This window comes from Mytilus trossulus, chromosome 1 (assembly GCF_036588685.1).
Source record: "Mytilus trossulus isolate FHL-02 chromosome 1, PNRI_Mtr1.1.1.hap1, whole genome shotgun sequence".
NCBI classification, from domain to species: Eukaryota; Metazoa; Mollusca; class Bivalvia; order Mytilida; family Mytilidae; genus Mytilus; species Mytilus trossulus.
This window is the reverse complement of record NC_086373.1, coordinates 77411039-77483127: the sequence shown is the minus strand read 5'-3', so window position 1 is coordinate 77483127 and position 72089 is coordinate 77411039. Positions and strand designations below refer to the sequence as shown.

General features: G+C 31.3%; 1 protein-coding gene across 1 annotated transcript; it reads right to left on the bottom strand.

The window, feature by feature from the left end:
- Positions 1-33595: 33595 nt before the first annotated feature.
- LOC134695049 (allatostatin-A receptor-like) lies at positions 33596-68093 on the bottom strand. The gene is made up of 6 exons (XM_063556264.1): positions 67665-68093; positions 40901-41022; positions 40474-40597; positions 39125-39333; positions 38171-38282; positions 33596-34123 (listed from the first exon to the last, which is right to left on the bottom strand). The coding sequence occupies exons 1-6, from the start codon at positions 68091-68093 to the stop codon at positions 33701-33703; spliced, it is 1419 nt and encodes a 472-aa protein (XP_063412334.1). The 3' UTR covers positions 33596-33700.
- Between the last annotated feature and the right edge of the window lie 3996 nt (positions 68094-72089).

Below are 72089 nucleotides of genomic sequence, written 5' to 3'. Positions count from 1 at the left end.
AACCCCCCCCCCCCCCCCAAAAAAAAAAAAAACGAAAGGTGTTACTAAATGCAACTAAGAAAATATTTTTCTCTTAGTATCATGGAAAATGCGTAATACGATGTTCTAACTGGATAAAAAAAACCATGTAAAAACTAATCTAAATGCGTGTATAATTCGAAAAAAATCATTATCAAAATTGTCACATAAGGTGTTAGAGATTATTCTATAATGATATTAATTTAGCAGGTTTTTTATCTATGCATTGGGTTTTGAATGAAACAGTATATTTATCTGAAGAAAAGGGATATTAGCCGAGCTAAACGTCGCGTGGTTTTTAATTCATTATCAAAGGGAATGTTTGATGTACTGTTGACGAAGAAAAAGGTGAGGAGGTATGAAAAAAAGCCATTGATTAACCTTTGCATTTGCAAAAGTAAAAAAACCTCATCAATTCTTTCAAAATTATGCAGATTTTATGTATAATAGATTACGATAATATAATCAGTACAATTGTGGGCAGACATATCAGTTGTTATATCACTGTGATGTCAAAAATATGTTAAAGCTGAACTTCTAAACTTGTAATGGTATATTGCGCAAAGATTTCTTAGATCAAATATGCGAAATATAGCCTTTCCCACCTTTTTGTCAGATCAGAATCTAACTAAGAAAACTTGCTGCAAAAATTATTCAGTCAAACCTGCGTCTCATGGGGAAACATTATTTATAAGTTCTTAAAATAGGACTAATTTGGCAGTTTTTGCATCAAATACAAGATCTCAAGTATGTTTTATAATGTCGTGTAAGTATCACATATATGAATTTTTTATAGATTCAAATCTTGCAACGATAATGATGCACTTAAGATATCCACATTTATTGGCCTGTTCAATCGAGAATCATGTGATAAATCTGAGCAAAAGGATAATAAGCATACCAATAAAAAAAAGTATATTTAATCATTGCACAGCATTTACAACCATCCTTGGATAGATGTGACGCATACCCCCGCCCATTACACACCCTTCTTTTGAATGTGCGAGGAAGGAATTAGGAACTGGTGATAGTTGAAAAAAATGAAACAGTTGCATTTTATTAAAATCACATCTTAAACCAGTCTTTTGTATTTGAGCATGCATGAATTGTCTTAGTATTCCAGCAAAACATATTCGGGATACTTACACAGTTAAAACATATTCATTAGGAGTATTTGAACAAAAATACGGATGAGAATAAATTTCTGTCGCCTACCGCAGCAAGAAATTTTATCTATACTTATCTTGTATATTTATAATCTATGTATGTTCAAAAGTCGAATAAAACCATCCAGTCGTTTCCAATTAAAACCAATTGCTTTAAGTTAAAAGCAGCGAGACGAAGTTTTATCAATTTCTAAAAACTTTAGTTCATTTATGGAGGGTTCTGCCACTGTATTTTACAAATTTGTTATCAAGCGAACTTTACATTCGGTACAGGTCGTAAATCAAACAAGATAAATGATTTTATAGTGTACTTACATCCATACGGATAATTTAATGGAAACATTATATAGCTGATAAGGTTTTTAAATCTTTAAGGAAATAAATGCAAATGCATGACAAACTAATTTCCTACAAATGCCTGTAGCAATTTAGATAAATCGACATCTGCAGAGAGAATGTGTCCTTAATATGTCTGAAAGAGATTGTATTGAATCATGAATATGGAAACGTATTGAGCATCGATTCTAATACTGCTGAAAATGCTGTGCATGATTTTTGACATTTCAGTCATGACAGGGCAAGTTAATGAATGAAAAGAAAACCAAAATATTAAACGTAGTAGTTTTTGGAACTTTAATTGGAAACATCGAATTCCTGAAAAGTTGTATTATAACATTAACGGTACCAATTTTCTTTCACCAGATGCGCATTTTGACAATACATGTCTCTCCAGTGATGATCGTGGCCAAAATATTTGAAATCCAAAGCTTATAAAAAAGATGAAGAGCTATAATCCAAAAGGTCCAAAAAGTATAGCCAAATCCGTGAAATTATCTGTATGATAATCTCTATACTATCATTCACTAGGAAATAACGTTCTTATAAATATTTATCAAATATGAAGGTTAACTTTTTCAACAAATTGTCAGCATTCATAAGGAAACGAACTGGTCCTTTCTCCATGCCGACGTTTTTCTCTTTTCATATAAGTCGTATTTCCTTGACACATCAGTCAAAAGCAAACGATCAAATAGGCCATTTTATTAAATTTCACATTCAGATATAATGATGATATTTGTGCATTAAATATCAAAATTGTCTGTCTACCATACAATAACGATAGTTTTATTTACCACTCCTGCGTAAGTTATGGAGTACTTTTTCGGAATTTGTTCTATTAATAGATGTAAAGCCTCCAGAACTAGAAATTAAAGAAACACGGATATCTCCGAATAATGTTAAGATTTATACCTAGAATTTGACTTAAACGGTTATCTCAGTACCAGAATATATATATGACAAACAAGACAATTTTCATTTTGAAGTTATAAATCACTATTCCCACCCTAGCAGCAGAATACCAACATATCAACTTCACCTACATATGAATTATTTATTATTTTATTATTCTAACATTCCGCCATTGTGTCATTGGGTTATGTAATTTTTTTGTCTGTTGTATTTTTTAATGTAATTTTCCTTATCTCCTCTGTCTTAAGGGTGTCTTATTTTGTACTGTTACACCATTTTCAAGGTTAGGGAAGGTGTAGGATGCCGCTAACATGTTTTACCCTGCCAGTCTGTATGTATGTGCCTGCCTGAAGTTAGAAGCAAAATTGATAAATGGTTTTATTTGTGTAGTGCAAATTCTAAAGGGACACATAATTTAAAGTATAAGCATATTTTAAATGCTGAAAAGATAAGAATGGCTAAAAGAATTACAGAACAAAGAAATGCGCCCCTCCTTTTTTCGTTGCCCCTAATCTAGACCCTCACTGTGTCGGATAGTTTCGTTGAATATATTTGACTGTTTTGTCTCCAAAAAGAATATTGGTACAAAGTGTTGTTAATATATGTATTTTAAATTACTGACAAGGTGAACACAAAGAAAAATATTGCCAAGTTGACTCACGGCAAAGTTTGCTATGTATTCTAAACAAATCAAAATCGTAAAAAAAATCATTTGTGTTTAACCCATTCAATAATGAAAAAGAACCTCACCAAAAATATGGCCAAATAAACAATTAAACTTCAGACATTTCTGCATCTTATGGTATCTATTTTATAAAAATCACTCATATACTTACTTGGTAATATTTTTTTGAAAAATACCGATTATAGTTGAAATGATCTGACATTTTTTGAGTGGGAACTCACTTTTGTCCCATGACTGTAGGCGTCATTTATCTTGAATTAATATTGAAAACGGACTAACATTCTTTAGTTGTATTAATGTTGATATAAAAATATCGCCATAATTCGCCATCCATAATAATTATTTTTAAAAATGTTTATTTGGCATGCCATACTCGATAAAAGTGCGGACGTGAAAGAAAGCATTCTTATCGGTTACGATACACTTACGATGATACACACGACGTAACTTGCGATCAACTTTGTAGTTCTTTACGATGCCTTTGTGAAACACACGTAACGGGAACGTAGAACCACACGTAAACCGACCGTAAACTGATACGATCATAGTAAGTTAAGAAGGCTTTGTGTTTTATATTTGTCATTTCGGTGCCTTTTATGACTGACTATGCGGTATGCGGTATGGGCTTTTTGAAAGCCGAACGGTGACCTATAGTTGTTAATTTCTGTGTAATTTGGTCTCTTGTGAAAAGTCGTCTCTTTTGCAATCATACCACATCTTCTTTTTTATATATATTTATGCAATTTAGCTTATCTTTGGTGACGTAGTTGTTTATTTTTATAGTGATAAAGATAAAGTACCACAAAATCATAGCACGTCACATCCGTTTTATTACGCTTGAAAGTTGTAGGAAACGAATCCTTCATTTCATTGCTATAAAAAAATCTGAGTAACAAACCTTTATCTTGGGAGTTTTTAAAACATCATACTTTCTTATCTGGTGTTTCTATAGCACAATTTGGTAACTTTATGTTACTTAAGGTTGACTTCCAGTGGTGAATAATTTCTTATATGCCATGACATTTTGTATGTAGTATGGACAGGACAAACCTTTTCTAATCCGAAGTATTTCTTTAAGCGAAAAAAAAGATAAATTCTGCAAAATTGTTGGAAAAATGCAAATTTAATAAAGACTAGTAGGGTAAATACAATGGTGGATTTACACCTAAAGATGTTAACACAATGTTAACTGATATATCACTAACTGCTTATATTACTTATTGTATATAGTTATCAAAGGTACCAGGATTATAATTTAATACGCCAGACGCGTTCTTCGTCTACATAAGACTCATTAGTGACGCTCATATCAAAAGAGTTATAAACCAAACAAATACAAAGTTGAAGAACATTGAGGATCCAAAATTCCAAAAAAATTGTGCCAAATACGGCTAAGGTATTCTATGCCTGGGATAAGAAAATAATAGTTTTTCGAAAAATTCAAAGTTTTTTTAACATGAAATTTATAAAAATGACCACATAATTGACATTCATGTCAACACCGAAGTGCTGGCTACTGGGCTGGTGATACCCTCGGGGAAGAAACGTCCACCAGCAGAGGCATTGACCCAGTGGTGTGAATAGTTATCAAAGGTACCAGGATTATAATTTAGTACGCCAGACGCGCGTTTCGTCTACATAAGACTCATAAGTGACGCTCATATCAAAAGAGTTATAAACCAAACAAATACAAAGTTGAAGAGCATTGAGGATACAAAATTCCAAAAATTTGTGCCAAATACGGCTAAGGTAATCTATGCTGTATATTTTTGTTTTTGCTCACACATTGTTGTCAATTTAATGAAATTCTATGAGACTGTCACACCAGTGAGAGGTTGTGCAAGCTATACAGGTCACTGTAATGCGTATAACAATGAGCAGTAAAAAGTAACATAAAAAGGCACCAAAATGACAACATGGTAAGCAATTAAAATGATAAAAACAGCGAACGCCTAATTATTACTACAACCAGGACAGAAAACCAAAAAAATTGATAGGGCCGAACGACAACCATTTGATTACAGACAAGCTTGGGAAAGGCATATATAGAAAAAAATAAAATAACAAAAATATTGAACTCATGGGAAAATTCAAATAAGAAAGTCCCTAGAAAAGAGGGACGAAAGATACCAAAGGGACAGTCAAACTCATAAATCTAAAACAAACTGACAACGCCATGGCTAAAAATGAAAAAGACAAAACGACAAACAATAGTACACATGACACAATATAGAAAACTAAAGAATAAACAACACGAACCCCACCAAAAGCTAGGGGTGATCTCAGGTGCTCCGGAATGGTAAGCAGATCCTGCTCCACATGTGGCACCCGTCGTGTTGCTTATATGATAACAAATATGTGCTGCTGGAATGTTGCTACATAGAAATGGAAAGTTCACAATTGGAAAGCTGAAATCATCTCTTATTTCGTAAAGTTTTGTTTTCAATCGCCCCTCATTGTCAATTTCTAGATGTAAGTCAAGATATGAAGCCGACTTAACTCTATCTGTAGTATCCTTTATCTCTAGTTCAGGAAATGTATTATATAATGTAACTTGGTTTCTCTATTGTAATTACTCCATCTTCTTTAACCAGGCATTTTTAAGTCGAGAAAGATTTGCCTACCAAGAAGAATAAAGTGTTTTTACTTTTTTGTCAACTGAGTGTGTACACAGAGTAATTTTATAACCTTTCAGAAACCGTTACGCATATATTTTTTGAATTGCGTATTTTTGAAAAATATGTTGTTTTCATAAATTGTATAAACTGACAAACTTATAGCGCTTACATTTGTTATGGCAGTCTTGTAATTTTGAAGTCTTCTAAAGGGCACAACTTCATTAAAATGTTAAAAACAGTATTTTTTTAATCGTTATCGAATAGAGAATAAGTATAACTACTACAACTTGTTATATTGGGAATCCAACATTAACGGCTAAAATAAAAGTTTTCACTGTTGCTTTATTCTTAAATTGGCCTCAGTTATAGTTTAGTCTTTTGGTTAATTGTGTCGTTGAGTTGCAGTCTCTATGACTTCTATACCAGCAATCAAACAATCACGTAATATGAGGTTTTCTTATGCCAAAAAATGAGATATGAAGTAAACATCAGTTGAAAATTGACAGATGACCCGAAAGATCTTTTATAAGGAAGAAAACGGAAAGGTTACCAATTCCTCACAGCAAAAGAAAATATTGTTGTACATTTGCGATGTTAGGGATTTTGATGATTTTCATTCAAAAGATTGATAGATTAATACACATATTACGATAGATCGTCTGCAAAAGAAATGCTTAGTGGTGCTTTAATTCTAAAATGCTAAATAATCGCTGCATCAGTAACATTCCTGAATGTCGGTAGATTCAATTAGTCTACTCCGTGCCATTCAAAATAATATCTGGAATTAACTGTCTGTTTGATTCCATATATAAACTGCTAACCTCAAAACTAATTGTATAGCCTGTCTGATAATTACTGACGCGAAACAACAAACTTTGGTTGTATTAATAAACAAAGGGATAAAACAAAAAATTTCGATAATTGGAAGCTACTGTGTAACATATCCATCAATAATTGGTCAGGCATTGTTATCAATATAAAACTAAATTTCGATTATCGATTTGGGAATTTTTTGTTGTTAGCAAATTTTTGAAAGTTTGCTAGTACAATTTATTTTAAAGCTCTGTGCGATTGAATGCCTACCAATTATTTACATTCGTGTATTGTTGAAGACCGTATGTTTGACCTCTAGTTGTAGTATCTGATTATATTTGTATTTAATCATTTTTACTCGTTTACTTTTAGCAGACGAATTACATGAAACAAAACGTAAACAGGGAAGAATACAGATAAGAAAACCAAATCCTTATAAATCATCATATTTTCAATGTAAGATGTATACGCATTAGAAAAAAATCTTATAAATGTTTTCAATACAACCAAAACAAATTCTTAACATTGCTAAAAAATTTCTTAAAAAAAAATGTTATTACAATATACCCATTATTTGGTTATTGGTTGGTTATACTGCCCAGTATTTAGATTTATACGTATTGAATTATGAACTTTTGTTAGTGTTTTCTACTTTTTTTGTTTGTATATTCTTGTCAAATACAGGGCTGTTATGGTAAACCATTGTCGGTAAGTTCATGTGACCGTCAGCACTTCATACGATATCTTAAATTCGCTTCAACAAATTCTCAAACTTTTCCAACATAACATGAAGGTTGACGGAAGAAAGATTTCTTTCGATTTTGATTGTTATCTTTATCGTTTTAGAGCTACAGGACTTGAGTGATACCAACGTATGAAAGATTTTATTTTCACATATCGTGGATTAACTCAAAACTTTACATTATTTTAGGGTTTGATAAAAGTAAGTTGCCTATTAATTTGGAAATTTTTCCATGTTTGTATTCCAGTGTTGTGGGACTATATCTGTTCGAACAATAGCAATCATTAGGTCTGTGGATAATCGCCAACTGCAATTTGGTAGCATAACCCCCCACACAGACACACTCACACACTCACACACACCAACACACACACACACACACACACACCTCCCCTCCCCCAGTTTCTCCCTTGTTTATTTCTTGACAAAATAAAAAATAGTACAATATTTTGAGTTATACTCAAAAGATATGCTCCTATTAACTTACAGCTTCGAGATCGATCGTCTTCAGAAGCCAAACATCCCGCTTTTAAACCATGTTTCATCATTTTCTCCATAAATGAATCTATCAGCTTTTTAGTGTACGAAATACACGACGAGGCAAACATTATTTATTGTATGGTCCTCATTATAATATCAAAGTACATGTATAGCATCCGTACTCGTGATCATAGGCAATGATCTACTGTTTTATAGAAATATTTCTCCTTTGCCTTAAGGAAATAATCTCTTATCAAGAAAAAAGCGATTATATTGACGTCACCTTGTCGTAATAGCTGTTTAAACCATTAATATTGTTAACATTGCATCATTATGACCACTTAAGTATATTTGTTGTTATCACAATTGTGAAGGTATTCATGTCAACTATTGCAAAGTGTTTTGAAACACTTATAAATATTCTATAAAGAAATTTTTTGAAAAGGCAGCCTAGACATCTTGAGAATCTTTACAGACTTTAAGATAACGTTAGATAATAGTTAAATTAAGAATTTTACAATTTCAACATTTAAAAGTAGTCCTACGGTAACAAACAAAAAAAATGTTTTACAAAACTTCAAAGCAGCGACTTATTTTATGTACATTTTTTTGAACATGGTATTTGTACTTTGATATTAAACCAATTAAAAAAGAAATTTTTCTAAGTGTATTGTCGAATTTCAAGTTTGATTGGATAAAAACGAGCTACAAAGTCGCCAAACTTTTAACCATCCAGTGAAAAGACATAATATATACAGCTACTAATAAGTATTGCAAAAGAAAACAGACTAAGATCATAAGTATTCTGATACATTGGAATGTTTTAGTATCAACATGTGATAAACAGCACCTCTCGAACAGGTAGTTTCAATATAACCCTTGACGTAGCTTTCAATGCATCTTCACTAGCAAAGGGTTACGATTCACTCCCGTTCTCTCCCCCCTTGGCGGATTGAGATAACATTTCGGAGACACAAGGTAAGGATTTTTATTGGTTACAGTCGAAACTCGCTGCATCCAATCAAAAAGCGCCTAAAACATCATCATACACGTGTAAATGTAGAAAGTGTTTGTAAACAATTGCAACGTGTTTATTATGCAACAAGTCTTTTCATCCCTAAACATACGACTATAGTAAGTGACAACTTGAATGTTTTTAATCAATAAATAGAAGTTTCTGTGTATGTTTCATACACAAATGCATAAATGTTGACTTAAATTTTCGTTTCCAGCTTTACAAAGTGTGTGGAATCTAGACGCTACCGTGTTTTTACCTCCAAATTGAAGAGTTCACGTGCTACCATTGCTCAAGAATAATGTATTCGGAATGGACGTGACTTTAACTTTCTTATAGATTGCGCAACATTGTTATCACAAATGTTGGCTTAATCTGCCAAGGGTGAATAGAACGGGAGTGTATCGTAACCCTTGGCTAGCGAAGATGCTTTCAATGTTGATTATTTTTCTTTCAATCATTAAGACAGATGTTTCGTGGGTCATTCTAAAGACCCTGCAATACAATGTTGCTTGTAAAGGCACTTTGTAATTTAGGTATCAAATACAATGAAAGAACATCCAGTAGTTCATTTTTGGTTAAAAATCTAAAGAAAAATAAAACCGACCTATTATTATCCAGAATTCTTCTCCTGTATAAGTACTATGGGGTGTATGTTTAATTTTCAATACCTAACACCTGCATCAAGCTGTTTATGTAATGTGATTTACAAACAAAATCTATGTTCTTTTGCAGCAACAACACCATATTTGTCATGGAGGTTGGACAGTGGTTATCGACAATTGTATCTTTAAAGAACGATGCAAATATATATTTTTAGACCCATTCAGTTTTTAATTTTAGTTCGTATTAACGACATCACAGCCACAACCCATTTTAACAAAAGTGTCTGCTCTCTTCCTTTGAGTTTAGTCCATGTAATAGGATAACCCTCGACTGAATCCTTTAGTATTTTGAAGTTATGTTTCATAAAGATGGATTTAGGCTCACGACATTTCTTGCCCATGTTGTCGACATTGTTCTTGTTACCAGTAATAAACTGGCCAATCGGATTTTTTGTCATCTTTTTAATTATTTTGTTCAATTGCAGTTGACTGTTTTCCCAATCTGAAATCAAATGTTAACATAAAGAAAATTATTTCAGTTGCAATCACTATTACGAGATAATAAATATTCAGGTTCGTTATCAATGTTATTCATGCCGTTGTCAATCTGTTTCGATCTATGAGTTTGAATGTACCTCTGGTATTTTTAGCCCTCCCTTTGCTGATAGGACTGACCAAATCAAACTATTGACCCCTTGACTTAATGGCTAAAGGTTGCGAGAGTTCTTGGACAGTTTATCGTTACACTGATTATAAAAATGGAACGAATAAACAAGTGACGTTTTATAAAAGTTCTATATTTTTCTTATCATTGTTTTGCCATTCTTAATTTTAAGTCTGCAAAACTCAAAATAGAAAAGACATGGCAACATCACCATAACTAAGGAAGTGATAAAAAGTGAAAGCAAGTTGTTGAGCAAATTACATATGAAAACAACATCTCTTTAGTTATACTTTATATATTCCTGATAAATAAATATGACAGAAGAAAGGTAATACATTTTTCTATGTACTGGATTCATCAAAAGTTGTCTTCCTTTTCACATAAAATAATTGAAAATATAAAACGTTCATACGCAAGAGGCGACTTGGGAATGATTGATTCAGATAGAGAATAAAATGAATTAACCATTTAATTCGATTAACAATATGAATCGGACTGATGAAAGGCAGGACATTTTTGAGTAATTGCTCATCTTATTAAACGATAGAATTTGAAAGATAAAACTTTTATATGTGTTGCTTAGTCTTTTAGTTTTCTATGTTGTGTCTTGTGTCTTGTGTACTATTGTTTGTTTGTTTGTCATTTTCTATTTTAGCCATGGCGTTGTCAGTTTGTTTTCGATCTATCAGTTTAAATGACCTTCTGGTATCTTACGCCCCTCTTTTGTTAATCTCAATCAATCAGTTATTTTCAGAAATGTTTGTTTTCTAAAAAGTGAACGTATGTAAAAATATGATTCGAAAATATTGCAAGTGTCGAGTTTTATGTTCGTTGGGATAAATGCGTTCTATATAGTTACAAACTTTTATCTAATTAGTGAAAGTACATCATCTATATAGCTACTAAACGATCTAGGAAATGTATTCATAGACTCATTCTGTTTCTAACTTTGATTTTTATTTACGATATCAGCGCCCTGATTCAAAATAAACTAATGATAGATACCAGTATTGAAATTTTGTATTTGCGTCAGAAACATGTTGCGTCTACAAAAGACTCATCAGTTACGCCACAAAAAAAAAAAAGAAAAAGGCCAAATAAAGGACGAAGTTAACGAGTATTGCGGACCGAAAATTCCTAAACGTTTTTACACCTTAGGTAATATATTCCTAATGAAGAAAGCCTTAATATCTTGAAATTTCAAAGATTTGTAAATAGTTAATTTATTCATTTTTATGAATTTCATGTTTACAAAACTTTGAATTATTCGAAAAACTAAGGATATTCTGATCCCAGGAATAGATTACCTTAGCCGTATTTGGCACAACAATTTAGAATTTTGGGTCCTCAATGCTCTTCAACTTTTTACTTGTTTGGCTATTTTTTTTTTATCTAAGCGTCACTGACGAAACGCAAATTAAGTTATAATTCTGGTACCTTTAATACCAATTCTATGATAATCTTTGTCAACACAGAAGTATCTGTTCTACTTTTTAGAATTACGCTCATTTCCTGGTAATTTTTCGACTGAACTCCTCGGAAATATGTGTTTCCAAAAGATAGATTTAAGCACAAGATATACCGGGCCTTTTGGAAAGGCATTTATCAGAAAAGTGTTGATGACATTGTTCTGGTCATCAGTAATGACATACACGTATACGAACTTTTCAATTGTAATGTTAGATTTCTATTCAGTGTATTTGAAAAAAAAAAAAAAAGTTATCAGTATTATCCTCGATACGACAATCAAAATTAGGGTCCGTAATATTCTAAATTTTGTATCAAATTGTTGCCTGAGTTTTCAGATTCCTTGATTTTTTACTTTCGATTAAATAAATATAATTTAGGAATACCTTCAATTTAACAATGAAATGTGTTGTTGACGTGTTTCACTTTTAAGTAATAGTACTAAAGGGCAACACATCTCATCTTTATTATATTTCTAAAACAAAAAAGAGTTTGGCAAGCCCCTTTACTCAACAACATACAAATGTATATTACAATTGAAATATTACGCTTTTTTAAACGAACAATACGTAATCTGAACGGCTGATTTGTTTGTGGTTGCTTGTTTAAGTTTATTTATAGTGGATTGGAAAACAATTTTATGCAACTCATGTTAATTCCTTTCCTCTTTGCGGGTGCCAGGGCTGCCTTTTAGTGGCATTAGCCTGCTCTTTTTCGAAATCTGTCTTTTACGTGCAAGATTTATGGCTTTTTCTTAACACGGGTCAACCATTTATCGTCACCTTAGGACGGACTTTTATCGTTTCTTATGACCATGGTCGCTAATGGGGTCAATGGAGAACAGAAATTTCAGTCCCTGACCATTTCTCCCCGGAGCGGGAATCAAACCAGGAACCTTAGTGTAATTAGTCTAATGCACTAACGACAACACTACCGCTCTCATGGTTGCTGGTTTATGTATGTCTAAAATCATAGTGTTACTTTGAAATCAAAAGTGAAAAATCAATCAAGAAGTATTAATCACGACGAAAAGAGAAACCTACAATTGACAAAACAGTACTTGGAAAACCTAAGACAGGCAACATCACCAAATGTACATTAAATGGTGATAAGCGAACGTACTCACAAACTGGTCAAAACATTTACTAAATTTTATCACCGGTATAAGGAAATAATTCGTAAATATAACTCAACATGCGAACATCTTATACGTTCAGGTATTTCACATCCAATTTTTTATGGAAATATTCTTTATAAAGCACAAAAATGTCAGTATTCTCCTCAGAAACTAACAAAACCTTTAAATAGACTTATTAAAAGGGGAGATAGTTACGATACTGTTGTCAGGTCATTAAAGATTGCATATTTTGGCTTTAACTTTGATTCACTGTCCCAAGTCAGGAGCCTCTGGCCTTTGTTAGTCTTGTATGATTTTAAATTTAAGTTTCTTGTGTATAATTCGGAGTTTAGTATGACGTCCATTATCACTGTACTATTATGCATATTTTAAGGGGCCAGCTGAAGGACACCTACGGGTGCGGGAATTCTCGCTACATTGAAGACCCATTGGTTGCCTTCGGCTGTTGTCTGCTCTATGGTCGGGTGGTTGTCGCTTTGACATATTCACCATTTCCTTTCTCAATTTTACTAATTACTAAACATCATTTGAAATCTTTTTTTTTTTAAACGGCAACATTCACGAAAAGGAATATATGACAGAAGAAAGACAAATACATTTTCCATGAACTGGATTTAATATAAGTTGTCTTTCTTTCATCATACAGATAACGAAACCCACAAGCAAAGGTTACTTAGGAATGATTGATTCAGATTGAGACTAGATTAATTTATTCCATTTCCTTAATTTTCAATATGGGTCGGTATGGTAAAATTAGAAGGTTTACATTAGTGTATCACCGAAGTGATCAAAAGTGTGCTTTCGTGCACGGAAGGAAGGAAATCTCTCAACACGCTAGAGTGGAATATCTAAATTCCTAATCAATACATACGTCTATTTAATCGTCTTATTTTTTAACAAGCGAAATCCCTTTGACCAAATTTCTATACCTCAGCCAAACATCAATGTAAATATAAAGGTGTCGCTGGGAAAGCCTTAAATAAAGACAACAGTTGTATACCGCTGTTCAAAACTCATAAATCTATGGACAAAAAACAAAATCGGGGTAACAAACTAAAACCGAGGGAAACGCATTAAATGTAAGAGGAGAACAACGACACAACACCGAAACGCAACACACACAGAAACGGACTAAGCATCAGACAAAATCCCATGAGAATAACACATGAAACATCTAAACCAAATACATGAACTTGGGATAAACAAGTACCGTGCCACGTCTTATCTTAATATACTTAATGAGTAATACACCAATTGTGTAGCTAAGAGACAAGAAGCAAATAAGAGTATAAAAAAATTATTTTTCTCAAAAGAAAATTCAAAAAGGAATATCCATCATCAAATGGCAAAATCAAAAGTTCAAAGACATCAAACAAAATTGAAACGATTGGCATCTTCCTTATATTGGTTCAGATATTCTCTTATGTAGAAAATGGTAAACCTTGTCTTATACTCGGCAAAACCTATTATTGCTATGACAAAGCCCTATGATAATAGTTATCAAAGGTACCAGGCTCACAATTTGATACGTCAGACGCGCGTTTGTATTACTTAAAACTTATCACTGGCGCACAGAGTAAAATAATTAGAAAACCAAGAATTAAGCATTGAGACAGCGTTTCGTCTTCATTAGACTCACCAGTTACAGTCAGATCAAAATGATTAGTAAGCCAAACAAGTATAAAGTCGGAAAAGCATGAGGACCAAAAATAGTTGTGCTAAATACGGTTACGATATATGGCTGGGGTAAGAAAATCCGTGAATTCTCCGAAAATTCATACTTTTGCTAAAGGTAAATTTATAAAATTACAATATTATCGAATGTCAATATATGGCTACTGGGCTGGTGATGCTTTCGGGGACGAAACGTCCACCAGCAGTGGTGTTAATAGTTATCAAAAGCTGATAATTTGACAAAGTCGTTATCTTCACATATTATATAGTTAGCTTATAGGTTGAAAAAAAAGAAAGAAAATAAAATAACGTTCAGCAGTTAATATTTAGTTAAAAATGCCATTAAGTTATAAGAATTCAAGCAGTTTTAGGGTGCTTGCATTGTTGGTTCTGAGTTTTGTAGGAATAAATTGATGTCATTATTATACATATGGCCAATAAAAAAGTGTTAACAAATAACGAACCCCAAGTCAAATTCAGAAGAAGGGAGTCCATTTTAATCTTATAACTGAACAAATACGTTTTGTAGTGACAAACGATGTTTCAATTCGACCAGCAGTAAAACATGTAAAAAAACATTTCATCTACGCCTGAATTGCATCTCAGATGAATATTGTAAATTTGAAATAGAGTAAAGCTGTCTCATTCCTTTCCTAAAACATCTTAAAATTTATAAATAAAAACATTTGTTTTTGGCGAATTCGACCTTTGTTTATGAATATATTTCTTATGATTGTAAGCGTAATGGTAGGCTTTACTTTGAATCACCGATTTGTATAGATTTTTCCTCTTTGTTTTACTTAGACAGCAATGAAATTGGTGAGGTTTATAGTTTGCAAATAGTTGTTTCCATATAAATTCCCATTTTGTTTGATTTTTCTCATTGTATTTAATTATGATAATGACAGTCAAAAAAGTTGGCCAGGTATGTGTTGGTTAAAAGAAGTCTTTTTTTTCACTGTTATACTTTTTATTGCCTCAATTTTGTCACCTCTTTTATATCTTATTTTGTGAAATCGCTGATTGCGATCGATCACACCTTTTACATTTTCCATAAACAACATTTTGGAGTGTCCTTTCGGAATACATTGTCTTACGAACAAACATTCGGTTTCTGATTTATCTTTCTATCCACTTTTTATTTAAGCCCAGTGGATTCAAATTCGATTGCTGTTCAAAAACTGATGACGTTCTACATATATTGACTGACAAAATTCCGTATGGTGATCAAAACAATACGACATTAATCATATCAAGTTGAATAACTAAAATACCTAAATTGCAAACTGCAAATCGGAGAGTCCTTTATCAAATGGCAAAATCAGCTCAAAAACATCAAACCAGCGGAAAACAACCGACAAATTCCTGCCTTGGCACAGGTTATTCCTTGTGTATAAAATTGTGGTTGTATAGTTATCTAAAGCACTCACGTATTACGTGTATGACAGTCAAATTGATACAACACAGGTCAATTATTCCAAAATTGATATACAGTAAGTGAAAAGATTATATTGGATAACTTTAAGGTATATGGGGTTTCTTTTTTGTTTGGGGGGGGGGGAGATGTCTAAATTAAAATTCATACCATTTTTAATGATTTGTTAAAATGATGTTTATAGCATGCTTTTATTTTTAAATATAACAAAAAGTATGGGCAAAATTGTCATATTTATTTACAAACACATATATATTACCAAACATTGATTTTGCATACACTCCATATGCTGCGTGAAAAACGTGCTATTCTCCTTGACGAAATGAAAGAAAAAACATTTAAACTGACATGAACATAGTTTTTTCTTGTTACCATTAAAATTACCGTACTTAGCCGTCTTCCTTGTTTTCACATCAACCATAACTTTCGTAGATTCTGCCTCTTTAATTGTCGATGTATTTTCTAGACAGTTTTCAATTTAAAAATTGAAATCACATTTAAGTACTTCAATCTATTAAATTGTAAACGGAAGATTTATTTCATTTTCATGAAATTAGGATGATAACAGTTCATGTCAACATTCTACTTCTTAGTTTATTTAAATATCAGTCGATGAAACACATTTAGTTAACGTTCATTTTCTGTCGCTGATACGTTTTTGCCTCAGTAATATTAAACAATATCTGTATAGAATTTGCTTCAAGGAAGTTAGGAGTACTTTTAAAAAATCTAATTTCATGCATTTAACTTTTAATGCATACTGCTGTACTTTAACTACACGTTTGCTCAATATATAGAGATATTAAGACATTGGTTGAACGAGTTAGAATGATTCACGGCCTGTATAATAACTATATATTTCAAGGATAGTAGAATAATGTATAGAATTACCAAAGTGCACAATCCGTTAGTTCAATATTGTAACTGATATTACATTTCCTATGAATGAATAAAATCATATTAGCGACTGTAAAAAAAAATAATTGATAGTGTGACGATGTTGTTCTTCTCCTCGAGGTTATCCTAAAATCTTGTAATTAGTGATCATTATTGGCGTTAAATAAAACTCCCGAAAGAACAAATTGTAACAATATCATTGCTGTTTAGTAAGAAACGGAAGTCAGAATGATTGATTTTGTCTAGACAAATAGGAGTGATCTGGACCGTTGAAATAACATGCAGCAATAGTTCGTATTTTCAATGTATTCAATTTTTGTTTATTATAAATAATGAATTGGTAACAGTGTTTATAGTACTTTTAGATAATATGGGTTTTCTATAAGGCAACTATGTGTATTTAAAATGAAATAAGCTGTAATCTTAACCTAAATTTCAGATTACTATTATACCACTGCTTTGTTCTTTAAAGGGGTACTAGCTACGAGATATATTAAAAATCTAAAGTTTGAATTTTTTGTTCAATCAATAATGAAAGTGAAATAGTGAAATAACAATTCGCTTTTTGCAGCCAAAAATGTTCAATTTTGTCACATTACGCTAAGAAACATTGATAATTAGGTTTTCAATTGCAAGTGAATGAGTCGACCTTTTTAAATCCGTATTCATGTGAGCTTCAATTTAACCCCTAGCTAGAGATTGACAACGCATTCATTGTACGTGTACTGGTTATTTAAAGAAAAAGAATGTCAACAATGAAAGTGAAACTACAGTAAATCATTTGATTACTAATTCGATGCACATTAAATCAGTCTTATACGGTTAAAACCAATGAGAAACATCTATTTTTAAATTATATAATTAAATCAAACAGACCTATAGAAATCTAATTGCACGTGTTGGTTTAATCTATTCATATCTTTATTTATGTTTACATCGCTTATATGGTCATCTGAGGTCAAACTGATAGTTAATTAGATGGCATCTGGACTAAAATACACTCGAAACGAACCTATATTTTATCTACCCCATGCTCTGTAAACTGTTTATTTTAGACTTTTGATAATGTGGATAAATGTTTTACATTTTTATAGATAACATATGAGTATTTGAGTCAAATCGGTGACGATGAGTGTGACAGCTAGTTCCCCTTTAAACGAATAAAACATAAACAAATGACAAATACCATCGCTTCAATTTTTTTTTGTTTTAAGCTAAATGTTCGTGTTATAACCTTCAAAACTTACATTACTAGAAAATGATATGTATGGGTCAAGTGAAATACTATTTAAATGGATGGTATACTTATTTTCCGATTGGTTTTACTCAGTTATATTTATTCTGTTTAGTGTTTGTAGACGACTAGGTGAGGCATTTGTCGGTTTTTTTTCTTTTTGTTAATTGTTGTGCCGTTTTTTGTAAAAATAAGTTTTTTTGTATTGTCCCTTCGTATCATTTATCTCTTTTGGTTTGTGACCTAGATTTGTTTTCATTTAATCGATTTTTGACTAATGAACAGTGATATTTTACTGTTGCCTTTATTTGTAATACTCAATTTTAAAAACAGTCAATATCAATTACAACTCAATGTATTGTATAGTTCATTATGGGTATTGATCAATATTGGCTTTTCTGCAATATTTATGACGTCAAGGTATTCTAAATTACAAGATGAACCACAACCAATATCAATATGTAGGGAAGACTCAAATTCTAAATATTAAGGTGGATCATAGGCTAGTCAGGAGCCTGTAATTCAGTGGATGTCGTTTGTTTATGTTTACATATTTGTGTTAAGTTTATTTTTTGTATATAAGTTAGGCTTTTTGTTTTTTCGTTTGAACTGTTTTACACTGTACATTGTCATGTCAGGTCCTTGTATAGCTGACTATACGTTATGGACTTTGCTAATTGTTGAAAGCCGTACGGTGACCTATAGTTGTTAATTACTGTGTTATTTGGTCTCATGTGCAGAGTTGTCTCATTGTCAATGATACCACATCTTCCCTTTAACATATATTTCCTCAGATAGAATGTTTTAGTACTTTGCCAAATTGAAGATTTTTTATGCTTTTTCCAAAATCACAATTAAAAGTATGGGTCTCCGCGGTACTTTTCATGCTACGAGTCGAACGAAATTTCACAAATTTGCTTAATTGGTTAATGGCATTAAAAGAAATTTTTGAGATAGAATTTTGAAATAAAGATTGAGGAGATATTATTATATGCTTTTTAACAGAAAAATAAAATAAAATGTGTCACCAAACTTTTTTCTTGTTACAAGCAAATAATGAATATTTCACTATCAGTCCAGTATATTTATTTACTAACAAGTTATCTCCCCTTAAATGGCTAAGTTGTAAAAATGATTTTGATAACACAAAAATTTGGTATATATGAAAACCTTTTGAATCACCAAATTGTCTTTCTTAAATTGCATAAACTAAAAATTGCCAATCTGTCCCCAAATTTACAGATTTGGGCAAAGGTCTAGAACGAATGGTTACTGCGATTGTACAATCCAAGGTAACGGTATATGAATCTACCGAAAGTACATTGCGCTTGGTCGCATTATATGTTATTATAGTAAGTAATGTTTGTTGAAACAAGAAGAAATTACAAATTTTCTTAACAATGAATAATAATTTAACATTCAATATTTTGAATACAGTACCAACGATCCATATACAATGACAGCTGCGATTTTCTGAAATGAAAACCATCTTCATAATGTTATACTTTCCTAAACCGTTTTATGTAAAATTTCCCTCTGAAAGAAAATAAATTGCATATGTAAATCTCCAGGGAATGATAAACATTTTCTTGTAAAATAAATATACAGCCGGAATAAATAACACAACCAGTTACGTTACGTTCAAAATGACATGATTTCAAAATCTTAACAAACAAACCTTAACAACTATGTCTTATTTTTCTATAAATTGAAACTTAACACTGGCAGTAATAAGGTTTTTTAATATAATCAATGTCTCATTGATGTATGTTCACATGTTTTTATAAACAATAGATACGTAAAAAAGAAACCAAGAGGAGTTTATTTTTTTCTCAAATAAACCGCAACGTAGCAAAACAAATCATAATGTCGGCGAATTGTTTTGTTTACAAAAACACACCTGACAGTCAAATAGAGCTGAAATAGATATGCAACAAAGAAATGTCACAGTATCACGTGCTTTAAAGGCTTGACTTGTTGTGTTATTTCTTAACTTTGGCAATTTAAGACATGTCTCTCCGTCAACACCACCTGACTCTATAAATATTAGTCTTAATGATGAATAAATTTGTCGGTACTGAAAGGCTTCTAATAATAATGATTGGCGTTAGTGACTTTCTTGGAAATCCTTTGCCATTCAACATTATCAAACATATACAACAAACGCTTAACTTGTAGCAAAGCACATGAACATTTTGCGGAGATTTTATGAGATCTTAACACCCTCGTCGAGCCCTTGTTTTAAAAAATCTTGATCAGTGTGTTAAGTACTTCATAAAACATACAATAAAAATCATTACAGTTCCAGCACCAAACTCAATTAAACAGTACAATAGATGACAAGAAACGCAGAATATTAATCATTATTTTTCATTTTTAAAGTGAGTTTGCAAGTAAAGAAAGCCAACTAAAAGTACTTAATCGCTAATTAGAAAGCATGCCGTCCTACATTCTTATATCGGTTGATGTACTTAATAGATTTCATATAGCACCGTCATAAATAGTATAGGAGCACATATCTATCAGCTTTGTTTAAGATTGAATTTATAAAAAAAAAAAAAACTGCATACTGCATACTTACTCAAAAACATATGTTAATTAATATTTTTTGTTATACTTCACATGGTTCTAGTATTGGTATAGTGCTGCTATAAGTAAAATATTACAAATAAAAGTGTTATCTTTTTTATTTAGTTCGAAGTTGGGTTTTTTTTTTTTATCTCAATAGACTTCCACTGCCAATATCAAAGTTCAATCTGAAAAAATACTGAGTGTTTGAGTTTCTGTAAAAACTAAATGGTTTTATAACCTGATGAAAGTTATTTGAATAAAATGGTTCAAGTTATTCATTGAAAACTGTTTTCTTCTCTCGGGTAAATTAACCAACTTTATAGCATGTCACTTTCCATTTTGTTAAAAACTAGTTAACAATAAACATGTCAATGTTAAAGGAAAACGACTTTCCATGTAAATGACCATTTGTATGACAACAATTCATTAAAACTGTATTGACCATAAAAAATAGCTCTTAAATGATTACCATTCATATTGCGTCGAGTGAAATCTTTGTCATCTGAATAACATTCATCCCATTCAATAGTTAAAAATAGAAAAAAAACGAAATATACTTGAAAGGTAGAAAAAAGTAAAATCACAAAAATCCGAGGAAATTAAAATCAGAAAGTCCCTTATCACATGGCAAAATCAAATGACAAAACACATAAAAAACGAATGGATATTAACTGTCGTTTTCAAATGTAGAACATGATAGTTCAAATCTGGTTTATATAGCACTTAACCTATCACTTTGTTCGACAGTCTCATCAAATGCCGTTATATTTTCATCGATGCGTAAACTAAACAGACATAATAAATAAAAGAGTCAAAATATGGGTACATCAGTCATCACCGTGTTATAATTATGTGTTGCTCTCGCTGTACAAGAAGGTCGTCAGCATCATAAGAAACATAAATAAATACAGGTGTTTACCTGTAAAGGTTTGGAAGGGATCATGTATATTTTAGAGCGCATTGCTGTTCACGGGGTATCAAAAAAAATTCTTTAATTTAACTGTCTGTTTTCTGGGTATTTAAGCATTCTTACTGAAGTTTTGTGTTAAAAATGAATTTCTTCTGTGGGTTACACTTTTGGTCTTATTTTCGATTATTTCTGCACTTCATCGTTTGTATTATGGATTGGTTTACCAAAGGTTTTAGTTCAAGGATATACACAAATAAAGGCAACCGTAGTATACCGCTGTTCAAAAGTCGTTAATCAATTGAGAGAAAAAAAAATCAATAAAATATTAAATAAAATAAATGGTCGAAATGCGCATCTGCGACTCTTTTGATAAAAATACGATAAAAATTTAGTGGTCAAACTGAAATGATTACGAATATTTTTTCTCTTTTGAATTTGGTGAACACAGCTGTAGTAAAACTGGTATCATTTAATGTTACTAATAACGTCAATTTAACCGATATACATTCTGTTGCTCAAATCTAATACCGATATTTATGACAGTTTTATTCAATTTCATCTGAATTTTCGAAAGTTTACTGATTTTGTTTGCATTGATAAACAACTAAAGGTCACACTTATTTCCGTCATAGTGATCAGTACAAGCAAATGTCTGACTATAACAATTTATATTTGTCTATTGTAGACATTGAATACCAAGGGAATTTGCCTTTCATTGTATGTTTAACCAAATCAGTTTCGTCAGGTGTTCTTTGTAAGTAAACCAATTAAAACAAACTGTTGCTGACATATTAGTTTCCTGGATATTGTTTATTTACTATATAACAGTAAACAGGGAATCTTTTATGGATGTCTTCTTGGGCACAAGTATTTGGAATTTCGAATACTCAATGCTCTTCAACTTTGTTGTTGTTTGGCTCTATAAATATTTTGATATGAGCGTCACTGATGAGTCTTATGTAGACGAAACGCGCGTCTGGCGTTCTAAATTATATTCCTGGTACCTTTGATAACTCCTTTTTATGCACACAAGATGTGTATGGGAATCATAAGGTCCTGTTCTAACGAACAACTGTACCACAGTTACAATTACGCTGTATAATTTTGAAAACAGCTAGAGCTATTTTTCGATCTCCTTATAATCCGTTCTAAGGGTGGTTGTTTTATTCAAAATAATATCCCTCATTTCAAAATACCGATAAATGTATTGCCTTTGAAGACCAACATTGGCTGTACTGCATTGCTTAAAAAAAATCGAAATTTGTAAGTTAAAAAAAATCTGAAAATCTAAACTGTCGTCAAGCAAAATATTAATGTCATGAAAAAAGTAAAATCACAAAAATAATGAACTCCGAGTTAAATTCAAAACGGAAAGCCACTAATCAATAAACTAATTTCATATGTAGAAAATGGTGGATTAATCCTTGTTTTAAAGCTAACTTTTAACACCTCTCCTTTGAAGAGCGTCGCATCAGTCGAAAACAATTCTACATACTACACTACTATCAATATTTAAAGCTAAAACATTTAAAGTGTAAAACGAAAAGAGTGATTGAATAAATAGATAGATACTATTAACCAGAAAGATGTCTTTATGTTCTGATAAAAAATCTTTCAGTTTCATTTAAAAAGGGGTTCCACGAAGATCAACGTACAGTTTAATTTCCATTGTAGTATTATATTTAGTAATAAGAAATAATTCTGATTACAATTAAAATACATTGAGTATAACTTTCGCCCGTGTAAAAAACAGTACTAAAATAGGAGTGTAATTTAAACAAACGGTTAAAATGGCTAGAACCAATGCAGTTTGATTAATTCAAATAATGTAAGTGCATAATAACATGCATGTTACGAAAGATATAAGAAAGGTTTTATCCTTCGTTTTATTGCACAAGTTAAGAATATTTCGATTTAGTAAAAATATATATGAACACAAAAGTAGCATTATCACGAATACAAAATTACAGAAACTATTTGACAAACACAGTAATAGAATCGTTTTGTCATTATTAATACAAATCAAACAAATTGTTACGTGCAACTTCCTGATAAATAATTATAAAATATCAGATAAACACTTCCTTGACTGTAAATATATGTATGGTCTCTGAAAGTGCATACTTTTGATATCAAACAGAGTTTTCTTATTTGATAAAATGGTTCTCAGAAATATCTGAATGCAAATGGTTTTTTTTTTGTATTTCATATATATTCTGTCAGGTCCGAAATATGACAGTTGTTGTCCGTCGTTTTTTATGTGTTTTGTCATTTGAATTTGCCATGTGATTTGGGACTTTCCGATTTGATTTTCCTCTGAGTTCAGTATTTTTGTAGTTTTACTTTTTTTATTTTTGTCTTATGAAAAAGTTGAAATAAATTACTCGAACCTTTTAAATGAATTTTTATTCATATTAGATACTACCCTTTAATTAGAAATTTCGGCTGTTTCAACATCCAAATTTCAAATGGAAACACCATCATAATTTTAACGGTGATGTTGTTTTTCGAGACCGTAAATTAAGTACGACTTATTTAAATTCAGAAAGAAAAATGGAAAATGAAAATAAGAAATATGTCAACTTTGCAGTTGATATGGCTTTCAAACTTTTTACATCTGAGCATAGTTTTGTGTGGACGTAGCGCGCGTCTGACGTATAAAAATATATTTTAACCTGTTACCTTTTGAGGGCTATTATTCGTTTATTTTCTCCAATTTATCTGTTTATTTATCATAACCCTGTCGCGTAATTTTGTCATTTTAATGTTATAATTAACGCTCTCATTAAAGCGGGAGGTTTGGCATGCCACAAAACCAGGTTCAACCCATCATTTTTGTCATAAAATGCCCTGTATCAAGTCAGGAAAATGGCCATGGTTACATTAAAGTTCGTTTCTGCGTGTGTTACATTTTGGTGTTGTGTCTCTGTTGTGTCGTAGTTCTCTTATATTTGATACGTTTCTCTCAATTTTAGTTTGCAACCCGGATTTGTTTTTTCTCTATCGATTTATGAATTTTGAACAGCGGTATGATGAGTGTTTTGTAGACGAAATTCGCGTCTGGCGTATATACTAAATTTAGTCCTGGTATCTATGATGAGTTTATATACTACTGTTGCCTTTATTTATCATATACAAAAACACGACCAATAACAGCCGAAGGCCACTATCAGGTCTTTAATGCAGGGAGAAAATCACGCAACGTGAGTTGAGGCTTAGCTAGCCCGTAAATAAGATAATGAACTAGTTGAGTGAAAATGGACGTCATAATAAACTAAAACAAATTAAGTAAAAAAATTATCACTCAATAAAGTTTTCTAAATATTGACCATAGATTTTTAAAACATGTATTATGTTACTAACCATGCAACTCACAACTAGATATTTGTTAACATGTATTTCTATCCAGACATTTATTTGATTAACGAATGGTACTAAATTCTGTCAATACTTATATCTTCCCATTCAAAAAGACCTGCTTTTCTCAGACTGCTTATGACTTCTTTACAATAAATTCGTTACAGGTAAACTGATTAATATTTTAGAAAAGAAGAATAGTTTTTAATAGGTCAGTTTTAAGTACATGCAGTAATTTTATGTTGTTTTTTCCGTGTTCTCATGTCTTTTCTCATTTGTTCTTGTTTATTCTACCGATTTTATTAGTAAAACCCCTCCAATCTTAATTTTACTTTTTGTTTTGATGATGTGTTGTTAGGCAACTGTTTATGACTAGAGGGGAAATTAAACACTTCAAGTTAATAATAAAAAAACGCACTTTATTGTAAGTCAAACGCCAGCTAGAAACATTAAATTTATTCAGTTGGTGCTGGTCGTTCCTGTCTGTCCTTTGTTAACTGTTTGTGTTGTAATATAAATCGTAGTAAAGTTGTCTTCTTATTGTTGTTTCAATCATTTGTTTGCCAATTTCACTTAATACTCATATATAATAACCTATTATTTTCTTGACATTCTTATGAGTATAACATCATTTAAATATCAAAACTACATGCACACTTTTAATTGCTTCTGACTAACATTTGATATTTTAAACGATGCTTCATCTTTAGAAATGTATATTTGGTAACAAAAACTGTGATCATAAAATGGACTTTCAGTATAAACAATATCGCACGTGATTAATTATTTATATTGTAGAATGAGAGAAAACCGCGAAGGGTTAGTGTTTAGCAAGAAACTGATCAATGTGACCTGTTTGAGATCTTAATGATTGCGAGAATTCATGTGGTCACTAACGGAATGTATAATCCTTTTAATTCTTATATCGAAATGTCACGTCTTTATCTTACTTAGATACTCTTACTACAGCGTTCACAGAGTCCATTTTATAACAACTCAGAATTGAATAGTGCAATTATACTGAAAAGGCCAATAAGAGGTTGATTGTTGATAGACATAGAGGTACATCGGATATAATGCTGTTTTCATTACGGATTATTCAACTATTTATTCTAATGTAGCATCGCTTGTAACGTTCATTTTGATTGGATAACGTCACAACTTTTCATGGAATATTCTCACAATTGATGCTATAAACATGTACGCACAAGCGCAGACGACGAATGGCTGATTTTAAATAGATATAGAAAGATGTGGTGTGAGTGCCAATGAGACAACTCTCCATCCAAATAACAGTTTAAAAAAGTAAACCATTATAGGTCAATTTACGGCCTTCAAATGTATGATTTGATGTTGTTTATTGTCAGTTTCATTATAATGGAGAAAACAATGTTGTATTTTAAGCCCCACTGGCATCAATTGGTGATTTGATGGTTGCAAAAACCCGGTTACTGGCTCCGCTAACGCGTCGTCAGTAAACGTTTGCGATCATCAAATCACAAATAGATGCCGCCGGAGCTTCAAAATACAATACAGTTATTTTCTTATTGAATCTAATAATAATTGATGATTTTGTTTATAATTTCTACGTTTAAATACAACTATTTTTTATGAGTAGTTTCCAGTTTATATTGCGTGAAATAGAGCATGATGTTATTGAACTATGTAAAGTAGATATTTTTTCAATTCATGCTGAGAGAGGAGACAAAAGTAAAATCACAAAAATACTGAACTCAGAGAAAAATTCAAAACATAAAGTCCTAATCAAATGGCAAAATCAAATGATAAAACAAATCAATCGAATGGACAACAACTGTCATATTCTTGAATTGGTACATGCAAAGGGTTCATTGCGTAACGTTTTTTCACGTTATTAAAAGAATGTGTTATACGTGTAATTATGGCGACTTATATTTGTTCTACTCGTGGTATAAACAATCTCTTCTTTTCTTCGATGACAACAGCGTATGTAATTTTTCATCAAATATTTTATCAGATGAAGCAAGAATTGTTAATCCTTTGGGAGAAATTGAGTTAGCCCCAAATTTTAAGAGAGGATTAGTGTTACTTTATTTAATATTTTCAATGTAGTACTTTGTTGATTTTGTAACTTGATTTTATCGGTTTTCTTTTTGACATTGTTGTTGTCGGTTTGCTTTTCATAAATGTCGAGAGAAATTCATCTATATATAAACTCATCATAGATACCAGGACTAAATATATATATGCTAGCCAAAAGTTTAATATTGCAAAGCCTTTGGTGTACACAAAAGTTTAACTTTTCGGTCCTTTTATCTATCCCATAGTGAGATCGATACTGTTATATAACGTATGTTCATCGATCCGTTCAAAATATCTTTGCCGTTGCTTGATGCACTCGTGATCACATTGTCCAAAATTACTCATAGAGCAAAACATCGAACATATTGTGACAATGTTTATTAATATTAAATTATATAAATCTCTATATATTTATGACATACTATTTTGAATAATGTTTTAACATAAAACAAAACGTGTAAAGATAGCACATTATATTGAATTATTTTGATAAAAAAAACCTAAATATTGTAAAGTAATATACCTGTTTCCAAGTTTTTACTATTGACAATACAGCACCGAATGTAAAGTGAAAATGTAGTATAAGGATGCATCGCAAAGGACAGTTATTTTTTCCAGTTTTATTATTATGATGGTTGCACTTTCTTTTGAATGAACGGTTATCGCATAGCTTTAACATTCAGTATTAGGCGATATTGTGTCCACTTTATGCAGTTATATATCTGAGCAAGTTACTCGAATCAGCAGAAAGCCATGGTATCGTTTTATACGTTTTGCTTGTTTATCCAGGATTTTCCACTTATTGATATTCTTTGACGGGATTGTTTTTATATAGTTTGTGCAACGCTAAAAGTAAGTGAGGAGTAGGGGCAGCAGCTGCATGTATTAATTGGATTGGCAGCATATGTCCAGTTCAAGCATTTTGTCTTTTAAGTACAGCTCTTTATAAGAACCAGGCAGTGTGCCATATACATGTGATACATGGGGGGGTTTCAGATTTTATCTTTATTTGGCCAAGTAGAAGCAATGAGTGAAAAACGCTCAAAAAAAATTTTGAGTGGGAAAATATGAGTGGTTGCCATGGTAACAGACACACAATTTTTTGGTTGTTAAGCGTTGTAAAATCTTTCAAAAATCAGCTAAATCACCACATTTCAGAGCCTGATTATGAATACAATCATGCATTTTTCATTAATTTTCATATGTAACATTGATAGAACTTGGTTTAAGCTTCATTTTAGTGAAGATTCCATGTCAACCAAATTTGTAATTGTTTTGTAAAATTTTGTGAAAAAATGCATATTTTCAACTTTTCTGAAATTGGGATTTTTGCTGAATTACCACATTTTCTCTGGTGTTTTTCAGAAAAGTGCAAATGTGTACAGAATAGTTAGCACTGTAGTTATGAAGTTTGGATACTACTTTACCAAATTTAATAGAAAAATGTGTGGGATTTTTTTTAGCTTTATCACCATAGCAACCGATTTTGTCCTTGGAAACGGAGTTTTCATTTGCAGAATATTGCAGTTTAAGAGGTTAAATATTGTCCTGAATTTTTCATGAAAAATGCATAAAAGCTAACGAAAACTTTAAATAACAATCGTTAAGTGTTGTTGACTTCAATTGTTACCCCGGAAAGACATATTATCCATAGCATCATCCACTAAAAAACTGCGTAAATAGAAATTTATGTACAAAAAACATATAAATAAAGTGTTCAAATTGGAATATGACTTAAGTCTTTGCTGCACTCACAGTCTTGTCTGGGATTTTTTCTTCAGATTGTTCAATAAATGTAATATGTCATGAAACATTAGGGTTGGGGGGGGGGGGGGGGGCTTGGAGAAAGGGGGGAGGGTATAAGTTGATTTGTTTAAATGTTGCATACAAGTAGATACTTGAAAAGATAATTGCGTTTCGTCGTCCGAAGAAACATTGGTTTTCGTACTTTAACTTTAGTTTAAGTTAATAGAAATCTATGAAATTTATACACCCGGTTATTTACCACAAAAAGGTTGGGATTGATTTTGAGAATTTTGGTCCCAATAGTTTAGGAATTAGGGACCAAAAAAGGGCCCATTTAGACATTTTTCTTGATTTTTACACAATAACTTCAGTATAAGTAAATAGAAATCTATGAAATTCAAACACAATGTTTAAGAACACAAAAGAAAGGTTGGGATCGATTTTGGGAGTTTTGGTCCCAAAAGTTTAGGAATTAGGGGCCAAAATGGACCCAATTAAGCATTTTCTTGGTTTTCGCACCATAACTTTAGTATATGTGAATAAAAATCTATAAAATTTGAACACAAGGTATATGACCATAAAGGAAGGTAAGGATTGATTTTGGGAGTTTTGGTCCCAACAGTTTAGTAATTAGGGACCAAAAGGGTCAAGATTAAACTAAAATAATTGGGGTTCTTAAATACTAGTATGCCGAATTTCAAATTGGTCTACATTAAGGTCCAAAGGGTCCAAAATTAAACTTACTTTGATTTTAACAAAAAATGAATTCTTGGGGTTCTTTGATATGATGAATCTAACCATGTATTTATAATTGGGATATTGGACCATGATAGGTAAGTTTAAGTTCTTAGACCACATTCATTCTGTGTCAGAAAACTATGTTGTGTCAACTATTCGCAATCCAAATTCAGAGTTGTATCAAGCTGATAAAACAAATCAATCGAATGGACAACACCTGTCATATTCTTGACTAAGTACAGACAAAGGGTTTCTATATATATGTGTTAGCCAAAAGTTAAATTTTGCAAAGCCTTTGGTGTACACAACAGATTAACTTTTCGGTCTTTTAATTTATCCCATAGTGAGAACGATATTGTTATATAACTCATATTCATCTATCCGTTCAAAATATCTTTGCCGTTGCTTGATGTTTTAAAATAAAACAAAGATTGTAAAGATATACATTTAAATATTGATTTATTTTGAGCAAAAAAAAATATTCTAAAGTAATATACCTATTTCCCAGTTTTTACTCTTGACAATACAGCACCGAATGTAAAGTGGAAATGTAGTATAAGTCCGTATGATCAATCGCAAACGACAGTTATTTTTTCCAGTTTTATTATTATAGTGGTTGCACTTTCTTTTGATTTAACGGTTATCACAAAGCTTTAACATTCAGTATTATGCAAGATTGTGTCCACTTTATGAAGTTATAAGTTGCAAGTTACGATAATCAGCACAAGGATTTATTAGCCATGGTATCGTTTTATACGTTTTTTTGGGGGGTTTTGTTGTAGGTTTTTTAGAAGTAACTATACTTTATTGATATTTTGACATTTGTTAGTGGATACATCAAATACCGGTACCTTATCCCGGCCTCGTTAACCGTTAGTAGCATATAATTAATTTGATTAGTATTTGTTAGTTTCTTTAACTGTAAAATGTACATTCATAAATCATTGTAAATTATAATATATCCAACTAAAAACATTATCTATATAGAATGATCATTAAATCTGAATAGATAAAAAAAAATAAAAAAATAAAGAATAAATAAATGAAAATCACAGAAATTGAGAATTTTTGAAAAAAAAAATAAATAAAAAAAATAATAATAATAATAAATATATTTTTTATTTATTCAAAAATTTGCGTACAGGTAATAACTCAGAGGAACATACATGTAGTTATAAACATAGACAAAGCATCAAGCATATATATAAAACCAACATATAACAGTATCAAATTATAACATAGGTGGTGTTGTGGATAAGGAAAGGAATGTACATATAAATAATTCTGGTACATAATGTACCAATTTTTGATAATCAACCTAGTCTTTTAAAATCGGAAGCCAGGGGTCCCAGCAGATATTGGCCATATGAAAAGGTTTTCTTTTTAAAAACAAATTCTTTTCTAGTACCAGAAATTTGTCAAGAGTATTATTAAGTTTTTTATCCTGTCATTTCCATTTTTACCTAAATTTCCAAATAAAATAATATCTATATTAACTGGAATCATTATTTGTGTTTGGTTATAAATCTAATCACCAAGTTCAATCCATAAATCTGAAATGTTATGGCATGTCCAAAATATGTGCTCAATATCTTCAGTAGCTTCATTACAGAAAGTACATTTATCTGATTGTTTTACCTTAATTTTAAATAAAAAATTATTTGTGCCTATGATTCTGTGCACTATTCTGTACTGGAACCAATGAAGTTTAGAGCTTTTTGTGGTGTAGAAAGACATATTATGATATTTTTTTTCAATCAAATGTTTTGTTTGATCTTAAAGACCATTTATCTTCACAAGTAGGCCTAGTTTTACTTTTTTCTAAGAAAATATTATACATATCTTTTGATCCTTCAATTGACCAAAAAAATGTTCTAATATTATTTGGTAGAACTGGTCCATGAACTTTATCAGCAATCAAAGACGGGCTTCAAAGTTATTGTGAAACTGCCTATTCTAGAAGTGGCGTGAATCAGATGTGGATACTTAAAAAATCCAAAGATCTTTTAGAGTACATACAAATTAACTCTCTTTCATCTTGTAACAGTATTAAAACATTTGACTTTTCTACTCTTTACACAAGTATTCCACATTCCAAACTAAAAGACAAATTAAAAGAGTTGGTATTACTTTGCTTCATAAAAAGAATGGCCTACGTAGATACAAGTATCTTGTCTTAGGGAGGGATAAATCCTACTTTGTAGAGAATCATTCTGATTCAAACAAAAAAATCTCTGAAACCAATATTATCAAGATGCTTGATTTCTTGATTGACAACATATTTGTTACGTTCGGAGAACGTGTTTTTCAACAGACTATCGGCATCCCAATGGGAACAAACTATGCCCCTCTACTTGCTGACTTGTTTCTTTATTATTATGAGGCTGACTTCGTGCAGGAACTTCTTAGGAAGAAAGATAAGAAGTTAGCAATATCCTTTAACTCTACTTTCCACTATATAGATGACGTTCTTTCACTAAACAATTCAAAATTTGGTGACTATGTGGATTGCGTCTATCCCATCGAATTGGAGATGTGTAATCACATAAGCAACACGACGGATGCCGCATGTGGAGCAGGATCTGCTTACCCTTCCGGAGCACCTGAGATCACCCCTAGTTTTTGGTGGGGTTCGTGTTGTTTATTCTTTAGTTTTCTATGTTGTGTCGTGTGTACTATGGTTTTTCTTTTTGCTTTTTCATTTTCAGCCATGGCGTTGTCAGTTTGTTTTAGATTTACGAGTTTGACTGTCCTTTTGGTATCTTTCGTCCCTCTTTTATAAAGATTTTCTATAGAGATATTATGTTTAAGTGAATTTTGATATGATTTTATTGCTGATATAACTCCATTATAAACTAGAAAGTTAGATTTAATTTCATAAATATTTTTGCATTGCTCAAACGACATTAATTTACCCTCATTATCTACTAGATCATTAATTAACAAAATACCGTTATCAGCCAAGTCTTTAGAGAACACAGATCTGCTATCTATTTTAATATTTTCATTATTCCAAAGTGAAACTGTTAAAAATTCGTTTTCATTTTTTTGTTTAAGTTTATTCGTTTTGCTTGTTTTTCCAGGATTTTCCACTTAATGATATTCTTTGGCGGGTTTGTTTTTATATAGTTAGTGCAACCCTTAAAGTAAGTGAGGGGTAGGGACAGCAGCTGCCTGTATTAATTGGATTGGCAGCATATGTCCAGTTCAACATTTTATCTTTTACACATATCTTAAAGAATGAGTATATCTGATATTTCCTTTCGCATTAAATCGTGAAAATTTGTTTTTATTTTATGTCACAAATCGTCAGAATTTGTTGTTGTTGTTGTTTTTCAGGAAATATATATATCCCTTTTGCATATGGTTTATCGTTTTTGTTTAACTTTTGAATCACCGGAAAGACTTTAATTTTCGAAACGCGCATCGGATGCAGAACAATTGTGATAATTAAATGTTTTAATGCATCTAAAGTATGGAGAATTATATTACAGTCAGCAGATCCGACACATACCTGATGAAAGCGCCTCGATAAATACTTTTTTAATATTACACATCTCAACTCAAAGAGCTTCGTTATAAAAGAAAATTATGCATAGAAAAGTTTTTTTGGCGATTGGTATGCTGATGTATAATAATCAAAGAATCCCAATTTAAATTCCTTCTCGGTCCTAATGAAATCGAGCGAGTATTGAATGCTTTTTTATCGTTTTTATTCACATCTTCCTTATTCTTACCGTTTTAGCCACAACCAATAGCGAAAATCAATTATAGGATCCATAGCGAAATCATAACACCAGTACAGCTTTAATAATAATATAAACATGATGTTAAACGTAATTTGTTTTTATTTGCTTCGATATGTATAATGATAAAGGAGAAGTTTATAGTAGGTCTTAACAGTTATGGTTAGATCTTCCATACATTGATTTATAATAACTAATTATATTTTGCCTTGACCAATTTTACCACACGCATAGCACTTAAATGTCCCTATTTACATAAATTTTCTAGTTTGTCCATACCATTCTCTGTATCTCGTGTAAAAGCTCTGAAATTATGCATTGTTACTAGAAAATCTACAATTTAGTATGAAGCAAATATAAGAAAGAATTTCGATAGGGCTTTACAATGTCACAGACCACGTTATACAAACGTAAGTCTAGTAATTGCGTTTATAATCCTTTCATTGTATGTATGACAGGGCAGTATTCATCCTTCCTGTTATAATCTATAACAATGAATCCATAGAATAAAATGATTGTATATCGTAGCTGAATAGTCCGAGGAACAGATTGTAGGCAGCAGTATTGGCTTTGACTATTATACACTGGTCATCTTGGTCTTAACATTGAATTGAGAGTCTTTGACAAGTAGAACAAGAGATTCAATAAAGTATGTGTCTGTTCTGATCTTTACGATGCAGGATTTGATTGATAAGCTCTATTAACTGACAGACTAGATAATGTTGTAGTGTCCCGAGATATTGTTGCATTCTCTCTGCAATCCAACTTACCAGATATAAATGAGGTCGATCTAGATTGGAATGAATATCGGATAAAAGATCCATTTCTTGTCCGTGCTACTGGTTTTGAACGACAAATTAATAAAAATGTCTGTTTAAAAGCATTTCTGAAGTTTTTTGACATAAAGGCATATAGAAATGGATTTATGCAGCTGTTGAAATATGACATTACGTACATAGCTTGACGCGGACGTTTAAGGTCTCCAACGTTCAAATTGTCGATAAGGTTGAATGATACGAGTAAATTGTTTGTCATAATTGGACCCCAACACAATATAAACAATACTACTACAGCAATTAACATCTTCATAACCTGAAATACATAAACAACAACGTATACAATAAGCAGGTAATATCGCTTTGTAAATAAATAAAGGTTAACGCGACAACTACTGAAAAAGTATAGTTACTGGTGATTATAATAAATATTTTGTAAATATTTGAACTAATGAATAGATATAGGAAGATGTGGGGTGAGTGTCAATGAGACAACTCTCCATCCAAATAACAATTTAAAAAGTAAACCATTATAGGTTAAAGTACGGCCTTCAACACGGAGCCTTGGCTCACACCGAACAACAAGCTATAAAGGGCTCCAACATTACTAGTGTAAAACCATTCAAACGGGAAAACCAACGGTCTAATCTATATAAACAAAACAAGAAACACGTATATATTACATAAACAAACGACAACTACTGTACATCAGATTCCTGACTTAGGAAAGGTGCAAACATTTGCAGCGGGATTAAAAGTTTTAATGGATCCAAACCTTCTCCCATTTTCTGAAACAATAGCATAACATCACAACATAGAAAAACATACGATAAAATATCAATTGGCAGACTTAACTCAATCAAAAAACGTATGATTACACAATGATGCATATTACTAAACCAGGTGATCGTGGTTGGTGGTTGTAGATCGAAATCTTTGGCTTTTTATCACCTTTCGGGTTAAGGTTTCCAAGTTTCCTTGGTAACTTTCAAAACTTATTCCTGAAACATGTGGTTAATAGTTGAGATAAAAGAGCAATTTTTTTTGTATTTTATATTCATGCTAATCTATTTGTGAATTAAAATTTGTTGTATTATTCATTGTTTTGGACATCATTGGTTAATAATATTTTGCATTCACGTTTACTCAAATGTTTCTTCAATCACTGTTGTATCGCTGTGTAGGTGCAAAAAATTAAACGAGACTGTCGTGGTTTGAACACAGAATAAAGACAAGCTGTCAGCAAATTAGAATACAACAGTAACAACAACAACAATAATACTTTATTTTAATAAGGTTACACAGTTAGCTATATAACTAATCTTCCCTGAGGCCCTCATCATCAAAATCAAACAAAATGCAAACATATATATTGCATACATTAGTATAAAAAGTCAAGTATGATAGTAACGTTCAATGCAACTTGATAAAATGTGATGAAAAAATAAACATAATGCCATAATAAGTGTTTAATAGTATTTATACAGCTAGGTTGATTTTAATAAATGATCTGTTCTTTTGTATTTGAAAGAATTAACATTTGTAATATTTCTGAACTAAATTGGTAAATTATTCCACAAGAACGGCCCAGAATACATAAAAGATTTTTTGAACAGTTTTGTTTTTTATTTAGGGAGTATGAGGTTTCATGGTGTGGATTTCTTTCTGCAACATTATGAAACTTGTTAGTAAGATATGATAGGGCATCATTTTTAATGCACTTAAATGTCATCACAAACTTGTGATAATTTATTCTCTGTTCAACTGTCATCCAGTTTAAGTGTTTGAATAAGGGCTCAGAAGGATAGAAAGGGTCTGTTTCTAGTAATGATCTAGCAGTTCTCTTTTGTAATTTTAGTATTCTATTTCAACCCTCACTGCTACAACTACTCCACACTATACAACAAAAATCAATGTGTGTCAATATATAACCATTAATTATTATAGAATAATTTTCTGCAGTCTAAATTTAGAAATTTCTTAATCTTTAATATTAGATATAGTCTAGATGACTTTTTTTAGCAGATCACATCAATTTGGTTTGTTCATGAGAAGGAAGGGTAAAGTTAATTGCTTGAAGGACTTTCGCATGTGGAAGATTGTTTCACTTGATTGTTTATAGTTAAACAACTCTATTGTAATGTGGCATTGCTCTTTGCCTCGTTCCAATAATCACATATTTATTTTTATTTTTATTGATGAACATTTTATTGTCATTGCACCATTCCTCAACACCATGTAGATCTTCTTGTACTTTTGACTGTTGTGTTTGATTACAATTATCAGAAAGATGTAAAGTTGTATCTTCAGCATATAAATCAGTACAACAATTTATCATATAGATAGGAAGGTCGTTTATGTATAATATAAACGGTAGGGGTCCTAATATGGAGCCTTGGGGGACACCATACTTTATATAAAGATTTCCAGAATGAGCCTTAACAATGTGTACTTGTTAAGTTTTTTTCATTCAAATATGATTTAAAAAAAAAAAAGAAACAGCAGAATTATCAATTCCTGAAAGACAATACCTGAATGAAGATTTGGATTTCATAGTATACACGATTTACTTTTAAAATGGAAATCTATGTCAACTATGCTATAGTTAAGCTTAGTCATTCAAGTATGTAAATAAAGGATACAGAAGTGTACCGCATATCAAAAGTCATAAATCGAGTAAGAGAAATCTTATCCGAGTTGCAATCTAAAACCGAGGGAAACACATCATCAATAAGAGGAAAACAAAGGGATTACAGAAACACGATTCCTAAATTGGTACAGATCATAAGAAAACATTTTATCTTTTGAAATTTGTTGCATTTAATGAATCATTTGACTTTATTTACTTAATTGTCCATTTTGTTAGATTCATTTCATGTTATGATAATTTCAATTCCAATTTTCAATACAACAAATAACTATACTTAATAGCTTTGACCAATATAACAGTCTATCTTTTGGCACTCCTCGGTTTTTGCCTTTTAAGAGAGAATGATAAGTTTTACGATAGAATTTTCTTTTTTGGATTCAAAATCAGGTTCAGATTAACAATTTTATGAAATAAAAAGAATGGAAAAAGTAAAGTCCTTAACTATCTGAATCTAATGAAAATTAAAATCGGAAAGTCCTTTAACAAATGTCAAATTCTAAAGCTAAAACACATCAAACGAATGGAAAACAACTGTCTTATTCCTGATTTTGTACAGGGATTTCCTTATGAAGAAAAGGTAGACTAAACCCTGTTTTATAACAAGCTTAACCTCTCACATGTTTTTGGTTGAAATGCATTATCCGATATGAACTTGAATTTTCCAACGAAGATCTGTCACTTTTTCCAACTAAAACATGAACAGTCCTGATTACTTAAAGCAAGCAGGAAGACTCCGAAAATGATTATGAAGCCTTATATATCATACATTATACATTAGAGTACCAATATCGACTTGTTTTTACACTAATTGCAACAAAGTTCATTAAGGTAGTTTCTTTTCTTTCCGGCGATATATAAAATGACAATCAAATAAAACGCAAGGGTTCATATATTTTAATGAGTTCCGAAAGAGTGTTTTTCTAAAATAGTTAGACTAACAAGGAAGTTTATATGGGTTGAATGTCACCGCAAAATAAGACTAACATTGATGGTGATAAAATCTGCTATTGAGGTGCTAAAGTGTTGTTTTCGAAGATTTTTGCATCATTATCATGTTCAAGATTAGTAATATAGAGCTGGCGTTTTACATCTTAAGCTTTCTTTTATTATTATAGTCATCAATCAACAAAGACTATTATATATCTACTTAAGTGAGATGTTGTCTCGTAATCGCGCCACAACATTGTTTTGTATGATATAAGAGTACAAGTTCATTAAGTGAAATCAAATTATATTCAGTTTAAAAGTCCGATGACGTTTTTGAACTGACAACAATTCAATGTTGAATCAGTTAAAACGTACAAAGTTGAAGCATTGTCAGAAGTACCCCTTTTTAGTATATTTAATTATAGCAACAAATGACCGAAACGTGCCATTTGGTCTCTATCAAAGTAAGCATAATTAAATCGCATCGAAAATTGTATAAATGCATTAAGATATATCGAGTTACATACGTCACAACAGCTCTATTATGCCAAACAGATTAGCTGGTCGTTTAGATATAGTTTTCTTGAAGATAAATAGAATATCAGTGTGTGCAACATTTTATGAAGTTTACTTTTGTGGGGTATCTCCGGTAAATTCCATTGTACAGTTATTTAAACGTTATGTTTTGTTTTCTGTTATTTGATTTGTATACTATTTGTTTATTTTTGTAGTAGAGTTGTTTGCTCCTTTTAATTTCTGACAACGTTACCAGATTATCACTATTACCTGTTTTCTTGTAGCATTTTCGTCACTCATTATAGGTTTTGGACATCGTAAACATATCGCATCCCTACTTTTATAAGCTGTAAAAGATACCCGTAGTCCTCCGTTAGCAACCCTATAAAAGATACTGCATTTGTTAAGTCAGGAGTAGCTTATTCATTGGCTGCTGACTATCATTTTTGTTATTCGTTTATTGTCATAAATCATTTCTTTTGAATACATGTAGATCTACATTATTCATCATTTTGTCATCTTAGAGCTAATTTTACGATATGGATCATTGTTATATTACAAAACTTTGACATCAAACACGCTATTCTATACCAGAGTTGATAGGAACCTAGCCATTCAGTCACAGGTTTTCAAATATTTCAATCCTTTATTGGTTGATTTAAAAATTAAAAAAATAAGTAAGAAAACAACGTGGTTGTTTTTTAATTTGATGTATGCTTTTTTGTGCTTCTTTAATAAATATATGTTAGCTTTTGTTCTGATTGAGATTGTGACATTGGGATGACTAGTGTACCCTTGTTTTGACAACTTTACCTATTATGACTGATTTGGTCACGCATCATTGTAAATATAATAGAAATTGATCCGACTGTCATACAAGTGACTGGTTTAGCGCTATAAAACCAGGTCCAACCCACCATTTTCTACATTTGAAAATGCATGTTCAAAGTCAAGAATATGAGAGTTGTTTTCCGTTCGCTTGATGTGTTTTTATCATTTGATTTTGCTATTTGATTAGGGACTTTCCTTTTTGAATTTTCCTTAGTGTTCAGTATTTTTGTGATTTTATTTTTGACCATTCAGTCAATAACATATGTTTGTGTTATATGCTCAGTAGATACATCAAAATTACCATAACCTCCCTTTTAGTTTTAAACTCATGCATCGATAAAACCAGTAGATAAATCGACATCCCCATAATCTCCGTCTTTGTTGTATACTCACTTGTTAGTATTATCGGTAGTTGATTTACAATATCGTAATCTCCAAAGTTTAAAAGATATGCTTCCGTAGGCAAATGTCATTAATACAACAGGTATAACTAAGACTATTAAATACATGTATACACCATAGAGTCTACTGATATTATCATGTTCCCACTCTATTATACACCAATGAGCAGTACGGCGAACTCCAGTTACAGTCTTGTGGATCTAAAATAAAGGAATACAAAATAAATTGAACATCTAAACTACACTCGTAACAATCTGTAATACAGTTATACGAAATATACGGTATACCATTACTTTGTTCGTATTGATCTGAAATGTAGAAATAGTAAATACATTGTATCGTAAGGATCTAACAAATAACGATAAGTAAAAAAAGTTAACAGTGTTATGGATAATAAATTTAAAATATATATTTAAAAATTCCAGAAAAAAGCTATGAATTTAGTCAAAATTTGCTTCCGTTTTTATCTGAGTGGTATTTGTGTTCAAACAGTATAAAATATTCAATATTACAAAAAGGAAAATCATAAAAATACAGAACTCCGATGAAAACGGAGGGTCCATAAACAATTGGCAAAATCAAAAGCTCAAAAACATGCTTATGCGTTTGAGATATCTAAAAGCAGGCAATTTATTTATAATCTACGCATTCAAATTCATCAAAGGAATATAGATGACTATGATTAAAAGAATATGCAAAGAGGCAACGGCGTTATAATAAACTGTTGTAGAGAAATTATAGGTCATACAAATCATACAATTTTGATTTTGACATCTGAATCATTAATTTTTATACTGGTACAAGATTGAAGCGTTGTGACTTTTGTTTGTTATTTTTTGTTATGTTTTTATTTTTGTAATTTTTGTTTTTAAATTCAATATATAGGTTGACGTAAGTTACAGCTATCCAGTAATAGCGGGACTGTTTAAGAAATGACGTGAACAGTAAAATAATGTATGCTTAAATGGGATGATGTTTTTCTTTAGACATAAATCTGGTAAGAAAAGATAGCAAAAATTACAAAGAAAATCTGATAAACACCTATCCCTATCTCATATCGAATCCGCTTTTATAGTTTATTTTATTCATTTTACATAATGACGTATACAGAAAAAGAAGACAAAGCCCTATTGCAAATTCAGTGGTCTCCTCATGCAGATATTTTAATTTGTGCATTAAATTCGTTTTTTTAAAACCCTCTTGGTTCTTACTTCGAAAAATAATGCCTTACAAATTGAGGTGTTTTTTTTTTATATTATTTGTTTTTTATTTTTTATTTTAGTTGAAGCCATTTCTGACACATCTAAGTTTGCTCAACAAGTTCTTCAATTTTCAATTACCTGACCAACAATCGTTGGAGCTGCCAATATAAAGCTAGATAACCAAATACACAATACAGTCTTCTTAGCTAACGTGAGAGTACATCTGTATTTAGCTTTTAATGGGTGGATTATGGCATAATATCTGTAAAAAGAAAACATTTTCATACATTGAAATAACACGATGTTTCCTTTTTTCTTTTTTTATATTGTTGGGATGAAGCTAATGGCAATTTTGCAAAACTTAAAACAATGGATGATAGATGAGGTGTGAACAATGTATGTGCATCTTTTTTCTTTTCAGAGTTAATACTATAAAAAGTAGCAGATAGATATCTAAGATAGTACTGGCAATGTACACCGTGTTTAAATTGTTCATGTTTGCTTGTTTTAATCAAATCTGATTGAAAGGAAATTTCATAGAGAAATCAGGAAATTGAATACACACCTTTCTAAACTTAGACCTGTCAGGTTCATCACAGAACACACTACTGACACATTCTGTAAGTAGTTGACAAGTTTGCATAATACTTCACCCAACTTCCATGTATATGAGAAAAAAGCTATACCCTGAAAAAGAATAGGTCACTACAAATAAACAGATATATGATGGTGAATAGTTTATAGATACCAGTACTGATTTGGCTTTAAACTGCAAGATAAGTAAGAACAACCAAATGAATCAAAAGGAATTTTGCAGTGATTTCCACATTTATAAAAAAAAAATCGATACCTTTTCTATTGGTTTTATTGTGTTCTTAAAGTAGGAGAAAATATAATCAATATGTTTATTTGGGGAAAATAGTTATTCATTCCTTTACTGAGCTTTTAATTTTGACAATGTTTATGTTTTAACGAAATCACTTAAACTTAGTCCCTGTTTGATAATATAGGAAATGAGAATTTCAAAGGTAGTATATCAAACTTTATGCTTATTTTGAAGATACTGTAAGATTAAACTGATATAAATATTGCATAGTAGAACATTGTGAAGTGTTTTATAAAGGCTTAAAACAATATCTTTAATGCAAAACCCATGTTGTACTAAGGTTAGTATCGGAATAGCAGATATTCTGATCATTAAAAGAACATGTGATAGCAATTATTCCATATGAGGAATTCGATTATAAAACAAAATAGGAAGCGATTTAATTAAGAGTTTTTATATGATGTTATTTTATTTCGACATGGTAATTGGTGAAAAAGATATCGGTACGCAACACCTGATATGACGCATGTTAGCTCGAGCGAATTAGGTTATAAACAAGATTGTGTAATCTTTCAATGACAGAAAGATACTTATCGTAGGGAATTATTGTGTTTTATAACACAATGAATTATGTATAATTGCTGTGATCAATTACCCTGCTTTGTACTAGACAGACACGTTGGGTCATTTCTTTATCGTAATAGCCCACAAGATAATATTCCATAGGAAGACATTGCTATTCATTCCAAGTGATATTTTGACTCTCAGTCGAATAGTCCTTGCTCTACATTTGAAAGCTGTATGCTTAGCGGAGAAACATCAACTTCATGTACCTTTATATTCAGACCGGGTTTAATACATACTTGAAACCTCATCAGATGATATATACCAACAGTACAATGAAAATAGTAAACACTGCGATATCCCTAGAAGATTCCTCAGATTTTCAATATAATAACATTAAGACTTAAATAAATGTATTCAAATACTTGTCAAATATGTCTTTATAATTAGTCAAGTCATAAACCGCTCCCTGATGCTCAATAATTTTCACAATAACTTATATTAAAAACGACTTATGTAACGCTTAATCTAAAGCATATTGCGTAATGGTCTCCAAATAGATTCATTTTTTTAAATTCATTTACTTTTTTCCAATTGAATGCACTAGATACATTATTTTAACGGAAGTTGAGCTTTTGTCGGTCAAGTAAAGAATCACTGAAGTTTTGTGAACATCGGTCAACGTTCAAAAGCAAGATATATCAATAGAACAATTAGATACAATAATTAGTTTATCTTTTCGGTCACAAGAGAAATAACCATAGGTTACGTTGCCTTTAAATGAATGTTCTTCAATATATTATTACAGCTTCCATGTATAATCAACAAAAAACGAAACTGGCTGGAATTTTATTTTATCTAAAATTAAGAATTTCTTAACACGAAGCAATTATATAAATTTAATGTCCAATACTGTAATTGGCTTTCAGTAAAGGTCTTGCAACATGAAGCACATATGATAAAAGACAATTTACTTTTACATTTGATGAACAAGGAAATGTTACACTGTATGAGTGTCATAATTATTTGATTCATTTAATTTCATTTTAAAGATAGCAATGTGGGGGTGTTAATAAATTTTAATAAAGTAATAACTTTGTTACGGTTTAGATCTTCCGTTCCAATATTCCTAATGTTATGCGTATTAACAGTATAGGATATTGTAAAAGGGAAATTATCTACTAAATTCATACTTTATTCGATATGCGAAACCACTATCAATCGCTTATATATACTATTACGATGGTAAACTCCAATAACTTCATTGCATGTAGACGAAATGCGCGTCTTTCGTAAATACTAAATTTAATCCTTGTATCTATGATGAGTTTATATTTGACTTTGTGCTTTACGCTTTTAACTTTTTATTTTACCTAGCAATATTTTCTGTGATTGCTACTGTTGCTGCTGTTGCTGATGATGATAATGGAGTGGTATATTGGGTTCAGTAGCAAATATCCAACACATATCAGTGAGAAAAAAAATGACAATAAGATTTGTATTAATGCTGCTCTGCTGGTGAACTTTTCGTATCCGGGGTATCACCAACACAGTAGTCAGCACTTGAATATCAAGTATATGCTATTTTTTTTTATAAATTAACTGTTTGCAAAAGTATAAATTTTTCAAAATAATTCGGATTTTCTTATCAAAGGCATATATAACATTAGCATATTTGGCACAATTTTTTGGACTATTAGGATCATCAATGCTTCCAACCTCTTCAACTTTGTACTTGTTTGGCTTTCTAACTTTTAACATATAAGCTCCACTGATGAGTCATATGTAGACGAAACGTGCATCTGATGTATTTAATTAAAAGACTGGTACCTTTATAACTATTGTATTCAGAGGTTTTTTTACAAAAAAAAACAACATTACGACAATACATTTTTGATTTTCGCTTTGGTTTATGTTTTATACTTCAGTTTGTCTTTATCGGGTTTTTGTTGTCAGTTTTTTTTGTTCGACTTGTGAGATTTAATGTTCTTTTTGGTATCTTTCGCTTTAACAACATTCGGGTTTTACCCAAAATGAAATAGAACTCATTACTTAAAGTATACAAGGCAAATACGAGACCAACAAGTGAAACTGCGAGCTACTGCTCACTGATGATACCCCCGCCGCACGTGGATAATATAAATAGTGTAAAAATATGCAAGTGTTTGGTACACAGGAAGTTGTCAAGTGATCAATCTGAGACGCATCACACGGTATAGCTGAATTAGATAAACCCTGAAACCAAATTTCAGAAATCCTTGTATTGTAGTTCCTGAGAAAAATGCGACGAAAAATATTCATGGGACGGACGGACTGAAGGAAGGACAGACAGAGGTAAAACAGTATACCCCCTTTTTTAAAGCGGGGGTATAACTATGAATATCGACACTAATGCGAAAGCTACAAATTCACTCAAAATAAAGTCATAGTTCAAACTAATACTAGATTGTTTTATTCCTTTTAATCGATTGTTAATGGTTCATCCAAAATGTAGTTACCCGCATTTTTTTTAACGTGGAGATGAATCAAAATTAATATTATCGTTTTGGAAACACGTTTGTCTTAATTTTCTAGACAGTATTAAGCAATGATGGAAATTTGATAACTTAACAGTACAGAAAAAAGTGATTAGTTTTGTGATCTCATATTGGATCTTCCCAGAGGGTAGATATAAAGAGTAAATCGTGCTGCAGGTGCGATTTCTTAATTTGAGTACAGAAAGTTAATGAGAAAGAAAATGACAATTAAAGGAAAACTACAGTTCAAGGATACCAACAGTACAATACTTAACAAATTATGGGGCAATCAATCACCGGCGTTCATCAAACAAATGTCATTATCGTTACTGACTACAAGCAGCTTTAGGAGAATGAAGTTGGTAAACTGGTTTAGAAGTACATAGCTCATGCTCGTACTTCCAAAAATAGTAGACAACTGATGAAATAAAAGCGAACGCAAAGACTGTGTGATATTTTGTGTGGTAATCTCTATCAAGTAACTCCACCGCTCTCAACGGGCGTCGAAACTTTTAACTTGTGTCATTGATTTGGTAAAAAAAGCAAACAAATTTTCATGAACTGATGTAATTCTTTTGTGATAGTATATATATTAATAAATAAATAAAAAGACAATCAACAACTCTGAAAATAACGTCCGAATGAATTCAGTCACACTACTGAATGTCAAGAGTTTTTATTTCTCAGAAAAAAACCTCCAGAACAACTCACTAAAGATAGTGTAAAAGCAAACAATTGCGGAGAAGCAAAATATAACTACTGTACTTATATAGTACCGACTAATAAAGGTTCGAGGTTCACATCAGAGCTTATTTAACAAAAAAATCATACAAATCATGAAAATATGCACACAACTCTTCTCTTCTTTCAATAATGAAATCAATGATTGAAAGATGGGGAGAGTTGTGTGCATATTTCAAACATATTAAAAAGTCTTGTATTACACAGTCTTGTATTACACAGTCTTGAGGAATGGAGGCGAAAATAAAATAAACAGGATAACTTAATTGCACAAATTTACAAAAGAAGCTTCGGCTGTTGTCTGCTTTATGGTCAAGTTGTTGTCGCTTTGACACATTCCCCATTTCCTTTCTCAATTTTATTGAAATAACAAAATGTACTCCGAAACATATAAATGGACCAAAAAAGAACAACGGAAAACATACAAGGCTTACAAACGGTAACAATTTTTTATCACAAAATATACGAGAAGAATATAACCCGTATCATGCAAATAACTGGTTAAAATATATAAGTTTATTTTCGATGCAAAGATCCTATGAGTGAATCAATATTTATCTCAAAATATGACATGACAGCAGTTTTGTAACTATATCCCTTCTAAATAAGTATGTTTAAATGTTTGGTTATCTTTTGAGGTAGATGCCAACATTGTTGTGCGTTGTATAGAATATTACCCTAATAGATTGGATGTGAATACCTGACCGTATAAAATGACTGTACCTTGATTTATAGTTCTATTATTGTTACAAACATGATTTGTAATTAGATACACGTATTATTTAAAAGTTGAAAATCTAACCTATATTTTTCAGAGTTTTGTTACGCATGTACATGGGGTGTATTTGGAACTACATGTATATATCAGTGTATGAAGAATCAGTAGTAAACATGGTTAACAACACTTCATACTTGGTACGTGTTAGTAAGGTGAAGGATACTTTTTAAAGTACTGGAAAAAAGAATCCATCCTTTCCGAACCGGATCGCTATTTTTAAGGGGAAAAAATAATTTAGGAAAAAAATATCTATATCGTGCACTGAATTAGAAGATTAAAATGCTTATAATAATATACATTATAATTATAACAATAACATATTTAATGTTTCTTTAAGTTAAGCTCGAAAGAATTTTATTCACTAGTATTTCGTCCACAAAATGTTCGGCTATCATCGAATACTCATTGCCGTTTTTACAAATTGCATACACAGCGATTCTAGAAACGGCGTTTGTCCACACCTTTGGGTAAAAAATTAGGTTTAAGTGCTTTTTCTTTATCAAAATATCGGGTCCTCTTTTGAAGAGAGATCACTAGGACCAGATTTGTCATTCTATGAATTTGAAAATACTAGATCCGCCACTTGAATATGTTGTTTATTGCTATTACTTTGAATACGGCTTTAAATGTCAGACAAAAAACGAACGACAATCTTTAATCGATTCAGTTGTTGTTGATAAAATTTAATTGCAACATAAATTTTACAATTTGTAATTTTATAGGAGTAGTTTAAGATCTGTTTTCTCTTCAATTTATACCAGTAATTAAACTGTGACTATCGGAACCAAACAATAAAAGATATTCCTGATACACTTCAGTCTATGTTGAATCCATAAAAACCTGACACTCATTTAAAAGAGTTATTGTAGTAGATTAAACTGAAATGATTGTTTACGTCCAAATATTACGTCATAGGGTAAAAAAACCCAGTTAAGATCACGAACACATCGATGTTCAAAGACAAATATAGATAATAAGGTAATAAGATTTCAGATTAATAATGTCCAAAATAAACAATTTAAAAAAACAATTGTAGATACATATCAAAACAGACAATGGAAATTGACCTGCTATATGATAACAGGTTATTTCATGTTTTATTGGTGGTTAACTGTGTCATGTCAATTGTTGTTGCATTGTTTATTCATTTTCAAGATAACCTTAAAATTCTTGATATTTCATTTAAGGTTTTTACATGATTTTTTCTAAAATCAATGGACGCAAATATTTGTTACTGGTAACGCAAATAAACGAAGTTTTATAACTACTCAGATGCGTCAAATAATTTGATAAATTATTCATTTAAAGAGTTATGTTGTTATAAGTTTAAGGAGGTGTTAATCAGGAAAGCTTTGCTTACTTACAGGGGACACGAACTGCCTTTTGTGAACTTTGTAACTCGGGTCAGTTCTTTAAAGTGTCTTTGGTGCCCTTTTACTATTTCATGTCCTTGCCGTTTCTACTGGAAACGGACTTCTCTCTCCTTTTTCCACAGAATCATTTCATCAAATGTTTAAATTTCAAACTTTCATAATTGATCATGTATTTAGGTGATTCTTTAGCCCTAACAACGGATTTAAAGAGATGGAAAACGACAAAAGTTACAAGTGAAGAATAAACATGGGTATTTCCGGCGCTCATCAGTTCATCGAAATAAATCTCTAGGCAGTGCTTTGCTCGATGTTTTGGAGCTTTACTTTGGCCATGGTATCGTTTACTTGTTTGATTTAATTTCATTTTAAAAAAATGTAGAAAAAGAAATAGAGGAATCACTTAATCAAAAGTGAAATTAAAAGAACATTTTGCAATATGGTTTTAAATAAGTATATCCAATGGAAGCATACATATAAAGCGATAGATAAAATATTGCTTAGTGTTCTAATTTTTCAGGTTTACATCACCTTTGAAAATCGGACATTTTGAAATTTAAGTGCTGAACGATTTTTACGCTATTTTGCTTACACTTACGCTTCAATAAATAGAAAGCCGTGCAAAGTCTAATTCAGTGCATTAAACCCAGGGCTTTTCTTGTCCAACTATCTTAATTACCATTTCAATTTCCCTCTTGAAAAATACAAATTGGCACATGATCGACATGTTAACCAATGCAGTTAAGTCATTAACGTTATAGTTTGAACAGCAGATGCAATGAGCATCAATTAGTTCGTCTATTTTCTATGATTTTGTCAAATGGAGATAAAGTATTCATCGAATTTTAAGTTTACAATCTTACTCCAGACAAAACGCTAAAACAGGTTTCTTGGACAGACTTTATAGTTTTATCTTTTTTTCTAATTTTTTTTAATACGGTTTCCAATTTTCTTTACGACTCTTGCGAATCAGTATATTGTAAATTTTGTTTTACAATTATTAACTGTTCTATGTACCGTTTTTCAATAACATCTAACAAATAAAACTTGTAGGGTAGTTCTCAAAGGTACCATGATAATAAGTTCAGTGTTTCATTTTTGATTATTTGAATCGGATATATAACATGTTTTCCACCTCAATTGTGAAGCGATGATTGTCAGTCATAATCTGAAAATAAGAATATTTTAAACCAATACTGCAATGTACAGGAGACAAAACAAATTTGCTTTTTTTATGTTGTTCATAGTAACAACTTTATCGATACATAAAAATAAAGGATTGATTAATCAGCGATTCCATTGAAGTGAATCGGAATATTTTTGAATGACTTTAGTAAAAATACTGAACTCCGAGCAAATTCAAAACGGAAAGTCTTTAATCAAATGGCAAAATCAAATGATAAAGCACATCAAACCAATGGACAACTGTCATATTCTTGACCTGGTAAAGGCATTTTCAAATGTAGAAAATAATGGAACCTCTTACTTTTAACGGGGATCTCATAAATGAAACAATATACGGAAATCGATTGTCATCTTCTGTAACTCTAGGACACAAAGTTTTGGTACACTATTGTTAGCACTATCGGTGAAGAGAAGGTAAAATCATTTAAGTTATGGATTGATTAGGTAAAAAGTAAAACAAGCTTGAAAGTAAGGTGCATGTTGTTCAGTAGTTGTCGTGTGTTGGTGTGGTTCATAAGTGTTTCTCGTTTTTACATAGATAAGACCGTTGGTTTTTCTTCTCGAATTGTTTTACACTAGTAATTTATTGGCCATTTATAGCTTCTTGTTCGGCGTGAGCCAATGCTCTGTGTTGAAGACCGGTTTTTTTTTTTGAAACATTGTCTTTTTTTATGCATGGTGACTTGTATGTAGAGTTATCTCATTATCACTCATACCACATCATGGTCCGAGTACATAGTTATGGTCCCTAGATTTTTGTTGTCCACGAAAATAGTCCTTAGTGTGGATAGTGTGTTACTTGTTATTTGTATACTACTATTTTTCTATATGTGTTATACTTCAATAGCAAGGAGGAGTTGAAATTACACTGTAAAAATAATTGGGTCATTAATTTTAAAGTAAAGTAGTGATTTGGTCCAGCTGAAAAAGATAAAAAAAAAATATAATATTGATTTAATTGGTCCCAAAAGTAGTACAACACACTGTAAAAATATTATTGAGAAAGCGCAGGTGGGATTTTTTTAACTTTCATTTATGGTCTAAAAGAAATGTACTGCCGAATAACTGTGTACTCCGACCTTCTTACCTATACTATATAATGGGGGAAAACTGTTTTTAACATAGCTTGGTTTAAACAAATGGATCACGACATTCATCCTTGATAGCTTGAAGCCAAACGTTAAATAATTTGTTTTCTTCGTCTGGACAATACACCTTCAACTCAATGTCCAGGTCACGTCTTAAATCAGAAACATGAATTTCGAGATACAGTGTAACCTTTATAATATTAATGAAACATCAAAAGAATGAATTATACCAACATTGTATTATTTAAAAAAAAAAAAAAAATTTTTTTTGTTTTGTTTTTTGTGTTGGGATGTATAAGTATCCGTCCTCGTTCATTCTGTATTCGTATTAGATGCATTTCCATTTTTATCCATCTGATTAGTTGAGCCATTTTCTGCTGATTTTTATAGTTCGTTCTTGTATTGCATTGTTACATAACTTATTCATGGTAGGGCAAAACTTGGCGCTTTAAAACAAATATAATCGTGCAACATTCTTTTCGTGTCTGTTCGAAGACAGCAGCCTGTAATTCAGATGGTAACATTTGTTGATGTGAACCATTTTAGTTTTTTCGTTAATTAGTTTTAACACAGATTTAGCCGTTAATTTTTCTGAAGTGAATTGCTTCACATTTGTTATTTTTGGACTTTTATAGCTGACTATACGGTATCGGCTTTATCATTATTTAAGACCGTACAATGACCTATAGTTGTTAGTTTCTGTGTCACTTGGTCTCTTGTGGAGAGTTGTCTCATTGTAAAACCAGTCTCCATCTTTATCCGATTTTTCCTTCCTTTACATACATTCATTTAGATAACGACGAAATTTCATGTTATTCGAACACTTATAGAATATAAATTCAATGAATAAAAGAAATTACGATTTCAATATGATGTAAGCTCTGCGAAAATTATTCACAACGGCCTTTAAATTGAATCACACGTTATCGTGACTGTTCAAAAAGTCGTCTCTAATGTCTCGGTAGATCATTGACTTATTTTACACATAGAATCAAATGTCATAGCCTGTATAATCAAAATTTAGAGTCCCTAAAGATTCGTATCTTAAGCTTAGAACCAAATTTAGAAGGATTATGTACCATCAGCTTTTCAAATCACACTTCACTGTGCGACATCAGCATATATCTATAATCCTAACTTCATATTGTTTGTAGCACCAGACAAATATTTTACAACATATAACAAATGATATAAAAAAAAAATCACACATTTCTTTCTGAAGCAATAAATTTTCCTAAACAATAAAGGCTTTGACTACTATCTTTTCAATTTCGCTTTTTGCTAATATTTATAACAAAGTTTTAATTATGTGTATCTTGTTGCAATTCCCGGCAAGAAATCAAATTTTAGAACGTTAACATATTCTTCATTGTTTACTATGTTAATTAACTTTTAAATTTATATACTTTTTTGTTTACTACCAATACCAAATTACATTGATATATCTCAAGTCATTCCATTTTAGTGGTATCAAAGGTCAAATCACACTTTTTTCAGTGTGTCTAGATGGAAGATTGTCCTCTCATTATACAGAACAGCGGTACACTACTGTTGCTTTTATTAATCGTGATGACCAGCCACACAGTACAACAGACCTATATCCTTGTTTCAAAACTCAATCGTCACATTGTAATAAATTATGCACCAGCTTTTTCACATATCACATGGTAGTTGATTTTACATTTTACATATATAAATTCCTTTCTTGGAACCTATCTAGAGTCTTAAAATTATCATAAAAGGCATTAAAGGGCGTTGTAAGTTAATCTTAAAAGCATGATAAACGAAAGGCATCGGTTTAATACAGAAGTTTCAATCATTCCTTATTAGTACAAATCATGTAATATACTGCACTTCATAAGTGCAATATTATTACGTAAGTTTTCAGTATGATGTTGTATAATCCTGCATCTCCTATAATGTAATTTGGTCATGTGTAAAATTCGCCTGATATAATCAAAGACTTTTCAGAACGATTCTAATTGGTTTCTTTTCTTCTGTTGAATAATCAAATTGAAAGCTTTGTCAAAATGAATATTTGTCCTACAGGTTGAAATAGTGTATATTGTTTTGTAACTCGTAAATAAATTATTTTATCGCTTCAATCATTTGCTTTCAGAATCAAATGTCGTGAAATGTAAAAAAAACCAAAAAACATATAAATGCACCGTATGTGCACTTAAATAGGTAATTGATAATTTCTCAATTTATAATCCTGAAAAGCTTGCTACGATTATATCTGGATTATATCTGGAAAGCAACTGACACTGCATGATGATTGCTGTAGCACCGCGTATAACATAAGGCAATTACTTTATTTTTGTTTCATAATGTGTCGCTTTATTCAAGGAAACTATATGACATATTTTGTGATCCAAATATCGTATCTGCAATTGTTTTTTGAAATATATAAAACAAATATAAAAAGGAAATCCTGATTTAATTCGGTCACTTGCATAAGAAACCTCTACTATTTCAACATTTTGTTTAATGCATTTGTTTTTTTATGTTAATGTTAAGTTGGTCAATTTTGTTATAGTCAATTTGTTATACTGTGATCTGAAAGATCTAAAAAGACTGACAAATAGATAATAAGGTTAATTTAGAAAGACACTGAGATATTTTCTGGATTTTTTTGCAATTCACTTGCAATCAATTAAGATATATCTACTGTATTCACCTGTTCCCATCAATATTATAGGATTATTGCATGAACCCAATATACATGCAATAACCCTTTTATTGTATAGCAATCTAATATTTGAAAGTAAAAATTGGTTTAAACTAAGATTTTGTCGTTGATGACGTCATGAATTTTGAAGATTTATTGCACTAGTGCAATATTGGAATCTATTGCACGCTAACTTTTGGTTACTTTCTGTGGGAAATATTATATTGCTATGTAATAATATAGGGTTATTGCATGAATATTGGGGAATATTGTCCCGAGTAGAACTTGATATTGCACGAGCTTGCGAGTGCAATATATCTTCTACGAACAGAAGTATAACTACCGCAGCTGATTAGTATAAAAGTTGACTGAAAGACTGACAATGAATAAATAATTTATTTTCAGACTTTTCAGATGATGCTCCGACCAAAATGGCCGTGTAAGACTAAAATTGATTTACTATAACATTTACCAACATAACTTTTTCACCCATAGTAATGATATACATCAGGCATTCCAAAATAAAATTTACATAAAACATATTTCAATCCAAAATTGCCATCATTGATACTTGCAGCACTTTAAGAGAGGAACTGATATTTTCGGACTTATACTCTCAAATAACTGACATTCACCGCAACATACCTTACAAAAGGCTACCAATCCACTCATATACTGATTGTAGCATCTCCTAAAGTCAACACTTGTTAAATGTAATTTTATTGTGGATAACAAGATGGTCCGAGACCAAAATTATTTCGTAGAGCATTTCTATTTGAACATAATTGAAAATAAAAAAAAATCCCACTTGCGCTTTCTCAAAAAAACTTTTACAGTGTGTTGTACTACTTTTGGGACATATTATATCAAAATTATAGAAAACTTCATCGGCTCTAACTAAAAAAATGGACAATTTTATGTTTAGAGCGTCTTGAAATCTTTTGACAGCTTCCGAAGTGCTAATTTCCAATATTTTTCAGCTGGACCAAATCACTTAATTCCTTTAAAATTTTGGACCCAAATTTTTTCACAGTGTAATTTCACCCCCTCCTTGCAATTTGAGGCATTACACATGGAGAAATAAATTTGAAAGGGGTATAAAAAATTAATGGCAAGTAACCCACTGTCAAAAATAGGGACTATATTCTTGAACAAGGGACGACAATTGTGGTGTCGGACCAGATTGACACTGATAACTAGTGACACATTTGCCTGTCTTAACGATATTATGTCATCTTTTTCGATAATATTCTTAACGGCTTCAAACAAAAATGTTTATACCTGTACATACATTATAAAACGTTGAATAAAATTTTGTCTTGAAGGTGTCATAACCTAATCATTAACGGACTCTGCCTCAATTATCCATTACTTGCTTTTTTATTTCTTTTTTTCAATATAAGGAAATTTACCATTTATTGGTGAAGTTTGCTTAATAAACCCCTATCTATACCAGTTCTTTACGTAGTCCACTTATGTCCATTTAGCACTGGCAAATACAATAACCATAACTTAACAAAGAAGATTTCTTATTTTTGTTCAATTAAAGAAGCTTCCGACAGGAAACCAAGAATCTTGTCATTATGAATGGAGACAAATGAAAAGGGAATCTTATCCGGTAACAAATCAATTTCTGGCTGAATGGATGACATTTTCGCTAACATTTTTGTTTCTTTTTGTTCTATCATAATTGGTTTTGACATATATAATGACCCGGTATAATTGGGTGAATAAAAGATTGATATCTTGATTGGAAATGTAAAGTTTTTTTGTTGGTTAGTGGTTTGTATTTTTGACTTCAATTTGTCTTACAACAAATACCTTTTCATAAGAGAAGCATAACTTTCATGAAGAGTTCAAGGTCCAAAAACGTGGACATTGAAATCAAGAGTTAACTGTGAAATTAGCACACTGTTACGTACATGAAATTCTAAATGCGGCAACACATTAACGCACAATATCTGTGCTGACATAGTTTTCTTTCATCTTTGTGTGTTGGCATATGATTTGTTAACAGTTGAAGGAACTTTGATATTACCAGAAGTGAATTTCTAAACTGGTCACTGAAAACATCGTACATGTCAAAATTCCGAGATGTCGGTTCTTACGATTTTATTGATTTCTTTTCATTCATTAAATAATTTCATATATTATTGCAATTTCATGGAATCAATGACGCGCTTATTTCATAGAGATATAAAGTACATTTCGATGTGCAAATTATTGCTTTTTTAATATTAGAAAGTACAAATATACATGTAAACATGTGAATGAAAAATCGCCTTTTAAAATTTTATGCGCTTTTCCTTATTGATTTGCATTTATTAAATAGTTTGCAACTTTATATTGTTATTTGCACAAGGTGCTTATCCTCATATGGTCTATTTGAAAGTAATTGATGGTATTTGAAAATGACTATATGTTGTTCCTCGGTGTGAGAAAATAAAATAGGAAGCGTAACAAGTAAATCTAGTTTCAATAACAATATAAACATGCTAATTTGCAATGGATGCGTATCAATGTACTTCATCAGTTGGGGGAAATGACGAAAATTAAATATTATTCGAGAATTTATATAAATAGAATCCTCACAGGCGTATTTTAAATTTCATTAGAGAAATAAAAGTGTGTCTAATACTTCTTTTCTCATTAATTGTGCAATATGTCGTTGGACTGAATGAACCTTCAGTCGCGTTGAATGTTGATTGTGAAAAGACATTTACTTTGATGGTTTCTGTCCGTTTGATTATTTAGTATATATCAATCTTCAACAGCGTATAATATTTTAATATTTTACAAAACTGTTTCGTTAAATATTAAATTATCAATATCCACTCATGTGTTTTCGTCTGACGTTTTAAGGTTTATATACAATCCGTATGATTTATTTCTACAGTTCGATTATTCGGCCGTTTTACCCTCTATATCTAATCCATATTACATCTATACATGTATGCAGTTCGTTTCTACTGCCGAAATCATGTGTTTTTTCTAATCTGAATTGTTTTTTCTTGCAGTTTGTTTCACCTGCTGTTGTAACGTTTATCAAATTCTTACCAAAAATGTAACGAATTATTGGGTAAATAAAATCACGCAGTTCTGTTGTATTTAAAGTTGTCCAAAACCATGGTAATACACAACTCACATACAAACCGAAAGAGAATATTTATTTTGTTTAAAAATCGTTTGTTTGAAATGTTATTAAAATTGAATACGCATGTGTCTATATTTATTCCGACATTAACATAAAGCAAAGGAAAGGAAACACATTGATTTTGAAGTTATTGGAAAGGTAAACGGTAGTTTTAAACAATTAGCATGTCTAACGTGCAGTCAATTTTGTTGTCAAAATAAACTTATTTTGAAAGATAAGTTTTTTTCATGATTTTATCAAAACCGCATTATCATTTCGTTTCGGAGTAGTATATAGTATCGTTCACAACATTTTTAAGATTAAATAAAGGGAATTTTTAAAGGGAATTCCGTTACAGTTATCTGTTCTGGAATCTGTGAATATACAAACGAATCGAGGCATCTATTTAAATGCTAATACCAACGAATCAGGAAAGTAGTAACTATATGCAGTTGATATATTTTGCATTATGGCATATCATAGTTTTAATTAAATAACCTCATCATTCTGACGTTGTCAGAGAATTCATCAATATAAAAGATTCACAACAATACCGGAAGGATACAAGTTAAAGTTTTACCTTAATGGATGTCAAAGTTTAATGTTCACATTAAAATATAAATCATTTAAAATCCTGCAATACGACTGGTTTACAATTTTATGAAACGAATGTTTTGTTTTTTTCTAAAGTATCAGTCAAAACGACAGATATGCAGAGTTTTCAGTAGACAGTATTTAAGAAAACAGGTTGTGCACAATAAACGATTTTGACCATATTGACTAGATTTTAATTGAAAAGTGAAAGTCGGAAACTATTGAATAATTATGATTTGGTAACACTTTACGTTGTATTGCAAAGTATAGGAACAAGAATTAAGGGGACAGACATTTGGGTAACTTTCTTAAAGAGGGTTTGCTGGATGAATGCAACAAGTCATCAATAGCCTGTTAACATATTGATGATAAGATAACATTAGAAACCAAAATACCACAATGTTAACAACTAGAAATCATTATTCGGCCCTCAATGAGGAGCAAAATTAAAACCATATAGTAAATAAAAAAAAATCCAAGCATAACAGAATGTGAAATCATTCAAAACGGAAACCCACGATATGGTTAAGGCAATTGAGACTTGGCATGGATCAGACACATTCTAATGAGTTCTTGTGAGTGCTTGTTATATCCTTATGTGCGGTTTCCTGCAACCTAATCAAATGTCCGTCGACAAAACGACAGAGATGAAAATCACAGATGGAGATATAGACACAGCATAACAATGATTGACACCCTTGTATAGACACGTCCTTATACTTTCTATTAATACATTATGTAAAGCTGTGAAGTGCTTTATCGATTTAATTCACAAAGATTGTAGCAAGTTACACTGCATGGGTATCGGTTAATACCTCATGAGACATAATTTGACAAATTAATACCACAGATTTTTGTAATGTTCATATATTATACTATAAAGCTGCAATTTTGTCACGATAACGTGAGTATAAAATGAGTCATTTTTAAACCAAAAAAATCATTATTTTGATGAAATGTAGCATGAAGCTATACACGCAAATTTCAATAAAACAAGTTTACACTCTCGTCACTTCTATTTCATAGATTCATATCCGTTGAGTCTTTTCATATGGCAATTAATAGATCCAAATGTCCTGTGATGTAAAATTTACAAAATCATGGTTATAAGAATAACACTCAATGGTTTCATGCGTCTACAAATTTTCTTTGTATCTTACTTCACCAGGAACGTTCAAACTTGAACATTTGAAACCAAGGCTATAGAAAAATCCAATTTCGAGTTCAAATTTTCTGTGTTATACTCTGATAAGAAATAAGATCATTAACATTGCAATATAAGCGGGAGGTTAAGATAGCCATACATCCAGGTTCAACCAACCATTGTGTCTTTGTCTTTTGTACCAAGTAAGGAATATGGCTTTTGTTATCAAATAGTCCGTTGTTATGTATGTTGGCCGCTTTTGGTGGCAGTTCAGTGTTTCCGGTATTTCATTGTTTTCTTCTTATACTCGATGTGTATCCCTCGGTTTTGGATTGTCACCCGGATTTATTTCGAAATATCGAACACCGTTAAACAACTGTTATCTTTATCTAATGATTTATGTAAAAAAAAATAGTTAAAGTATATGATATGGACTAATTAATATTCAAATTCAAATTAAATTAACCCTACCTTTTTGTATTCACATATTAACGTTCCTTTAACTTTTAGTAAAAATTAAAGTTACAAAAATACTGAACTCCGAGGAGAATTCAACAGGGAAAATCCTTTATCAAAAGGCAAAATCAAAAGCTTAAACACATCGAACGAATGGATAACAACTGTCATATTCCTTACTTGGTACAGGCATTTTCTCATGTAGAAAATGGAGGATTGACCCTTGTTTTATAGCTAGCTAAACATCTCTCTTGTATGACAGTCGCACTAAATTTCATTATATTGACAACGATGCATGAACAAAACAAACAGACATTATAAGTAAATCTGTCAAAAATACAGCAGTCATCATTGTGTTGTAATCTTAATCACCAAAAACAACATCTGTTCTATGTCGGTTAATATTCAATGATACGTTTAGTGTGGTACAATAGCAGAAAGTGGACTGAAAAAAAGTTACAAGTAGAACATATCCGTGGTCATTTGTGACACAGATAGTCCATAACCGTTAACCAAACCAGACGATAGTGTCTATTCAACTTTCGACGTGGTGATTTTAACTTCAATATGGAACATTTGATTCGATAGCTTTCATGTACATATCAACAATTTATCAAGGACTCATGAAAAGAAACGCGATTCTAAAGAGAATAATAGACATGACATTTAATTTGACTTACTTAACAGAATATGTAAATGTGCGTCTCGGAAACAACCGCTTGAGGACATTCAGTTTCATACTGGCAGTACAACATGATGTGCTACTAGTGCACTAATGATGCTTCAGTTAATATTTTTTATAACTCAAAATGGCGACAATGGACATTTTTCTAATTTTATAAATAATGTTATGCTGTCAATAGATGTAACATTACGTCATCACTGACTGCTAGATACATAATTTTAATTGAAAACCCGTAGAAAGATATTGCTAGATATTTTTTTCGTCTGGGAATAAATGTTTTCAATTATAGTCGCCAAGAATACATTCATTTTTGAAATGACATTTAGCTTTATGACTTCTGTCGGCAGGCAGTTTATCACCACAAGGACTTATGTTCTAATTAGTATATTGCTTTTTTTCTATGCGACTGTGTGTGTAATACTGTTTGACCATTAAAGCGGCTTTAGCTGTCAAATTCATGTTCACCGATCCACTACAGCTCTCATAGTTTATTCATTGCATACTTAAGCGTCTATCCAAATTACAAAGGGTCCCGTCAAAACAATTAACAATGCATAGACTCGTGTGTATTTTAGACTAGACTATCTAATTAACAATCGAAATAATCTCTTAATAAAGAAGTTCAATGAACAGTTGACCTGTTATCAATAAATAGATAAGCACGCCTGATCGTATAATAAAGATTTGTCTAGTTCCCTTTCTTTCATGTAAGACATGCAAATAGTTTTATATGTCCTAGAATATTATTTGTAGGAAAGATGAGTCAACGAAAGGATCCTTCCTGATATCTGCATTACTCCACAATTTGATGCTGGCATTATTTTTCTTTTAATAACAAAACGTGCATTGCTTATGAGTGATTCCCCGTCCCCAAAGGTCGAATCGAAGTTAATATGCAAACTAATTCAGTTATACACTAGCGAGTGTCTTAAGCTCATTTTGGCAACACACAACCAAACCGACCGCAAAAAGCGAAACATCGTTTTGTAATTTCGCGTTTTATATTAATGAATTTTAAATGTGTATAAACGTTGTAGTATGGAGACAAAACTTTAAAGCATATCATTGTTAATTTTTTATTATTTTTTGTTTTTGTTCATTTGACCAAACAGTTCGCTTTATGCTTTAAATGCCAGGTCTCAAATTTTTGTTAGCTTCACGGACATATATATGCTTCAAGGTTCCATCGTCTTTCTCACGTATTTCAGGATATGTTACTTAAAAAAAGAAATAATATTGTTTTAAATTGCAATAAATAGAATTAGTAATTTCTTGAATATTGATCCAAACCATTTATTAAAAGTATATTCTAAAACAATACAAAAATCTTAAAAGTATAGCTTTATATGTTCTAACTTTTAGAAACAAAACAATTCATTCTAATTAAGGATGATACATATACATTTTGGAATAATATATCCGAACTATCAATAACTGACAAAGTTGAACAAAATATCGATGTTATGTTAAAGATCAGTTTCAAAAGCTTTTGAGTATATATTATAAATTAATGTTATCCATCAACTTAAATATTTTGAACATTTCAGTGAATCAAAAAGCTAGTTAAATCTACCTTTCCTCTTTTGCTTGATCGCTGTTATTTTGAACGTTTGGAAGAACGGTTGTTGCTACAAGAGGTACAAATTTCGTCTTTTCTTTTTTGAATGATTGACAAGTAATTATGAATACAAAATTACACTTCTGAACAAAACAAACCACTGTTTTCATCATACAGAAATAATTAATACTATGGATATCTTCGATTTTATAACTATCTGAATGTCATGATTTGGGCTCAGTTTTACATTAAACTTATTTCAACTGATCAGGCGGAGCTTACGTTATAATTTGCATAAGGACAGTATATTTGAAGATGTGTGTGGTAAGGATGAAGGCCGCTATAATTATAAATGATTTCTAATCACGAAACAGTGTTCCAAACATATATACAAATGCACGGAGTGTATGATAATAGACGAATAACTGAAAACGTCAACCATTGATGAGTTTATTCCTATACACCTGTCTATAGATGGTCTGGTCTTAGATAAGCGAACTAGTTAAACCCAGCCCAGTCAAGTGAAATAGATCAAGTAATACCATGTTAAGATTTTCTCACCGCCTTATGCAATTCACTGTGTCACAATATTCCATGATGAGACGATTTTCATGTAGCGTGTTGACTACATATAATAAAAAGTATTAGCAAATATTCCGAACTCGGAGGTAAATTCCAAGAGTGGAAAATTCAGTAAACCTGACAAAAACAAACTTCAACCAATTAAAGGAATACATTATCATATCTACAGGATAATAACACAAACACTCTGAGTAGTTGAAAATAAGTGACGTATTTACGAAAGATGTAAAGTTCGCTTAATTTGTTTTTATTATTGTTTTACTCTGAAAAGCACGAGTTAGATATAAATATGTTGAAAGTGCATTTAGTTCCTATATTAATGAACTATATTTCTTCTTATATACCGATATACTGCATTAATGTTTTTTAGTTTATTAATTGAAAAATTCATTTTTTTTTTGAATTTTATAGTTCTGTGTCTCCGTTTTCCCGATTTCTTACATGTTCTAAAACAAATAAACTCATCATAGATACCTATTGTAAATATTCTTATTGTTTATTGCAGATTAGGGTATCGTGTTTTTTAAAATGCTTGTTTTTTTGTTATTGTAATTTTTCATTAGTTCCAAATGCAATGGAAAGATAAATAGAGTATCCGTCGCGACTGTCATTGGTGAAAATAATTATTTTTTTTTGCGTTATTAACAAACCCTTCATTTTATATAATGACATTAAAAATTGATAATGATACTGCGAAAATTGCTATACCACTTAAATTTTAATAAAATCACAGTTGGGTAATACGGAAGCTTGTGTAAACATCTCACTGTACCTATAAATTAAGTAAAATTTAATCGCATGCTAAATAGGCGAAAATATAAACACTCTTCGGATTAATTGTGAAACAATGAAAAGAAGGATAGCAAAACCATTAGTACACAAAGTTGATCTCCGATGACTATGGAAGTGGCAATACAAAACCTAGAAATGGGGTGTGTATGCCAATGAGACGATCATTAGTCCCAAAACAAAGTACATGGAGGTAAGCAGTTTTGAGCCACTATACCACTTTGAATAATGAGAAAAATTATTCCGTAAAGGGAGTTATAAAAGGCGCCAATATGACAAAGTGTGAAAACAAAATTTATGAGAAACATTTTGTTGATGTATGATTTTAAAACAATATTGCAACAACAACAAACGACAACCAAACCAGTGAATAACAGTCTCCTGAATTGAGAGGATTACACATTTTTAGACTGTTAGTCCTTCCATAACCCGGGACAGCGGTTTAAATGAATTCATCATAGATACCAGGATTGAAATTTAGTACTTGCGAAGGACGCGCGATTGGTCTACAAAAGGCTCATCATTGACGCTAAAATCAAAAAATGTTATAAGGCCAAATAAATACGATGTTGAAAAGCATTTGTAAACAAAATATTCCTAAAAGGTTATATATTCTTGAATTAGAAAAACCTTAGAATTTCAATAATTCAAATTTTAGTAAACAGTTAATTTATAATAATGACCATATCAATGATAATTCTTGTCAACCCAGAAGTGCTGACTACTGGACTGGTGATACCCTTGGTAAATTAAAACTCCACCAGCAGTGGCATTGACCAAATGGTTGTAAATAAACTCAATTAACAGCACAACATAAGAACAAAAAGTTAAAATCAGTTGGAAAAGGTTTTACCTCCTAGGTCGATACGGAAAAAAAGAATACTTGAAGTTAATGAATTCTGATTAAAACATATCAAACAGTAGACATCTAACGGAATCAATGAAAGACATTATAAACATTCTGAGCAAATCATGGTATGTGCTTTGCCAAAAAAGGTATGGGTAGAATTTCCACATTGAAAATACTTTATTCAAATTTTATTAAATGGGACAAAATTTAGATCATATTATCAAATTTTAGATTCTTGTGTACCATTTGGAAATTAGTGTGGCGTTCATTATCACTGAACTAATATATATTTGTTTATAGGGCCAGCTGAAGGACGCCTCCGGGTGCGGGAATTTCTCGCTACATTGAAGACCTGTTGGTGACCTTCTGCTGTTGTTTTTTCTATGGTTGGGTTGTTGTCTCTTTGACAAATTCCCCATTTCCATTTTCAATTTTATGTTTTGTAATTTTTGTAAAAAAATATATCTGAAAGTAGGTAGTTCACAATTTGATTTAATCATACTGTTGTCCCAAGATATATATTTTGACCTCTCACATAGTTTATTCGTACAAAGGGTCATAAGTCGGGATGTTTTTTTATAACGATGACGGTAAAATGTATTTCAGCAACCTCGAAAAATATCTTAAAAAATATCTTTCTATATTAAATGATCCCTTCAAGTTATTTAACTGATACAAAATTTCCGTAGTACTGACATCGATTTTTTAACCCATATTTGTTATTAACACATGAGTGAAAAGTCAGTTAATTGGGTTTAGATATAGAGATGACATACATAGTATAAAAAAAAAAAAAAAAGTCATTTCGAAACATTTCCCTCATCCTTTATAAAAAAAGGTATGACGAAAAAAGAAGATACCAGTCGTAACCGTAAGAGTTAAGAAAGTATTTTTTTGTAAGAGCGCTGACTATGAGCACAGAGGTTCCGGGCTTGGGTCCAAGAGAAGGCAATGTCAATTTTTAATTTGAATCAACTTTCCAGTTATGTCAGGAGCCAAACTTAGTAACCAACTTCTACATAAGAAAATGCCTGTACCATGTTAGGAACAAAACAGTTGTTATCCATTAGTTTGTAGCGTTTGAGAATTTGCCATTTTATTAAAATGAATGTTTGTTAAATTAGATAATGCTAGGGTACTTGTATGTGTTATGAGAGATATATGTGCGGGGAATTTGACGAGATTGACCACCTTGTATTGAACATAGGCGTAAGCGTTTGAGTTAGGGAAGTACTATGTTGCCTAAGTCGATGAGAGTGTTGGCTTCGAAAATAGAGGTCTCCATTTTGGGTTCTGGAACAGAAAGTTTTAAATTAATGTTAATCATGATCTTTGGTTACACATAAAATACCAAAATGTACCACACGTTCTATATTATTCAACATATCACTAGATTTTATTATCATTTTCTTAGAAAAACAATTTTTGTTTTCTTTTTTCTCATTAGACACACCAAGCTTATCATGGATCTATCATGGCTCATAACAACATAAACAGTGCGATTTGACACAAAAACCGCATTCCATTAAGAAGTTTTAACGTTTAACGACGTATGACATTTAACTTGAGATTATGAAATTGGATTATGTCTGGACAGCGTAGATTTTGATATCAAATTATCTTAATTCCGGAATAAATAGAACTAGTAATTCAAGTTATTCCCAAAGTTAATTTGTTTCCGTACATTCTTTTGTTTACGATTTTTTATGATTGAAAAGATATATCACAAAAATGCATTCAGAGATAGTTATGATAGTGCGATGAAGCTTAATATCGATATATTCGTAGTTTTGGCAAAGAAAACACGGTTGATAAGGAGTAAAATTAGATCTGGTGCACTTTTTTATTTTTCAAAATAACTTTTAAGAAAATGTACGAAGACACATTTGATATCTCTTGTTCTTGTGGTTAAGGGGGTTTGAGGGTATACATCCATTTTTTTTAAATAGAGGATTTTTCAAAACAAATAATTCTAAATGAACTTTATCATATACTTAATAGAAAATAAAATAAAATAATGGGGTCACAGTTCATTTAAACTCACGATCTGCCTTCGCAAGAGGCATGCATTTTTGCTAAGGTACTTTTTTGTCGTTGAAATATTAGGAGAAATTGAGGAAATATCGAAATAAAAAAAAACAGAAATCGCTTAAATTTTAGAGTAGTTTAGGTTTAAGTTCATCTCATTTGAGAAAAATAATAAAAAAAATATAGGTCACCGATGAGTTAAGGAAAAATATTTCCTTTTAAGTTAAAGAAAAATATTTCCATTTTATTACAAAAAAGGCATTTTGCGCGTTTGGTGTACTACATCATAATCCTGGTACCTTTGATAACTATTTGCACCAAAGGGAAATAATTTGGAGCTTTTTCATGAAATATACATTTTAAAAGTCATCTTAGGCAACATGATATTTTTGTATCCTCGAGCTCTCTCAAATATCATTAGATATAGATAAGTTCTCATTATTTACTTAATAACTATACTCAACAAGATAAAAAGAAAACTAGACCATAGAATGCTTAGAAGAAATATTGGAAGATATCTCAAATAAAAGAGGGACGAAAGATACCAGAGGGACAGTCAAACTCATAAATCGAAAATAAACTGACAACGCCTGGCTAGAAATGAAAAAGACAAACAGACAAACAATAGTACACATGGCACAAAATAGAAAATTAAAGAATAAACAACACGAACCGCACCAAAAACTAGGGGTGATCTTAGGCGCTCCGGATGGGTTAGCAGATCCTGCTCCACGTGTGGCACCCGTCGTGTTTCTTATGTTATAACAAATTCGGTAAATATTCTAATTCGTAAGGTCACATTCATGAAAGGGTAGCAATTGTAGTAACAACGTAAGGAACATATCCGATATCATTTGTGAAACGGTTATTCCATAACGGTTATTCCATACCGGTCAACCAAATCCGATTCGTGATTGCGTCCGTAAAATTTACGAAAGGATGATTTCAACTTCACAATTTGGAACTCTTGGTTTAATGGCTTCCTTGTGAGCAGCAACCTTCTATCAAGAAAATATTGATAGGAATTGCAAGCACAGGAATATTGTATCGATTGGGAGATATATACCCCGTATGTAGGTGCTGCTGGAATGTTGCTTCTTAGAAATGGAAAGTTCACAGCTGAAATCATCTCTTTTGTCGTAAAGTTTTCTTTTCAGCCGACCCCTATTGTCAATTTATAGATGTAAGTCAAAATATGAGGCCGAATTAACTGTTTTTGTAGTATCCTTTATCTCTATTTCGATGGGATATATCGTTCAACATAGTCACAAAATTTGGAATTATTTAGCGAAAGAACGTCATCTATATAGCGGAAAAAAATAATAAAATGTTTTACGATAATAAAAAGTAAAACATGTGGTCTCCAGAATCATTTTCTTGCTACATAAAAATAGGTAATTTCACAACACATTCCATTATAAAAATTACTTGATTTGAGTTATCTCGCCGTCAATCTGGGTTATTTTCCTTTTAGTGTGATATTTAAAAAAAAAATGACAACAATATTCTGGGTTTGTTTTGTAAAATACAGCCGTAAATATGATAAATCCAATAATTTTCTATATCAACATGAAAAGTCTAAAATATGAATTTCGTACTACTCTCGAAATTTGCACATTTAATCAAAGATCTAGAGCGCTTGTTATCTGCTATTTTCAAATCAAAGACGGAGGAAGACATCTTGATTAAAATTCACTTAAGCAAAAAGTTCAGTTATTTTTCCGATTCATGTAAACAAAAACATGTATGACTTTTAACACAATTGAACATTTAAAGGTTAATAAAGTTAAATCACAAATATACTGATCTCCGGGAAAAAAGTCAAATGGCAATTAAAAACAGCTGTCCTATTCCGAACTTGGTACAGGCATTTTCTTATGTAGAAAATTTTACAATTGTCAAGTTATTGAAATAAGACTACAACATGTTAATGCATAATTTAGTTTACAGACCAAATTTTGAATGCCTTAATCAGAAAAGAATTACTTTAATGCCATTTAAGAAAAGGCACATTTAGTATTATGACTGTATTTAGTCTAGCGGCATTAAATAGTATTCGAATTGCATGTCTGACGTTTTAAATTATACGACTTGCATTTTTGATGAGCTTTTGCTAAATGTTTTTATTTGTTTTTCGAGAAGTAATAAAGTATACAAAAGAAGATGTTGTAGGATTGCCAATGAGACAATTATCTACAAGAGACCAAATTATGACACATAAGTTAACAACCATAGGTCACCGGTCCGCCTTCAACAATAAGCAAAGCCCGTAGCGCATAGTCAGCTATAAAAGGCCCCGAGATTACAAATTGAACAATTCAAACGAAACAACTAACGGACTAATTTATGTATAAAAAATGAACGACGAACAAATCTGTAACAAACCCACTGAATTACAGGCTCCTGATTTGGGACAGACACATACATACAGAATGTGGCGAGGTTTAACATGTTAGTGGGATCCCAAACGCCCCGTAACCTGGGACAGCGGTGTAAAAGTACAAAAAAGAACAACTACAAAAAGCAGTTGAACAAGGCTTGACCTCCCAGAAGAATACAAATAGAAATACATCTTACAAAAACACAGAGTGGACGAGGCTAAGTATATATTTGGTTACTGTTTTAAAATTGTAAACCATCATTTAATCAGTCAAATCTTTTTTAACTTATATACGAGAAAAAACCTTGAAAGTGTCCATTTTGGATAATTGGCTTGGTTCTATAAGAAAAATGTTCTTGTAATTACGATTGTAGTTTTAAACAGCGTTGCGAGATAATATTTATTTAGTAATATTCGCATTTATTATGTTTTTAAAGAGATTTCTGCATTAAGCTTTCAATTATTTTGCTCATAATGAATTTGGGTACGAAATTTATTAATCGTGTTTTAGACCGTAAATAAGTTATTGATTTTATTCCCAAAGTAAGAAAGCTAAAGACAAAAACAAAACATGGTATTTGGCTATAAATATTCTAGGTTAAGTAATAGGTTCCAAGCCTTCCTGGTTTCAAATATACATTGATTGCAAGATTTTTGTACATTGAATTATTTAGAGAAGTTTCCAAAAGAGTTTTAACATGATAATGGACAGATTCATATGTGTTTAACGTACAATGGAAATAGTTCATGCATATTTATGCACAAATAATTGATGTATTCATAAAATTGTAGAGATATAGGGGTATGAAGTGCCCTCATTCAACTATTTAACCTACTCAGCCATAACTTTAAAAGCTAAAACTGTATTTATTTAATAGATCATAACTTCAAGCGTATGGAAAACTTTTAGCCTTACTACAGAAGATAATCATATATGCCATTTTGCATATCTTGAATATATAAAATATAGTATACAAATAGAGTGAACGGTACCACTAGTAAACCTACTCTCAACATTTACTATGATTTTGAACTAAACATCTTTTAAATGATGAAACAAAACATTATTAAGTAATGAGCAGTCTCTAAACCAATTTTCAGACTCATCTACTGGAGTAAATTCAGATTTGTTAATAAATTAACTTGTAGTCATTTATAGTTCCGTCTATTTCCAGACTGTTCTGTAAATGTTATTAACCTTTACTTAACAACAACAACATACTGAATTATCTGGGAATGAGAATTAACAGTGCCGTATTGACTGCAAGCTAAAAATCTTTAAAGTTCTGCATTTACAGCAAGATAATATCTGAAGAATACTTAATCTTTTTATGATCAAAATGGCCGTCTAAGACTTAAACTTATTTACACAGATAATTGAGTAGTCTTACCTTAACAGGCACACATATAACAATTAGTAAGAGATCTGCAGTGGAAAGACTCAAAAGAAATGTATTGGTTGTGTTTTGCATTTTCTTGAAACGTGCAACAGATATGATAACTAAAATATTTCCAACAAGTCCGGATAAAAGAGTAATAGAGTAGAATATTGTCACTGGTATTAACTCATTTAGAGGCAGGTGCGCGATGGCTGCATCATAATCGTAGTTATACTCGTAATCCCAATACGACGAATTGTCCATAGTAGAATTGTCCATTGAAGTATTAATTTCTGTGTGTAATTCCTTAAAAGTAAAATTAGTTTTCTCTTCATTCTTGGTGAAATTATTGGTCAGATTAATAAAGTTGTTATAATTTGATGCATCCTCATATACATTATTAAAGTTAATATTAGTTATACTATCGTGGATTGTATTCATTGCTGTGACAATCTGTCTCCTTTGTATTGGATTTTATATATGCCTGATTGATCATTCAAATAAATTTTTTTCCTTCTATATCTTCGGAAACACTGTTAGCATGGAAATCATCAACAATTATAGCAGGCCATTCACTGCTGACGTGACAAAATGATACCATTTGACAAAAATTACTGATCAATAAAAATAATGAAAGAATTTGACTGGAGGAACTTCAGGAATCCTTAAAGTAATTGAAACCAAACGTCTGATACTGTAGGAGTTCGTTTTAATTGTTAAGCAGGTCTTTTTTCAATGTTCAACTGCGCTATCGGGTATGAATGAAATAAAATATATTTGTCGTAAAGGTCATGTATAGGAGAAATATATCTTTTTTTCCCATTTTTATCAAGTTTTAAGATCAAACAAGTTCTTATCACTTTTGCTATTAGAATACATAGCATCAGATTTAAATCAACGACACCGATCAAAAAAAATAAATCTAAAATATCTCTATCCAAAACAGATTCTTGCGAGGTTTCTCTTTATCAAACCAGTTTTGTCCATTTGAAGGCCTTTCAAGGTGGCTATTAAAATAACAATACTGTGCAATTTTATCTTCTTCGCATCATTAAGAAACTACTCTTTTCTCAGGCGACATCGCATTATATCTTTGAAATATCCTACTCAATGAAAAAATTAGGAGATGTGATATGATTTTTCTTCACTTTTGTTTTGAATTTAAAACTGTTCAGATGAACAGTTGTAAACCAATCATTATCATCTGTCATTTTTCCTTTCCCATATTATCCTGATGTCAAATAAAATGAAAAATCAAAAAAATCTAACTGTTACTCAATAGAATCTGTTGAGGCAACAATGATCCAATGTCAATGAGGTGAAATTACATATTCAGTAATAACGTTATAAGCTGTACCTATTTTTAATATAGATATATATTTAATTTTAAATGAATAAAATGTTTTGGCTATGTTACTTAAACATCGAAAAACATTGACTATATAATTCTATTTTCAACAAATAATGAATCACAATTATTTATGTGCGATCAAAACAAATCAAAGATAAGAATGGAATCTGTCAACAATCATACACAGAAATATATGCTTAACTGTTCACGATAACAATTTTTCATCACCCTATATCAACTTAAATATCAGCGTATATTTTATAAGGTACTGCCGAAAAATAATTGATTCAAACACTATCATTAAACAAATATTCCCTATTCAGTTAATTGTGTCTTTAATTCTATAATAATGGTATAAATCATTTAAACTGTGTTCTCCTTTTGGCTATCCTCTCGTAAATGTTAATTGAATACTGATTGCAGCAATCGGGGCTTTCAACTTAAAAATCAATAATTTTTTTGTATTTTGTATTGCCCTGGCAAACGGCGTCAAAAGTTAAATGAATACTTATTGCATTTCGAAATTAACCTTTGATTTAATGATTAAGCCTATTACATGTTTTTGTCGACTTAATTTTTCTAAGTTCCAATATCAATTCTGTATCATGACAATATAAAAGCACTGGTTAGCGATCTATTGATAAACTCGGTGAATTTCAACTCATCAGTATCATCAATGTCATTGGCTTATTAGCACTAATATTATAATTATAAGATATCAAATTAATTTGATGCCCCATATGTGCCTATCTCGTTAGAAATGCTCGTAACCAAATATATCAGAGCGTTATAGAATACAGAAAATAGTAAGACGGAAATCAACATTAAATGTATGCCTAATCCAGCTAAAGAATTGCATTGGTCGAGAAGGAAAACTACCAATTCATCAACTTTTAGGAATAGCAGTTTGTTCCTGTTAAATTTCTTCATTACTGACGGTGACCTTTTGCTTTCCTATAGCTGTGTATAGTAGATCACTGAGACCCCGATTGATTGTGATATAATAGAAGGAAATATATGGTAAAAGGTTTCATACAGACAGTTGTGTAATGTCGGTTGTACGATTTTAGGTTGCCTTACAGAGATCACGAGATATCTTGCTCTACTTGAGTTCAAATTTCAAAGTAATTTTGTACACGGTTATATGACTTTCTACCATATTATTGTTTTTAGATAAGTGTCGTTAATGTATTTGTTGGAATTTCAAAATAAGCTGTCAATCCTGATCGATCACGAAATTTGGTCGTCTACACTATTCATTTTTGTATATTTGGATGGGCTTTTTCATGGATTCGCTTGTACTTGACGTATAGGTTGCGTTGCAATGTGTCTCAAATGAATGTGTTCACTCGTACAATATAGTTCTGAAACATGGTGGTCCACATGGTGCCATGCTGGGACCGGTACCTTATTTAAATGTTTCCGACACCTGTGAGATATGTAAGAAGCATGTTATTGCATACCACTGATACGCTTATGATGTACAAATGTACCATGTAATTTAACCACTAGATAACTGGGATGACATCAACAACCATCTTCAGGTTGTTTTTTAAGAATTACATGTGACGTCACTTTTGTATCGTTATCATCGTGTGACTATTCAGGGGTTTATTTTTGCTGTTGTTTATGCTGTCCTATTTTTTTTTTAACGTGTTCGTTTTTATTCTGTGGTAAGTCACCACTTCGGTGTTAACATGAACATCAACTATATACTTTTTTAGTTAGTTTTATAAATTTAGTGTTTGCAAGCATACAAAATATTCTAAATACTACGGATTTTTCTTTTTGGAATTTTGGGTCATCGGTGCTCTCAACTTTGTACTTATTTGGCTTTATTTACCAATTTGATCTGGGCGTCGCTGGTGGATCTCATGCAGACGAAGCGCGCAAATGGTGTAATAGATTGTAGGCCTGGTACCTTTGATGTCGATTAGGATGTCGAAATGTTCTATTGTAATGTTTATTTGTGTCTTTTTCTGTCCGTAATGTTCTTGCATTTACTTTTTCTGTAGTCCTGTCATGCAATGTTATCATTTTATTATTATATTTAACAATACCACAAAAGCGGGAGGTTTGGTTAGCCGCAAACCTAAGTTCAACCCACCATTTTGTTATATTCAAAAAAATGTTCTGTACCAAGTCAGAAAATATACAATTGGTTTTTTTTTGCACTTCAGTGTTTCTGTTGTTTTGTTGTTTTCCTATTATAGTTGATGTGTTTACCTTGGTTTTAGTTTGTAACCCGAATTTATTTTCTCTCAATCAATTTATGACATTCGAACAGTGGTATACTACTGTTGCCTTTATTTGAAAATATCAAAACTTGGATGTATACTTATGTGGTTCATAAGTGTTTTTGGTTTTTGGTTTTTTTTTATATAGATTAATAGTTATCAAAGGTATCAGGATTATAATTTAGTACGCCAGACGCGCGTTTCGTCTACAAAAAGACTCATCAGTGACGCTCATATCAAAATATTTATAAAGCCAAACAAGTACAAAGTTGAAGAGCATTGAGGATCCAAAATTCCAAAAAGTTGTGCCAAATACAACCGTTGTTTTCCCCGTTTGAATGGTTTTACACTAGTATTTTTTTACGGCCCTTTATATCTTGCTGTTCGTTGTGATACTAGGCACCGTGTTGTAATCGTACCTTGGCCTATAATGGTTTACTTTTATAAATTGTGACTTTAATGGAGAGTTGTCTCATTGGCACTCATACCCCATTTTCCTATATATAAGTTAAACTTAGACCAGGACAATACCGAATTGATTGGTTTTGATATAAAACACGAAGTCGAAAGTTTTGGTAAGTTACAACTGATGTCGACTGACTTTACTTAGTGAGTCTTCCTGTGTTCGAAATATATGAGTGTTTTTCGACTTAACACTCAGCATGCAGGAACAGCACTCTGTAATTACCAAATACTTTTTTCGTCAGTGTCGATGCAACATAACGTCGGACGCTTGCAAAACTCTAGTATTTTTTCTTGTGATGTCACAACTAGTTATGGTAAAACTTTAGTGTATGGTTTGAATGCCTCGAATCTATCAAAACTTCAGCATGTTTAGAAAACCGCTGC

Bases quoted from the DNA above. Each gene is read 5' to 3' on its own strand.
- LOC134695049 (XM_063556264.1), bottom strand. From the start codon at position 68,093: ATGAATACAATCCACGATAGTATAACTAATATTAACTTTAATAATGTA. The intron at 41,023-67,664 runs GTAAGACTACTC...ATTCTTTTTCAG, and splicing joins TTATATGTGTGCCTGTTAAG to GGTATAGCTTTTTTCTCATA. The intron at 39,334-40,473 runs GTAATTGAAAAT...CCTTTATTTTAG, and splicing joins CTCCAACGATTGTTGGTCAG to ATCCACAAGACTGTAACTGG.